General features: G+C 42.0%; 3 protein-coding genes across 3 annotated transcripts; 2 read left to right on the top strand and 1 right to left on the bottom strand.

Moving 5' to 3' along the window:
• Positions 1 to 15,108: 15,108 nt before the first annotated feature.
• On the top strand, positions 15,109 to 31,590 carry LOC308311826 (SH3 domain-binding protein 4-A-like; the record flags this gene model as incomplete). The annotated part of the gene is made up of 14 exons (XM_080758602.1): positions 15,109 to 15,241; positions 16,679 to 17,483; positions 19,152 to 19,527; positions 20,094 to 20,261; positions 20,798 to 21,100; positions 22,150 to 22,245; positions 23,189 to 23,326; positions 24,454 to 24,699; positions 25,996 to 26,089; positions 26,596 to 26,662; positions 27,478 to 27,643; positions 28,393 to 28,602; positions 30,150 to 30,338; positions 31,363 to 31,590. 14 exons carry the CDS (start codon positions 15,109 to 15,111, stop codon positions 31,588 to 31,590), a joined length of 3,219 nt encoding a protein of 1,072 aa, XP_080614728.1.
• Positions 31,591 to 34,835: 3,245 nt separating this feature from the next.
• LOC308311678 (mid1-interacting protein 1-B-like) lies at positions 34,836 to 41,124 on the top strand. Its single transcript, XM_080758468.1, has 4 exons — positions 34,836 to 34,869; positions 35,467 to 35,581; positions 35,616 to 36,168; positions 37,538 to 41,124. The coding sequence occupies exons 3-4, from the start codon at positions 35,983 to 35,985 to the stop codon at positions 37,907 to 37,909; spliced, it is 558 nt and encodes a 185-aa protein (XP_080614594.1). The 5' UTR covers positions 34,836 to 34,869; positions 35,467 to 35,581; positions 35,616 to 35,982; the 3' UTR covers positions 37,910 to 41,124.
• A 4,636-nt stretch (positions 41,125 to 45,760) lies between these two features.
• LOC308311407 (tetraspanin-7-like) lies at positions 45,761 to 54,149 on the bottom strand (the record flags this gene model as incomplete). Its single annotated transcript, XM_080758096.1, has 7 exons — positions 45,761 to 45,829; positions 46,057 to 46,140; positions 46,644 to 46,799; positions 47,110 to 47,205; positions 48,175 to 48,249; positions 48,630 to 48,815; positions 54,069 to 54,149. 7 exons carry the CDS (start codon positions 54,147 to 54,149, stop codon positions 45,761 to 45,763), a joined length of 747 nt encoding a protein of 248 aa, XP_080614222.1.
• Between the last annotated feature and the right edge of the window lie 14,723 nt (positions 54,150 to 68,872).

The following is a 68,872-nucleotide window of genomic DNA, read 5'->3' as shown; positions in this document are numbered from 1 at the left end:
GTCTGCGGTCACTGGTGTCGTCTTCTTGTCCTTGTTCTTCTTTATTTTATGATACCTAAAAGTATAAAGCATATTGTATACATTTTCCAATTTGATAATCCCCAATAAATATGGTTTTGTGAACATAGACATATAGTCTCACATGCAGGCTATTATGTCCAAATAGAGAAACTATCCCCACCTAAAGGAGGTTTATTATACTTATTGTAATAAAGGCCTACTGATACTCCATGTTGAGTGAGCAGCTGGCGGGGTGTGTGAAAGCAGTCTTCTGGGTTATGTTTCTGGTTTAAGGACTTCAGTGTTTTGTACCGTACTATTGTATGAGTACAGAACAAAGAATGTTTGCTTTAGCCATCTTTGTTGAAGAAGAGTCTCATCCCACTCAGTTCAGTGGGAGTCCCGGGTCCAGTTCGAGAGCAAGAAGGCCGGTCTGCGAGTCCTTTTATTTTTCAGATTAATTTAATTTAAACCGGGTGCCTTGAATAGAGTGAAATGAGTGAATTGAGAGGTGTTTCGGTCTGCGAGTCCTTTTCTTTTTCAGATTAATTTAAACCGGGTGCCTTGAATAGAGTGAAATGAGTGAATTGAGAGGTGAGTCAAATTAAATGAATGAAATACAACGAGGGTAGGTCAGCTCTCCTTTCTTTTCTATGAGATCGAAACGGTCCGACAGGGCAGTTTTATATAATCTGAGGTGTCGCGTAGCGACACCTAGTCTCATCCCACTCAGTTCAGTGGGAGTCCCGGGTCCAGTTCGAGAGCAAGAAGGCCGGTCTGCGAGTCCTTTTCTTTTTCAGATTAATTTAATTTAAACCGGGTGCCTTGAATAGAGTGAAATGAGTGAATTGAGAGGTGAGTCAAATTAAATGAATGAAATACAACGAGGGTAGGTCAGCTCTCCTTTCTTTCTATGAGATCGAAACGGTCCGACAGGGCAGTGAGAAAATTAATGTCTAAGTATAACACATTTGTTTGGTTCAATCCAAGGGGAATTACAGGACAGAGGGAGAGGAATTGCCAGTATTTTTCCCGGTCGTGTTCTACCAGTGGATTTTGTAACACTGGGTCAGTAGGTCTCCCGCTGGTAGGAGAGGAATGTGTGGATACTATTCCAGGCAACTGTTGATCCTGTGCCTTTTCCTTTAATTTAAATCGAGTAACTTAAATAGAGTGAATTGAGTCAAACCAAGAGCAAGAACAGTCAATCTATGAGTGTTAGACAGAATGGGTCGAATTAAATGCAATTCTGTAAGAGTCGGTCCGCTTTCCTTTCTTTCTATAAGAGCGAGATGGTCTGACAGGGCAGTGTATAGGAATTCCACTTGCGAGAGGAACAAACCCACAAAAACTAAATAGTAAAAGAGGAAAAGAGACACGACCACCCAATGGCCTCTGTGTCCCTTTTTTAATTTCGTTGTACACGTTGCAATGACAAATAAAGATCTATCTTAATGTTGAAGTCTAATATCTGTGGTTACATCAGAAAGTTAATCTAAATATAATCCATTTGTTGAATTTGATTCCATGGGGAATATCAGGACGGAGGGAAGGGAGAGGCATTGGTGACCCGCCACAAGGGGGCCAAAGTGAAAAGTCCTTGTTGTGAGAATACTTTGAGTTGCTTCATTATGTTTGCAGAGGGGGGGCTTTTTTTTCCCTTTTTTTTAATTTTAAATAGAGTAAACTGAATAGAGTGAATTGAACCCAATGTAATCGGTGGGGGAGAGAGTGAATGAGAAAGCCGCCTCAGTTTGGTTATGTGAGGTGGATGTCTTACGTTTGAAGCAGGCAGGCAGTGGTAGTCTTGTTGGCCTTATTGTAGTGAGGACTCCTGTCAATTATAATAGTGGAAAAAGAGAGGGATGGAGGGTGATATACAAAGAGAGTTTGGGGGGGGGGGGGGGGGGAAAGGAAAACAAAAGTAACGTATGGGAGGGGGGGAAAAAACCAGGGACAGTGGAATTTCAGTTATATGAACATCCTGGTTGGATCTGAGATGATCTGTGGGGAGGTTCAGGTGGCTGTGGACGGCGTGATGATGTGGATGGCGACTGAAGGGATGGGGGGAGGGGGAGGGAAGACGGTCCTGGGTGTGGTGGGGGAGGAGGAGGGGTCCAGAATGCATGGGGGACGTGGGCTTTGGTTATCCGAACCGTGCTGGACAGCAGGGTGTAGTTGAGTTCGCGTTGCGCGAGGACGCAGGCAGCGTTCCAATGTTCCTCGGGATTGGGGCAGGGCTGGTAACGGAGCATCATTATCAACGTATTAATTTTGTCCCGGTAATGCGATTCCAAAATCGGATAACAGGTATGTAACCACGCGCGGGAAGCCTCCTGAAGTCGTGCGACCGTATGTTCGCTAGCGCTGTTAGGTGTCACAGACCGCGCCGCTCTCTCTTTTCTGGTCGAATAGTCGCTAGGTGGGATCTGTTGACATTTGAAACGCGACAACTCTAGCATGCGGTGGCTTGCTTTTAGGAGGGAAGTTAGTCTAATTATGACGTAGGGTAGGACTTGTTCAGCTTGGGTTCGGGGGGGAGGGTGTGGGCGTGTGCGGGGGGGGTAGTCACGGGTGAACGAGGTACTCGGAGCTTGCGGGGACATACATGGGCCCGGAGATAATCTAGCCTCGGTGTGGTCGCTAGTCTCATACTCTATTTCGGAGAGGGGGCGATGGGGTGGACGGACGCTTGGGTCCGTAGTGTTAGATGTGGGTCTGACGGGGGGGGGGGGGGGAGAAGGGGGTAAAGCTCCCGGATCGTAGAGCTCTGGTATGGATACGAAGAAGCTGGGGTTCTTAATCGGGGTCACGTCTCGGCTAAGGGAAAAGGGATAGGGGGTGTATCGACGGTCCACAACGTTCCTGGAGGTCACGGGAGGCACACCGGGGGGGAGGGAGGGAGGAGGGGAGGGGTGGTAATGAGGGGCTCCCTGGGGTTGGGAATAGAGCCTCCTACGGGGGTTAGCTGGACTGCGGTTGTCCATCGTTTGCAGGAGAGGGAGGAGGAGAGAGCTGGCTATACAGAGGAGACAGACAGACAGAGAGGGGGGAGGGGGGGGGGGGGGAAAGCAGCTAGCAGGTGAGTAAAGTGGAGATATGATGAGACATGGGTGAGACAGTCAAATTATTCAAATCAGACCCGACGCAGGCCACCGTTAGTCGGTGGTAATCGTCATACCAGTAGCGATAGGGCTGTAAAAGAAAGTTGTTTTTTGGTTGTTAATTGCCCGTCGTCGGGACTTGCTGTGTGATGAGAATATGGAGTCACGGAAGGGAGTGGAGAAACGTATAGAGACATTCACATCATGGAGAAACGAGTAAGCAGAAGAGCGTGTTTCGTTGCATATAATGAAAGGTGTATGAGACAGGTACTAGTCAGGTAGTAGGTTAACACCGACACGTCGTTGGTCATAGTGTTCGTGGGCTACGTGGGCTATTACGATTTAGTTACACTAGAAGTACTAAAAGTTTCTCAACCTTATATTTAGATTTAGTCTGGCTTAATCTAGTCACCTCTGAGGTGAGGTGTCTGGAGGTCAATGATTAAAGTGTGATTACCTTTGAGGGGATTAAGTCCATTGAATCTAAATGGCTTTGTGTTTCTGCTATTGGTTTGAGGTATAGAGCGTGAAAATGACTTACAGATATTTTGGTCCCCGTGTCCGTGTTGATTCTGTTCATGTGTTTACAGAACTCCGGTCCGTTTCCGTCTCTGTCCCGGTTGTTCTGGGTCACAAACAGTAGCGCGTGGATCATTTCATGGAGGAGCGTCTGGAGGAAGCATTGGCCACAGGGGAAAAAAAGGGTAATTTTCCCCAGACTGCCACAGCCGTAAGGCTTCTCTCCAATAATGTTCCTGAATCATTCCATATTATTGCCACATTGGTCACAGCAGTAACATTTGTCTCACTCTCAAGTATGGATGCGCATATGTCTCTTTAAATAGTTTGAGCACTTATAACTCTTCCTACATCGTTTACAGAAGTAAGTCTTCTCTGTAGTATGACTCTCTGGTGTGATTTGAAGTCAGACATTTTGAAGCTTTTCTCACACTGGTCACATGCTAAGGCCTCTCTGCAGTATGAACTATCTGATGTCTTTTGAGGGTAGATGCCCTTGCGAAGCTTTTCCCACACAAAACACACGAGTAAGGCTTCTCTCCAGTATGGATGAGCATATGTCTCTTTAAATACTGTGAGCACGTATAACTCTTCCCACATTGTCCACAGCAGTAACGCTTCTCTCCAATATGGATGAGCATATGTCTCTTTAATTTCTGTGCATCATGGAAGCTCTTCCCACATCGTCCACAGCAGTGGGGCTTTTCTCCAGTATGGATGAGCAGATGATATTTTAATCCCTGTGCAGAACGCAAGCCCTTGCCACAGTCTCACAGGGGTAAAGCTTCACTGCAGTGTGTACTATCTGGTGACTCTCAAGACGAGTCCTATTGGTGAATCTTTTCTCACACTGGCCACAAGCGTAAGGCTTCTCTCCGGTATGGATGCGCTTATGAAGCAATAATGCACCTGAAGTACGGAAACTACTGCCGCACTGATCACAGACGTAAGGCTTCTCTCCAGCATGGAGTAGCAGATGAGTCTTTAATGTACTATTGGCCGCAAAACCTTTACCACACTGATCACAGCTGTAAGGCCTCTCTCCAGTATGGATGCGCTGATGGATCTTTAAATGTCCCAGTTGACAAAAACCTTTACCACACTGATCACAGCTGTAAGGCCTCTCTCCAGCATGGAGTAGCAGATGAGTCTTTAATGTACTACTGGCCGCAAAACCTTTACCACACTGATCACAGGCGTAAGGCCTCTCTCCAGTATGGATGCGCTGATGGCACTTTAAATCTCCCGTATGACGAAAACCTTTACCACACCTTTGATCACAGCTGTAAGGCCTCATTTAGCTTGTGTCAAAGAGGTCATGTCTCACCTACCTGTAGGATGTCAGAATCTGACACAAGGTTAGATTTATCCTCTGAGCAAGCAGGTAGGCTCTATATTAGTTCAATGGTACAAAAACAAAAGTCAGCTCTTGCACAGGAGGACACCATGGTTCGAATCTGGGGTAGAAGAGAAAAGTTTTGATTGATTGAATATTTTATTAGCACAGGAAAGTATAGTTCGATACAAGGTCTGCTAAGAGGATTTTAAACCCAAGAAAGCCCATTAGTCCTCTTGCCAGAATATGAACCCTGGCATTTTGAGTACCCTAACGTTTTATGTTAGAATTGTTGAGTATATGGGTACCCAGCATCTAGAAACAGCCGGATGCTAACTTGCATAATGTTGAGCAATTTTCATAATTGGCATAATATGTGACCATACCATTAACAACCTATTATGACAAAACATTCAAATATTTCATCATGCTTTAAGTAGCATGTGACGTGTCAAACTAGGGGGTTTTCATGATGCTGAATCCATTCCAAGCATTAGTTTTGCACAAAAGAATATGAAGCCTGGCATTTAGATTTTGAGTACCCTCAGGTTTTATAATGTGTTAACCATCATAAACCCCAAAACACCCCTAGGGTAGGTACCCTCACAAAAAACATGCAGTAATCCTGGTCTCTAAACTGCCTCCCCCTGGCCAGCCTGATGGAGGGGAAAGGAACTGGTTGGAATAACGTGTTCCTTCCACACGCTACTCCAATCCAATCACATTCCGTGGCACAAACACACAAGCTGGGCATAGGAGGGGCTAGTGGCCCTAAAAGAATACTAGGCTTTAAAATAAAGGTTGAAATGACATCGGTGAGCAGATTTCTGAACTGTTCACAGCCCTCCTCTGAGAAACTGGATTAGAACTCTGCCATTGTTTTGATTTACTCAACCTCAAATGGAAGGCTTTATTTGTCAGGTGTGGCATGTTCGTGCCTTAAATTAGTTTTATCAATGTTCTGTTGGTCAGCTGCATGGGAACCTTATTGGACAGATCAATGAAAACAAGATGGATAAAATAATTAGTGCGGAGGTCTGTGCTGCTGTGACATGGCCATCTACAAGGAAAAGTACATGATTATTGTGGAGAAAAAAAGCAAAGCGAAAAATCATGACAAGCAATACAATATAAAATTACACTTTTATCAACCACTTGAACCCCCAGCAGTAGATCTCCTCCGTTGGTTGAGTATTAATTAAGTGTTTGAGTGGTGCAACCACTCCTATAGACAGCTATGTGTGTGTCCCTCCCTGTGTCCAAGCATGAACATAGTGTTTTTTTCAGTTCCAACTTAAGTAGCGGATCGTGATATATCGTTGATGAAATTTCATAAAATATACAAATATATCGAATATTGTGATATTATCGTTATCGAGGGCCTAATATCGAGATATATATCATATCGTGAGGTATCCATACGTCCCACCCCTAGGTCTGTCACTCCTCTGAGTGCAACGTGTGATATTATGCGATAGGCTGTAGACAATGGAAGTCGTTTCAATACGCAATACTCTTCAGATGTTATAAGCACCGTACATGCATTCTGTTAAACGAAAGGAGACGTTGTCCTTTGTCAAGTCTTATTTTTATGGTTTTTTTTTTAATATTTTTCTGTTGAACTGTCTATCCAGTATCCAGCATCAAATGCTGGATGAGTGAGAACTTCTCAAACTAAATGAGTCGGAGGTTCTCATAATTGGTTCTAGTGAACAGAAAGAATCAATTAATAGACTATAGGGGGTACATTGTAAAAATAAAATAAAACCTGGGGGTTATCATTGATTCGGAATTGAATTGTAATGCACATATTAAACGTGCCACCAAGACTGCTTTTTTCCATCTTAGAAACCTCTTGAAAACATTGCACAAATCAGAACCTACCTGTCGATGCAAAAACGCTGATCCATGCTTAAGTTTTCTCTCGACTTGATTATTGTAATGCACTGTTTTCTGGCCTCCCAAGTCCAACGAAAGCTTCTGAGTTCTGACTAATACAGGCTACAACTTTTTCAGAATGCAGCAGCCAGAGTTTTAACCAAAACTAAGATAAGATAACATGGCACTCTTTTATAGCCTATCTGCACTGGCTTCCTGGTTGTTTTTAGGATTTGATTTTAAAGTTATTTTCCTTGTTTATGAAGCCCTAAATGGCACCCTCCTACCTCCATGACTGCCTGCCAAAATATTTCCCAGGTCGCCCCCTGAGGTTTTTAATTTTTTTATATATGTTTATTTAACGGGGGCAATACAAAAAACAATATATCAAGTTGTAAAAACATGAAACCGTTGCAATGTATATGGGGTTTGTAGCAGAGGCTAATTTGCAACCCCAGTCACTGGTTAGGCCTTTCTATACAGCTAAACATCTACCTAAAACAATCTTTTACAACTACACATCTACCTAAAACAATAATAAGTTAAGTACAAGCAATAACATTTTTTAAATGTGCCTAACGTATTAGTGTTCCCAACCCGGGCCGATTTCAACCAGAGTTTAAAAATTAGATCAGTTTGTCGTTTTATTTCAGTTGGTCGGGCATTCCACAGGTGTATCCCTTTTACTGAATTGGATGACAGTTAGGATGATAGGGTGACAGTTCTGCCACTGCTGGACTGTTCGAGGTGCCTAAAAGTGACGAAGCAGCTTTCTGCTTCTACAGGCCAACCGCCTGGAATAAACTCCCACAGCAGTTTAGACGGGCAGGCCTGTTTTGTCTTCTGTCTCCTCTCAATTTGTAATGTTTTCTTTTTAATGTTTTACACTAGTCCTGATTTTAGCTTGTATTGTAATGGCATTTCATTCTTTTTTGTTTTGTAAAGCACTTGGTGCTGCATTTTAATGTGAAGTGATGTGAAAGAATTATGTTCAAGAAAAAACAAACTTGTTCAAAAGTTGAAATAAACAAAAAGTAATTAAGCAAAATGTATTTGCTGATTTTATTCACAATGCTAAGTGGAATAATTATTTGAATACTTTATATATAAATCTATAATTGCACCATATCCTTCCTGGACTACATGTTTTCTCAGTAAGACATCCCTCCCCCTCTATCCACAAGGAGCAGTGTACCAAAGCATTATGGGAATTGTAGTTCAGGATTACATGGTGTGTATATGTATGACACACCAGAGACGGAGACAAACGGCAGAGTGAAAGTGAACGGACAGAGAACGTTTTATAATAGAACTTTGCAGTGAACAAACCTTTGTGTAACTTTGTCTGAGGTTGTGCTTGCACGACAGTCTGTGTAAAGTTGTGAAAATGAAAAATTATAGCCTATAGCAAAAATGATGTTATAGCAAAAAATGCAGATCGAAACGCCAGTTTAGATTCATAGTATACATTTACACTAGTGCCAATGTGCCGTTATAACCACATGGTGGCAGCAAAGCCTAGATTTTGCCTATAGTCTACTGTAAATTGAGCTTTAAAAAGAGGACATCACTGGTCACTTGGTCAGACAAACAGACAGTCAAAACTGTCTAAACTGTCTGTGTGAGAAAGGTACATTTTACTTTGCCCTTATAATGCTGTTCTGCTTCAAATGAAATATCTACCTTATTATCATTATTGAATTTAAATCATGCATTAATATTATTAAATAATGTTGGACACCTGAAATAAAGTTTTATTCCCGTATATGACAACAAAGCAGTACCGTAGTTCACAATAAGCATATTTGAACACTATTGGATATTCAGAAATGGCTGATAAAAAGACTCGTGAGCTTAATTGTAACAGCTTGAAACATTTTTCAAAAACTTGAAAGAATGTATTAAAATGTGGAATAACTAACCAGAAATATGCGTGAAGATGGTGTGTGTGTGTGTGTGTGTGTGTGTGTGTGTGTGTGTCAGTAGCTGTCACTCCTCTGTAATTCCATAATCCTTTGCTAACACTAGCCGCCCCCATATCCAATGGCTAGTGTCTGGTTCGAGCCCTCTAGGTCCACACACACACACACACACACACACACACACACACACACACGGTGACCAAAACAACATATGGGCCGGGGAGGATAAGCTGAGAGAGAGAGAGAGAAACAGAGAGAGACTTTTTTTGACACAGAATTAAATGTTATAATGGTCATGAATCACCAGGAGCCTGGATGGCTTGGTTCCAGGCATAAAATAATTGATATAAAATATCTGTGTAAATCTCAATGAACACGTTCTATCCTCTGCTATGCAGTACTCTGCAAACATTGTCGTAAAACCTGAACAGTTCACATTCACCGCAGTAAAGACTACATGCATGACGAGACCTTTATTCATCTCGACACTGATCAACTGAATGAACTGGCCTGTATTCGTCTCAACACTGGCAGTGAACATTAAACTAACATACATACATTTAACTAACATGCATACATTAAACTAACATGCATACATTAAACTAACATACATATTACAGACATTAAACTAATTACAGCTGAGGAGAGAGGAAAGCAGGGTTTGTCGAACTGGCACACCCCCATGACTGAAGTCCATGGTAAAAACCAAGTCGTTCTCTGATCGTGTTTCTATGTCAGTCGTTCTTCGATTTTTCAAAAATAGCAGACCTACAAGCTCGGTGGCGCGCTTTGAGCTTGTAGATCTGCTATTTTTCAATAACTAAAGCGTAACATAATGCTATCACCAGAAGGGGTTCCCGCCCAAAATGGGTTAAATGGAATTGGATATTTTGTTCCAGGCCGTTGGCCATGAAAGCAATAAAGCCGTTTCTCCATGTTTGCTAGAATCCATTTTTGGCACAATGAGGAGGTCAAGTACATTACCTCAAGGTACAATTTGGAACATATCTGGACAAGCAATTGGATAAGTATTGTCTACTTACATTTCTCTTCTGCACAGTAACCTGTAACTCTATACATCTTTACTATGGTTGTACTGGTCAGTACAACAGTATCTCAGGCTATGGTTTTACTGGTCAGTACAACAGTATCAGACTCAGACTGTGGTCGTTCTGGTCAGTACAACAGTATCAGACTCGATCAGACTTTGGTTGTACTGGTCAGTACAACAGTATCTCAGACTGTGGTTGTACTGGTCAGTATCTCAGTATAGTAAGATGGCTGTGGTTGTACTGGTCAGTACAACAGTATCTCAGACTGTGGTTGTACTGGTCAGTATCTCAGTATAATAACATGGCTGTGGTTGTACTGGTCAGTACAACAGTATCTCAGACTGTGGTTGTACTGGTCAGTATCTCAGTATAGTAACATGGCTGTGGTTGTACTGGTCAGTACAACAGTATCTCAGACTGTGGTTGTACTGGTCAGTATCTCAGTATAGTAACATGGCTGTGGTTGTACTGGTCAGTACAACAGTATCTCAGACTGTGGTTGTACTGGTCAGTATCTCAGTATAGTAACATGGCTGTGGTTGTACTGGTCAGTACAACAGTATCTCAGACTGTGGTTGTACTGGTCAGTATCTCAGTATAGTAACATGGCTGTGGTTGTACTGGTCAGTACAACAGTATCTCAGACTGTGGTTGTACTGGTCAGTGTTAGACTGTGGGCTCCCAGTACAACACATTGCAGATCTATATGACTACAAAGCTCACAGCACGTTTTCTTGTGACACGTGTGTCATGTTATGTACTGCGTACTGCGTATACTTGTAGATGTGCTATTTTCAACTTTTTGCCTGCAATGACATGCGCCCAACATAAGGATTGGTTATTAATCTATTATTTGATTACATTATCAGGTATCTGTTGTGTTTCATAATAAGTTTGAACATTAACCACTGTAGGATAGCAGAGGAAAGTGAAGCATAGGATATGTGATCAGTTTACACATCTTCATTACAATCTGATTAATTAATCATACCTCTCCTCTCCTGCATGGGGTACTGTATTGCCCTGGAAATAACAAAAAGGCACATTGAGACCTTTGCCCCACATATAAAATAGTCTGTTTAGAATGTATGTTGCTGTTATAAAATTGTCAGCCTATATACAGTAGGCTATACATCACATTTAAGAGAACAACTTCTTTTTCAGACTCAAACCATTTGCAATATATAGCCTAGCCTGCACCCCACCCCTTAGAGAGAGAGAGAGAGAGAGAGAGAGAGAGAGATGCTTTTTTTTTTACACAGAATTAAATGTTATAATGGTCATGAACCACCAGGAGCCTCCATGGCTTGGTTCCAGGCATAAATAATTGATATAAAATATCTGTGTAAATCCCAATGAACAATTTCTATCCTCTGCTATGCAGTACTCTGCAAACATTCTTGTACACCTGAACAGTTCACATTCACCGCAGTAAAGATTACATACATGAGACCTTTACTGGTCAGTAGCCTACAACAGTATCAGACTCAGACTGTGGTTCTAGTGGTCGGTACAACAGTATCTCAGACTGTGGTTGTACTGGTCAGTATCTCAGACTGTGGTTGTACTGGTCAGTACAACAGTATCAGACTCAGGCTGTGGTTGTACTGGTCAGTACAACAGTCATTGATTTTTGTTTTTATACCAGTCAGGTGGCATTCACAGTACACACACACACACACACACACACACACACACACACACACACACACACACACACACACACACGTGTAGGTAGGGCCTACTGGTACTATACTAACTAATACTAACTGGTACTATAGTGACGACCAGCTGTGCCTGACAGGAATAATCCATGGTAAAAGGAACTACCCCCTGCCGCTATGCTGCTTGGATCTGTGTTGAGATTAACCGACCTGTCCCCGGCGGCTGTCTCTCTTCAATGTGAGCACCGGTGGAGAGTTATAATAATTATAAAGCTTTATTTATACACACAGTTATATATTCTGAGATGGGAGTGGGACATTTTGGGGAAATGATGGCGGCGATGTGGAAGATTATAGCCTACAACACAGAAGAATTCCATCAAGCGATGATCTGTGTGTCTGTGTAGCCGTGGATATAGAGCTCCGTGGAGCGGACAAAACTCTTCAGTCTTCATTCCAGACAGACCAGCGTGGACAGCAGAACACAGCCAGGCCCAGGAGGAGGGAGGGCCAACCCCACACAGAGCTCCGTGCCGCGGGCAGCAGACCAGTGAGACCACAGGACAGGATCGAGGAGACCCGACCACAGAGCTCCACAAAGCGGACAACACAGGACAGGACAGGAGGAGACCCGATCACACAGCTCACTCCCTGCAGCCAGGACATCTCGTCAGGTCAGGTGACGCGAGATTTATTTTGATCCATCCAGGTAACATACGGATTGATTGATTGATTGATTGAAATATTTATTAACAGTTTGTAGAATTACAGTACATTTCAAGCACAAACTCAATACAGAGACTGATCTAGGGGTAGCCTATCTATCACCCGTGGCGGCGTTCAGGTTGCCCTGGCAACGTTTATGTCTGTCTGTCTGTCTGTCTGTCTGTCTGTCTGTCTGTATCTATCTCGATCTGGAAATTAAATTAGCCGACTTTTGGACCAATCTGGAAAAGAAATGCTTACCAATAGCCTATAGCTTTCTTCCCAAATGTGTTCATATTTGTCTGATCACCTCTGAACTTCCAACCCAACTCCCTTGGGAAACTTCTGCTGACAGTTCGGGTACCCTATGCCAGCTATAGGGGTGGGCAACTTTGTTTATAGAGAGCTAGGCAGTGGTTTATGCAGGAATTAATTAGCCTATTACCTTGGCCTGGGAAAATATGCCTGGGCACACTGCGCAAAAAAATGGCATTAATTAATTAATACCCATTTTCAGGTATCTTAGAGATGTCTTAGAGATTGAAAGGTGTAGGCTTAATGTCAGGCTGCTACAAGACACTTCATACCATCACATTAATGTAAACTAAAAATCACACCTTCGTTTGTGTTTGTGTTTACACAAACCCTCAGCTGGACATAGACAATATGCACTCTCTCCCTGAAGTGTAGTGTTGAGTATAGACTGCAGAGTGTAACAACAGCTAGTTTCTTTCAACTCACTTCCAAATTACAAATGAGCAAGATAGCACCAACAGTCCAGCACCCAATAGCATAGCAGCAGACAACGGGCACAATCAATGGAAATCCATACAGCAAAAATTACAATTCAATTATGTACCTTTGATGGCTTCAAACATGTAGTAATCCATAATCAGGGGCGGACGCTGTTGTGGAGTTGCCCAGTAAAGCTGAAGTCCTCAGGATACAACTGTTGTAGGCCTACAGTAGGCTGACTCCTCTAGGGACTGCTGACTTCCTTTCTTGACATAAACTTTGAAATAGACGTTTGACATTGTGAGGCTAACATTTAGGATACTCTCAGAGAGGCTTCTCATTAATATTTAATCATAAACAAAGACGCAAGTTTCTGGTGTGAAGAAAAACAGATCTGCCGCATTCTAGAAACAAGCACATGATGACAGGCATCAGGCAGTCATGACCAAGCAAATTAACTTCGTAAATGTTCATGTATCAGAGGCATAGAACGGTCCTGCTTCATTTCTGGTCGGATGTAAAATGGGCGGCCTAAATGTGAAAAATGCTCCGTTTGTACTCGCCCATTAAATAATTCCAACGACGTGGAGTGAAATATGGTCCTCTAGTTTTCTATCCATGTGAAAGTTCTGGCACAAAACGTTTATTTAGTCAATTATCTCCATTTTTTTCAAGAGATGCACATAGACGTCTTTCTCTCCGGGCGAGAGGGCGAATGATCGATGGACTGATTTTACGAATACGTCCTGTTTACCGCATGCAGACGTCATCACCAATTGACCAGGGAAACACAAAAGTTTGGGTCACACAATTGGCAGGTGGTGTGATTAATTACCCAGCACCTATCGAAAGGCACCTGCCAATACATTGTGCGACCCAAACTTTTATATAAGCGGGGGAGCCCCCATGACGATTATTTCCATACTCACTCCAGAGGGCCACTAATACCCGGTCTATTTCCATACTCACTCCAGAGGGCCACTAATACTTCCATACTCACTCCAGAGGGCCACTAATACTTCCATACTCACTCCAGAGGGCCACTAATACTTCCATACTCACTCCAGAGGGCCACTAATACTTCCATACTCACTCCAGAGGGCCACTAATACTTCCATACTCACTCCAGAGGGCCACTAATACCCGGTCATTCCAGAGGGCCACTAATACTTCCATACTCACTCCAGAGGGCCACTAATACCCGGTCATTCCAGAGGGCCACTAATACTTCCATACTCACTCCAGAGGGCCACTAATACTTCCATACTCACTCCAGAGGGCCACTAATACCCGGTCACTCCAGAGGGCCACTAATACTTCCATACTCACTCCAGAGGGCCACTAATACTTCCATACTCACTCCAGAGGGCCACTAATACCCGGTCATTCCAGAGGGCCACTAATACTTCCATACTCACTCCAGAGGGCCACTAATACCCGGTCATTCCAGAGGGCCACTAATACTTCCATACTCACTCCAGAGGGCCACTAATACCCGGTCATTCCAGAGGGCCACTAATACTTCCATACTCATTCCAGAGGGCCACTAATACTTCCATACTCACTCCAGAGGGCCACTAATACCCGGTCATTCCAGAGGGCCACTAATACTTCCATACTCACTCCAGAGGGCCACTAATACTTCCATACTCACTCCAGAGGGCCACTAATACCCGGTCATTCCAGAGGGCCACTAATACTTCCATACTCACTCCAGAGGGCCACTAATACTTCCATACTCACTCCAGAGGGCCACTAATACCCGGTCATTCCAGAGGGCCACTAATACTTCCATACTCACTCCAGAGGGCCACTAATACCCGGTCATTCGAGAGGGCCACATTGCGTGTCGGGCAGAAACCTTTTATCTCTGTATTTTGTCATTCTGTCACACAAAAGTTTTGTATGCAAAAGTTCTCCTATATTTATCTATAGTTTAGATTTTTGTCCTAACACAAACATTAAATGGCCTTGACAATGAATGGAGAATTTGTAGACGAGCAAATCGGTATTCTTTTGTTATATTCACCTCAATAACATGAATGTGTCAAAATAAAAATGTCATTAAATAATAAATAACGTTAACGTTTTGTTTTGTTTTTTCTTTTTTTCTTCTTTCCTTTCTTTACAGACCTGATGGAGAGAACCAATCAGAAGACAGAACACTGACGTGATGGTGAACAGCCAATCAGAATGGCCGCTCATCGCATCATCAGATCCAATCAGCTGCAGCGGCAGCAGCAGCTCCTCCCCCGCTGCAGGTCGGAGGGCACGCTCGTCGACCTCCAGCCAAAGGTCAAAGGTCAGTCAGAGGTCAAACCAACAGGTAAACGTTCGACCTCTTCATTGATAATAAACACACCTTATCTGTCCCTGCAGGGCATATGTGACCACATTTGACTGAGAGCCTGCCATCGCGTAAAATCCAGCTTTTCAAAAATTAGTTAACAGCACAGGCAGACTCTTCACATACTAGAGCATGTCTGAAATAAGTGTCAGAGCTGAAATGGACATGTAAATATGAAATAAATGCTTAAACATGTATAGGTGTAATGTTAGAGACCACAGAAGACATGTAAATATGAAATAAATGCTTAAACATGTAGCTAGGTGTAATGTTAGAGACCACAGAAGACATGTAAATATGAAATAAATGCTAGGCGTAGCTATAGAGCGCCGCAGTCCCTCCCCCTTTCAGAAAAACGAGTGGCCCAGGAAATGGAAACCCAATGCATTCTCCCATAGACACTTAGGCATTTAATTTATTTAAAGACGGTTACGCCGCGGACAAAGCCAACTCGGATTGTGACAAATCATGACAATGAACACAATGTTTTGGGCCGATCAAATCATTAGAAAGAAGAAAAGAAAGTCAGGAGACAACACTATTTGTTTGGTTTTTCGTCTTATAAATTATTTGATCGGCCCAAAACATGGTGTTCATTGTCATGATTTGTCACGATCCGAGTTGGCTTTGTCCGCGGCGTAACCGTCTTTAAATAAATTAAATGCCTAAGTGCCTATGGGAGAATGCATTGGGTTTTGATTTCCTGGGCCACTCGTTTTTCTGAAAGGGGGAGGGACTGCGGCGCTCTATAGTGTAATGTTGGAGACCACAGAAGTGAACCTTTCAAGCCCGTTTTCTCAACTCGCTGTTTTCTGTAAGACATTACTCTATAAGCCATATAACTGGTGGGTCAAACTAAACCACCAATATGTCAATTTGAAGCTATGATTCCCTGCTTTCACATGACATGAAAAAACGAAAATCCAGGTCCTTCTCTATATATTACCAGTAAGACGTGCAAACGCGGGAAGCGAACGCAGCTCGTACATATTTGGGTTTTTTTAAGATTTATTTTTAAGTTATTTTTTTAAGTTAAGTTATTTTTAAGTTAAGTTTTTACCTTAGCCATAACCATATAAGGAGTCCCCAAAGCAGCTATACGTCCAAATATGGAGTGTGTTGCATCAATCACAAACAAATCACTCAGCTCCATATATGGGCACAAAGGGGGGACACACGGACACACAGACGGACATGATCTGCTAGGTCTCATAGTAAGTGCTCACTGCTTTCGCAATTACAGAGTGAACATTTTAACTCAAATCTTATCATTTTTGGGGTCCTTGACATGAAATATTGAGCACCACTGATACATAAACATGAGGTATTTCAGAAAACTGACAGGATTTAGAAGATTTGAAGTTTCGACGTCAGGCCTAAATGGGTTAACATGATTGTGGTTGTGTTTCATTTCAGTTCCAGTTCTTCCTCCTCCCGGAGGCTTGATGTCGGACACTCCCTCCTCCGCGGGGAGCAAGCGGGAAGTGGTCGGAGGCAAACACCAGGCAGTGGTCGGAGGCAAACGGCGGGAAGTGATGGGAGGCGAGCAGGAGGTGGTGGCCATCAGGGACTACCACCCCGGCAGCTTCACCACGCTGCGCTTCAACCGAGGAGAGCACCTGTACGTCCTGGACGCGTCCGGAGAAGACTGGTGGTTCGCGCACAACAACCAAGAGATGGGATACATCCCGGCCGCCTATGTTAGCCCACTGGAGGGCGCCGCCGAGTCCTCTCACCGCAGCGACGCTGTTAGGCTACTAGGGGGGGGCGTCCTCACCGAGTCCTCCTCTCCCCGCAGTGACACTGCTGCGCCACTGGGGGGCCTCGCCGGCTCCTCCCACCTCAGTGACAGCGGTATGATCTGTGACAGTGCGGACAGTGATGATTGGCTGCTTGGGGAGTGGGTGGGGCTTTCCTTTAAGGACGCGCCTCCCTCGCCAAACGGGAACCCCTTTGAGATGAACCCCTTTGTGAACGGAGGCATCTCATTGGACCAGAGCTGCGTGAACGGAGGCAGCTCATTGGACCAGGGTGTTGTGAACCGAGGCATCTCGTTGGACGAGAGGGTCAGGGTAGGGAGGAAATCCTCGGATCTGATCACCTTTGACCCCCTGCCCCTCCCCTGCTCTGATGGTAACTGTGACTCTAATGCAGGCGTGAGCAGCGGTCCAACAGCGCCCTCCTGTGGCCCCATGCAGAACAACACACAGCCTGTTCACAGGTACAGCATTTAAATATCACTATTAATTTGGCTGGGGAGGAGGGTGAGAGGAGGGTGAGAATTGTCACTGTATGTACGCCTATGGGCTGGGGGGGCAGGGAGTGTTGGGTGGAAGCTAAAGAGCAGGGGTGATCTACCAGTACATCACAAGGGCTGGGCAGGTTGATCACATGACATGCCCCTAAAAATACAAAAATATATTTTTGGCATCTGCCACTTGAATTAAGGTGACTTGATTCATTGATCAAAAAGAGCCTGTCAGCTCAAACCCACAATGCAATATTTTGTTTTCAAGAGTGTTGCTGTGCACAAATGTCAGAGGCATTGCAGATGAAATACAAAAAAACAGCTACCGATTCCATTTCTCCATTCCAAGTGCATTTGACTTATATGTAACACCAGCGCCGCTATTCCATATTTAAACTAGTTTCAGCAATGGTTTAATATAATTTTTTCGGTAGGTATAATATAACAAAATGCATACATAAATGGATGCACCTGGGACGTATCCTCAGTGATGTATCCCAAGGTCATCGGGGTTTCGGGTCTCGCAACATTATACCCCTCACTCAGGTGACCCAGCCGGGGTGATCAAGTCCCGACTTACGTCCCAGTAGCTACCCTCGATAAGTCCCATTAGGGAAAAACCAGGGCCACACAATCCGTTCCTCCTGAACTACTCTGCCGGGACTGGGAGGTACCTTCTGGCACATGGAAGGATTAGGCTCTGTGGGTTGACACCTGTCCGGGCCCCTCCTACGTCTCACCAGGTCCACTCCTGCTCTCACCAGGAGATCTTGTTGAGACAATCACTTTGAAAGTAGCTCTCAAGTCAAAACAGTGTGGGCACCCCTGCTATAGAGCAATGACGACGACAGTCCCAGGAAATAATCCCCCATGCATTTTTTCCCCCGAGACGTTTAACCCATTCTGACCCGAGATCAGATTCATACGAGGTTTCCACTGGACACACACTGGTCTGATTAAAGAACTGTAAGCCTCAGCCAAATCATGACATTTTTTTGGTCCGAACAAATAATTAGAAAAAAGAAAACAAACAAAAGAGTGTTGTATTCCTGCCATTTTTTTTTCTTTCTAATTATTTATTCAGCCCCCCAAAAAATTGTGTTTGTTGTCATGAGTTGTCACAATCCGAGTTGGCTTTGTCTGAGGTTCTTTAAATAAATACTTTTTGAAACGTCTATGGGAAAAATGCATGGGGAATTCTCTTCTGGGTCCCTCGTCGTTCTGAAAGGGGTCTATAATGGAGTAGGACGAAAGCTCTACGTCCTCCCGTCCCGGTGGGGGCTCCTCACTGGCTCTGTGATCACAATTAAGGAAACAACAGCAGTGACAACACAGAAATGTGTGGCGAGGAATTAATTGTCATAACGACTAAATTGGGGCGAAAAAAGGGGGTAAAAAAATGTCCTTCATTCTGCGGCTGACCGCAACTGCTGTTAATTGTTTGATGTGCGGTCCGTCTATTTACTTCCAGAGAGGTTTATTTTCTATTATCTGTAATCTATTATCTAGATTATAGATTCTATAATTGTCTCTGCCAGGTTGCAGGCGTGACCGAGACTATGTTTTCGCCCCTGTCCGTCCGTCCGTCCGTCCCGTCCGTGTGTGCGTGTGTCTGTCTAATCATTGCATCTGTCTCCGCAGGGACAGCCCCTCCTCCCTGAGGAACAAACGCTCCTTCAGCCTATCGGAGCTCTCCGTCCTCCAGGCCCAGTCCAATCCGGTGTTGCCCTCCTCCGGGTTCTTCACGGGCCTTAGCGCTCCGGCTCCGGACCAGTTCGGCTCCAGGGCCCAGTACCGCACGGCGTGGCTGAACCATCGCAAGCTGGCGCGCTCCTGTCACGACCTCTGCTCCCTGGGCCAGAACCCGGGCTGGGGGCAGACGCAGCCCGTCGAGACCCACACCGTCTGCCGCCTGGACGCCAACGGAGGCGTGGTCCAGCTGCCCGACACGCACGTCAGCGTGCACGTGCCCGCGGGGCACGTGGCGCACGGCGACCACCAACACATAGCACTGAAGGTCAGTGTTATTGAAAAAAAAACTTTTAAAGAAAAAACTTTTTTTTAAACGCATGCACACATATAGACACACACACTAAAAAAAACTTTAAAAGAAAAAACATTTTTTTAAACGCATGCACACATATAGACACACACACTAAAAAAAATTAAAAAAAAACGTAACTTAAAAAAAAAACTTTAAAAAAACTTTAAAAAGAAAACCCTTAAAAAAGTACGTAATTTATTCTAATTGTTGTTATTGCACTTTACGAGCTGCGTTCGCTTCCCGTGTCGGCGCATCTTACTCTCGTCCATGTCCTCATGTCCTCTCATGTCCTCTCATGTCCTCTCATGTCCTCCCATGTCCTCCCATGTCCTCTCATGTCCTCCCATGTCCTCTCATGTCCTCTCATGTCCTCCCATGTACTCCCATGTCCTCTCATGTCCTCCCATGTCCTCCCATGTCCTCCCATGTCCTCTCATGTCCTCCCATGTCCTCCCATGTCCTCCCATGTCCTCCCATGTCCTCTCATGTCCTCCCATGTCCTCTCATGTCCTCGACTCCTCTCATGTCCTCCGTCTCAGGCCCTGTTGGAGCCTCCGGTGGAGCTCAACACCGACCTGGTCTCCTCCGTCAGTCCCGTTCTGGAGATCAAGCTGTCCAACATGGACACCAACACCTTCATCACTCTGGAGATGAAGGTCAACGTCACCCTGAAGAGGGACGCACCCGACGGCGGCTGCAGCGCTGAGGCGAGAGGACAGCAGTGTTGTTTTAGTCATAGTCTTTTGAATAGTTTTCATTTAGTTACATTTTAGTCACCTGGAATGTTTGGCGTTACTAATCTAGTGTTAGTCGACTAAATATCATAAGAATTTAGTCAACTAAATCTACAGGTGATTTAGTCGACTAAATTGTATTTTGGCGGGCCTTGATGCCGTAATGACTGTTTTTACATTTGCTGAAAATGGCAGATTGAGTTTGTTTATCTGCTATTTTCAGCAAGCAACTAAGTGTAGAATTACTTATACTGGAACTCTTGTCCACTAGTACGTTCCTAACATTTTAGTACATTTTTTATTTGTTGATGAAATTGTCAGTATATTTTGTCTTAGTTTTAGTCGCCGTAGCTTAGTTTTCATTTAGTTTCCATTTAAGTTTTCATCAGTGAAAAAAGGTAGTCGACGAACACTTTTCGTCTTAGTTTTAGTCGACGAAATCAACTGGTCCATAGGCAACCACACTAATAATCATAATCATAATTATCATCATCATGACTATCCTCCAGGTGATGTGTGTGCGCAGTAACAGCAGAGAGGGTCCGTACGCTCCCATCCCCGACGCGTACGTCTACAAGGACACGGTCCAGGCCCGTCTGGACGGGCCGGAGCCCTGCACCTACGTGGCGCTGGTGGTCCGGCTGGTCCCCGCAGCGGGCCGGGCCCAGCAGCGCTACGACTCGGTGTGGGACCACATCCAGAAGACGGTCACCCTGGGGCTCTACGGCCCCAAGCACATACACCCCTCCTTCAAGGCCGTGGCGGCCATGTTCGCACACGACTGCGCCCCCAAAACCCTTCTGGTCAACGAGGTATATGTACTGTATTATGTGCTGCATAATTGCGAAAGCAGTGAGCACTTACTATAAGACCTAGCAGATCATGTCTGTCTGTCTGTGTGTCTGTGTGTGTCCCCCCTTTGTGCCCATATATGGAGCTGAGTGATTTGTGAATCACTCAGCTCCATATATGGGCACAAAAGGGGCCAGGTCCAGTAACAGCGGGACAGACACACAGACAGACAGACAGACAGACAGACAGACATGCACACACACGAGCTGCGTTCGCTTCACGCGTTTGCGCGTCTTACTAGTTATCACCAGTATGACATTCTACCAGGTCGGGGGGAAAAAGTAATGGTTAGCTTGTAGTTTATTACAGTGGTTCTTAACCAGTGGTCTGAGGACCACCAGTGGTCCTTGGGGGGGGGGGGGGGTTCCAGGTGGTCCCCCGACTTGGATTACTGTAGATCTTTAAAGGACAGCGTAAAATGAAGCCTTGTGGGTCCATTTGGTTTCATTTTACACTCTCAAGAAGAGTTAAATTATTGTTAACCCTTTTTGGGGCGGTAACCCCTTTTGGTGTTAGCATTATGTTATGCTTTAGCTATTGAAAAATAGCAGATCTACAAGCTCATAGCGAGCTTGTAGGTCTGCTATTTTAGAAAAATCGAAGAACGACTGACATAGAAACACGATCAGAGAACTTTTTCAGAAAACTGTCATTTTCAAACTGACATTTTTTTAGAATCTGATCTCAGGTCAAAATGGGTTAAACATCTGCATTACTTAATTACAATATGTCTACACATACAGTATTAGAGAATGCAGAATTGTTATTTTTTTATCAACGTTTGCCAGGTTATCTCTCCTATGGTACCACCACCAATACACCATGGAATTGTGTATAAGTCTTGGGTCTGAGAGGCTAAATCTCAACAAAATGGTGGTCCGTGGCTCAAATACACAATGGGCCTTGATTTTGTGATATGAAAAGGGTTGAAAACCACTGGTTTATTATTGATTCCAATTCACTGAGTCTGTGAGTCTTTGATTGTGTGATTTTGTGTGTGATTCTTCAGGTGGGAGGAGCAGGTCAGGCTGGCTCCGCCCCTCCGGTGGTCCTTCACCTGTGGGGGAAGCACCAGTTTGTGCTGGCATCCCCCCAAGACCTGCAGGTGGGCAGTGCTGTAAAGGAACTATGTACATTTACTTAACAGTTTGAACTGCCGTGAATTGTTTAATCCAGGGTACGATGCGTGCTTTTTACGACATTCCCGCCTTTTTGTTTTATGTGTTTAATCCGCCGTTTTGTAATAAATATAAAAGACACTCTGTCTTTGCCCGCGGAGCTAGAGACTAGGTTTCGTTTTGATGACGAAACTGGAAATCAGGGCTTCTGGGAAATTGAGGCCAATGCAAATGAACGGACTACAACTCCTCATGGAGGAGGGTCTTAATGAACGGACTACAACTCCTCATGGAGGAGGGTCTTAATGAACGGACTACAACTCCTCATGGAGGAGGGTCTTGTGCTGCGATCGCACGACCCGCCAAGATGGCGGGTTGGTGCGATTGGTTCATAACAAACGAAGGAACCTTTTTCCGCCGGATATTCACGGATCAAAAGCCCAAATAATTCAGCGTATGCTCTAAAGGTAATACAACAATCTCGGCAGCGTAGGATATTTGATTAAAACTGTTAAGTACTGTACTTAAGTCAAAGTTTGAGGTATTTGTCCTTTACTTGAGTATTTCTAACTCCCAATACTTTTACTTCTACTTTGATTATTATTACAAAACATACATGAAAGCACTTGAGCCCTGGCTATATTCTTTCCGGCCATTTGAAAATAGACGATCTACAAGCTCACAGCGTGTCATATCTGCTATTTTCTAAACATTTTTAATACACGTTTGGAAACTTGAAATGGGACATTCTGCATACTGAGTACTTTCTACTTTTTGTACTTTTTATGCCAATACCTTTTTGTACTTTTCTTTTACTCAAGTACATTTTGAATTCCGGGCTCTAACTTGTAACGGAGTATAGGTCTACATTGCAGTATTGATACTTTTACTTATAAGTAAAACATCTGAGTACTTTTTCCCCCACTGCAGGTGGGCTTGTACTCCAACATGTCCCAGTATGAGGTGCAGGCAGGCGACGGGGGTCCCGGCCACGCAGGTCCCAGTGACGGGGGTCCTGGGGAGGGGCGTTCCAGGCTGATCAGGGGGTTCCAGCTTAAACTGGGGAAGGTGAGTGAGTCTCAGTTAGATTTGTATTCATATTTCATAAAGTGTGGGCACTCTTTGCAAAGAACATATTCACACATGGTTCAGATCTGCAGGTGTTTTCTTTAGACTGTGTTTTAGACGGTGACACATGAAACATTCATGAGCAAAACAATCGTGAACAAACAGACATTCAGCAGTTTCACTTGTATTCATGAAGATGTTTCAGTCCAGTGGTCCCGGGGACCACCAGTGGGCCTTGAGGAGGTTCCAGGTGGTCCCCATGCAGCTAAATGATGGAGAGTTTCTAACCAAATGGGCCTTTATAGATCTTTAACTCTTGAGAGCGTAAAATGACCCTTACCGGTTCATTTGGTTTCATGTTATGCTCTCAAGAGATACACATCTGCATTTACAAGAAGTCTACACAATGTTATCTCCCCTAATGGCACCAACATCAATACAGAATGGAATTGTGGACAAAATCTTGTCTAACGACAACACAATATTTGTTAGTTTTGGATCTGAGAGGCTAAATCTCATCAGATGGTGGTCCTGTCCGTGGCTCAAATGCCCAATAAATAAAATGGGCCTTGATATGAAAAGGGTTGAAAACCACTGGTCCAAACGGTATCGGTTGTATTCATATTAACAGTATCATATATTGACGAGACGTTTCGGTCTCTCTGCGTCTTCATCAAGAGTGTCTTCAAAGAGTGTAAATTAATTATCATCGCGTGCCAGTCGGACATCAAGTTATCAGAATGATAATAAGTTAAGCCATTCAGGACGGGAACCCCTTTTGGTGTTTTAAGCATCACGTTATACTTTAGCTATTGAAAACTAGCAGATCTATACAAGCTCATAGCGCGGCACCGAGTGCCACGCTACGAGCTGGTAGATCGGCTATTTTTGAGAAATCGTGAAAATGGGGCACGAATCTTTGAATATATAGGCCTACTCTTTCAGAGCCAACGATTTTAACTCAAATCTTTGCTTCTAGGAGGTCCCTCAGATGGCGGCCGGCGGCCAATCACATATATATGTGGGGGTCCTTCACATGAAAATGTTTGAGAATGACTGACATAGAAACATGGGGTCAAGAGACATTTGTAGAATCATCCTCAGGTCTAAATATGTTAATGTTTCAGGTCATTCGCCATGTGTTCTCCATCGCGTGCCAGTCGGACATCTTGTCAGACTTCACTCTCAGAGTTCAGGTGAAAGACGCCCTCGGCTGCATCCTGGCTCAGTTCTGTGTGCAGACCCCCCCGCCGCCCCCTGGTGGCCAGATGAGGAGCTGCAGCCACCAGAGGAGGTTCCTGAGGAAGGCCGAGGTGAAGGACAAGATCACGCTGTCCCCTGTGGCCGCCAGCTGCAAGTACCTTCACTACCAGGTACTACACTTAATATAATAATCAGGTCCCGGGATCGATTCCCACCGGGGACGTCATGAGCATCCATACCTGTGTGGAGTTTGCATGTTCTCCCCGTGTCCCCTATGGGAAGGTGGAAAAATGGGTTACAAAAAATGTGGGATTAAAAAAAGAGGAATAAAAGAAGAAGAATGTTTATGTTTGAATATTATTTTCTATACGTATTACTTGGCTAGGCCATAGCCAAGTAATACATAGAAAATAATATTCAAACACAGGGTATTAGTCGTGTTTTTGAAGGCCAGCAACAGTTTAAAAAGTCCACAAAGAAATGATGTGCGCGTGGAATATGATAAATGCGAAAATACAAAAGGACAAAATGCCCAATGCAATTGGAATACATTTATTGTCGAATACATGTACATACGTATAACCACTCTGTACATACAGTATAGTGTTTTATATTTTGTGATATCGAATTGTGTTTTCTCTTTCTTTTTTTTCCATGTCATGTTCATGAATTGAATACATAGGGCCCGAATGGAAACAAGACCACAAGGACTTTGTTTGATGCTATTCCTTTCAGACCAAGTGTTTGACTGTGACTCTGTTGCTGTTTACATTTCTGGCTAAGAAAGTATTCAATCAATTCAACCGTCTAGCTGTAATACTGGTGATGTTTTGTCGTATCAGAATATTTGTCGTATCAGAAATAATGGTGTGACCAAGTTGATTACTTGCTTACTTATCCCCATTACGCCGGCTGGTGCATAGGGCAGCAACCAAGTTCCTCCACTTGCATCTGTCTTTGGCCATCTTCTCTATGGTCCCCCAGCTCTGATGTTGTTGCTGGAGCTCCTTCTCCATCGTCCTACGCCATGTCATTTTGGTCCTGCCTTTCTTTCTCTTTCGTTCTGGGGTCCAGTGTAATGCGACTCTTGGTATTGCGTTGATGTCCATTCTGAGCACATGGCCACCTGCATTTTTGATTATACTGTGCATGTTGTCTTGTTGGGTGATGTTGAGGAGGTTATTGTTTGAGATGGTTTTGGGCCAGAATATGTGCAGGATCTTTCGCAGGCATGATGTGTGGAAGGTCACGGTGGATAGTTTATGGATGTCGTCTTCTGTTGTTTTCCAGCATTTTGCACCGTATAGTAGTGTTGAGAGTACGCAGCTTTGGTAAATCCGGAGTTTTGTTTTTGTGCTGTATTGTTTTGATTTCCATATTTGCTTAAGTTCCGGTTAATAATGGAGTAAATGCATTATATTCTTTTTTTATATAATTATTAAATAACGTTGCTCCTGTACTTCCAGGATCGTCATGTGACCAACCTGAAGTTCTGCAGGTTGATCAAAACGGTCAAACGTCAACACAAGAGCCCCACATACCTGTTGGAGTACAAGAAAGGTATAAACACAAGAGAGAGAGCACAGCTGCCCCCCTTTGCCAACTTGTAGTCTTTTGTATTGTTCTTAACGAACTTTTAATCTGCTTAATCAATGACCTCTTCCATACAGGAAAGGATTCCAAATAAGCCAGCTGGCTTCTTCCTTTCCTTGCATTGTATTTTTGTTCTTTGATATGTATTGTCTAATTTTTATACTATGTGCTAAATAAATCAACCTTAACCTAAACATCGTGGGCCAGAGTAGCGAGTCCACTATGGTTGTTAACGTATTTATTCCCCGGTCCGATTTCTTGCTGGGCTGTGTGACATCACATGAAGCTGGGTCAACCAATAGGGAGACAGAGGGAGGGAGTCAATACACTATTGCTATAGGGTCACTATATTTCCACGCTCACTCCAGAGGGCCACATTGCATATGGAGCTCAGCACCACTAGATCATCTGATGTTATGGTGATATCATAGTGATGTCATGGTGTCATGATGATGTCATATGGTATTTTACAGGTGATGTCATGGCTCTGCTCAGTGAGGATAAGATCACCCTGAAAGGACAACTGTGGACTAAAGAATGGTAAAATAATATACTATTATTATTAATTAGTGTTTCTTATTCTTAATAAAGGAATCTACTGTAATTAAAACACTGTTATTTATTGTACATTGTCTCCGCCAGGCCAGACTGAAGGGACAGTTTTTCAACCTGTCTGTTCGTGTGTCTGTCTATGATCGGAGAAAATGCACGCACATTCACACTGCGTTGAGGAACAAATGTCACCCTTTTAACATTGCCTATCATAGCCCCACCGGGAGCAAAATCCCACTTTTGAGGGGCGCTATATGTGCTCAGCTTTGTGTTTGTGTGTGTGTGTGTGTGTGTGTGTGTTTCTAGAACGGATTGTGATGATTTGATTGGCTGAGCAGGGAATGAGATGATGTATGATGATAAGAGCGCTCATTACTCACTTCACACAAGTGTGATTAAAAAACAATTGTCCAAACCTCATGCAAATCGGTACACATTATAATAGTGATGTCATCAATATGGATCTGTCAACATTAACCTACCTGACCTGGCAGGAGACCCGTGCTCCGAGGAGTTCACTATTACCGGTATGGTATGTTGTCTCAGTAGGTAGAGCAGGTCGTCCAATGATCCCTGGGTCGGCGGTTCGAATCCCGCCTCCTCCTGTCCACATCGAAGTGTCCTTGGGCAAGACACTGAACCCTACATAGCCTCCAATGAGTTGGTCGGTGTGAGCTTGACACCATTGGTGTGTGAATGTGGGAAGTGAGGACGCTGGCGTCGACTGTTCGCCGATTCACCTCCCAATGTATGAATGAATCGCTATAAAAATGCTATTCATTATTATTACTTCTCCTCTGCAGGTATGTCGGATATTATCAGGGTAAGGTGGGGTTGGTTCATGTGAAGAACGTGGTGGTTCTGGGTAAAGTGAAACCAGTCTTCTGGAGTGGACCAGACCTGACCAGCTCCATCCTACTGGAGCAGATCCTCAGACCCTGCAAGTTCCTCACATACATCTACGCCTCGGTAAGAACCTGCACATATAGAGCCCTGGTTCGCGGACAGTTTTCTCTAAGGAGAATAACATTGGGTCATCTTAAAATCGTCTCATATAAGAAGTGTGGTCCAAAAATAAACAAACTGCCTCTGCAATATTGTCGGGGAGGTGTCTGTATCGTTTACGACAGTCAGTCACTCATATTTTTGATACAGTCTCAAAATTCGGCAGCGGTAACATTAGCATTACATTAGCATAACATTAGCGTTTTCTCGCAGTCAGTTGATTCTTCATATCCATAAACCGCCGGGATGATTTGTTTATTTTTGAGGGGTGCTAGCCCCTCCTATGCCCAGCTTTGTGTGTTTGTGTGTACCCCATAGCGATGGTTTCATTGGCTGAGCAATGTACGTATTGAGGATAAAAACTGAGGACAGAAAAGGTGAGAATGCAAATTGTGATTGGCCTGAATGAGATGATTTATGATAAGAGTGCCCCTCACTTCACACAGGTGTGATTTTTCAAACACAGTTCTTATATGAGGCGATCTAAGATGCCATAGGGTTTATAATACAAATAAAAAAGTAAACTATATTAACGTCAGACTTCGGTGCTCTATACTCACCCCCTAGCAGTCACTCAGACGAGTCTGTCTTCTTTCCACCAACATGGTAGCATCATTCATAGCATAGGTTGGTGAAGATTGCCCTCGTAATCTCCTCTCCTCTCCTCTCCTCTCCTCTCCTCTCCTCTCCTCTCCTCTCCTCTCCTCTCTCAGGTGAGAACCTTGCTAATGGAGAACGTGTCCAGTTGGAGGGTGTTTGCGGAGGCTCTGGGCTACAGAGACGTTCCTCTGCACTTCTTCTGCAGGGTGGAGGTAGACAGCGAGCCAGAGAGAGTGGCCTCTGTCCTGGAGAAGTTGAAGGAGGAATGCACCTCCAATCTGGAGTTCAAGGAGAGGCGGAGCTTCCAGAGAGAACTCATGATGGTCAGTCTGTAGCCAGGAGCAAACAGAGGGGTCAAAATTGAAAGAATCAAATCAAATCAAATCAACCTTTATTTATAGGCCTATAGCACATTTCACACAACCGAAATTGAAGAAATTGACGTGCTTCACAGGAACAAATAAAACAACAATATCAAGCATTACATTCAATTACATGTCAAAGAAAACAAGGAAACATAGCATGTATAACAACAGTACACGTATAGCCCAGTGGTTCCCAAAGTGGGGTCCGGGGACCCCCAGGGGTACCTGAGGGAGTTCCAGGGGGGACCCATCTATTTTGTTCATGTTCATAAAGTGCTAAAGTGTTTAAAGCAGTGGTTCCCAAACTTTTTCATGTCAAGGACCCCCAAATTGACACTACTTAGCCCGTGGACCCCCATTTGAAAAGATATGCCAGGGACCCCCATAAGAGAAGACGTCTACATTTAGACGTCTACATTTAGACGTACACATTTAGACGTACACATTTAGATGTCTAAATGTCAGCACCATGCCAAAGCTTTTTCCTGCAGGAAACACTGCTTGTGGTTGTAAATATATTGTTATCCGTGTTGCGAGGATGAGAGGGTACCTGGAAAAATATCTACCCCAAAAGGGGTACCTGGTCCAAAAAAGTTTGGGAACCCCTGATTTAGACGTCTACATTTAGACCTCTACATTTGTAGTCCCCCTGAGTGCCTCCCCAGTGTGCCTCCCGAGTGCCTTCCCAGTGCCTCCCCAGTGTGCCCCTGAGTGCCTCCCGAGTGCCTGCCCAGTGTCCCCCAGTGTCCCCCCAGTGTCTCCAATAGCAATACAAGAGCAATAATACAAATTAATCTTAATGTATTCATCTTATTAATTAATTAATCTAATTAATTAATTAATTAATCAAAATTGCGGCCTGTGCCCACCACCATGCCAAAGCTTTTTCCTGCAGGAAACACTGCTTGTGGTTGTAAATATATTGTTATCCGTGTTGCGAGGATGAGAGGGTACCTGGAAAAATATCTACCCCAAAAGGGGTACCTGGTCCAAAAAAGTTTGGGAACCCCTGGTATAGCCAACAAGACTACATAACCATTATAATCGTATAATATTAAAATGCCAGAGAGAAAAGATGTGTTTTAAGTAGTGTTTTAACATCTCAATGGATTGGGCAGCTCTAATGTGGGAGGGAAGATTATTCCATAGCTCTGGGGCCGCCATGTCTTGTTCTGAGGGTTCGGGTTGTTGTCACAGTCAGCAGTGACTCAGAGCTCTGGGAGGGTTATAGCTCTGTATGAGTTCAGCCATATAACAACAACTATAATAACATATAGCCGTTGAGAGATTTAAACGTAAATAAATTATAATAAATAATACATTTGTTTGACCGGAGGTTGCAGGTTCTCTCTCTCTCTCTCTCTCTCTCTCTCTCTCTCTCTCCTCTAGGCTTTATTAAAGATGGACTGCCAGGGCCTGGTCAGCAGGCTGTTGACCCCTCTCTCTCTCTCTCTCTCTCTCTCTCTCTCTCTCTCTCTCTCTCTCTCTCCCTCTCTCTCCTCTAGGCTTTATTAAAGATGGACTGCCAGGGCCTGGTCAGCAGGCTGCTGTGTGACTGTGTGTTGCTGACCACAGCGGTGGAGGTGTCTTCCAGATGGAGGGAGCTAGCAGAGAAGCTGGTCAGAATGTCCATCCAGCAGATGGAGGCGTATGAGGCCCCTCACAGAGACCACGCAGGAACACTGGACACAGAGGTCAGAGAGCCTATGACTTCCTGTGTAGTTAACTATGATATTTAGTATGTTTGACCCACCGACTTCACATTCGACACACGCGTTCCACACCCCCACAGGGAGTGCAGTGCCAGGTATCGAGTCGGTCGGACCCACGGTTCTCCAGAACCACCACAAAAGGCTCTGGTCAGGCTCTGCCAGTGGGCCTAATGAGGCCAACTCCTTTCACCTGTGCAATTTCCAGCCCCTGCCTCAGCCAATTGAAGCTCAAAGTACACTTTTCAGTTTGCAGTCTTCACACACACACAGGCACATACACAGATCTCCATGTGGGACACCGGCTGAGTTAAAAGGGGTGCTATGACAACGTATATCATTGGGTTCCCAAGTAGGCCGGTGGCCGACTGCGACGGGCACGTACAGGTCTCGTTTTATAGGCCATGTGGAAGCCAGCCAATGCCTTCCTGTGTATTTACGTTCTATCAAATCCCACGCTTGTGTGCCATAGTCGTAAATACATGTTTTATATCGCTTGATATCGATTTGAAACGGTCTTGCTAAAAAAATAAAAACCTTTAGCCCTGAGCGCAGCATTTACTTCTGTTTTAATGGACGACTTTAAATGCATTTTCTTCTCTGAAACTAGGGCACTGTCCGTGGTGATGATCAGATCTGCGAGATTCAGGGCTCATTTCTGTTTTTACAGATTACAATATTGACGTTTCTGGAGAAAGATAACTATCGCGAGCTAACACATGCTTTTTATCTAGCGAAAAAACGTAATTGCGTCATAGTTCCATAGCTCCCTGCATCCACCTGGCACCCAGCGATATCGCTTGTGGCCACACGGTGGCAGTCAAAGTTAATGTTTATTAATACACAGGCCATGTGGAAGCCAGCCTATAACTATAATATTGAATATGTTTATCATTAATAACCAGGCCATGTGGAAGCCAGCCTATAATATTGAATATGTTTATCATTAATAACCAGGCCATGTGGAAGCCAGCCTATATTATTGAATATGTTTATCATTAATAACCAGGCCATGTGGAAGCCAGCCTATGACTTCCTGCTCACCTGGGCGTCCAACGTGGGGGACAGTCACCGGGACGTCCTGCAGGAGCTCCATGTGGGCCTGGACCGCATGAGGAACCCTCCGACCAGGCGCTGGAGACACCTGACCGGAAGCCTGGTGATGGTGCACTGTCTGGACCTTCTGAGATGCACCGCCTTCTGCCCCGATGGAGGTGACCTGGACCTCCCTGTATGAAGACCTGGACCTCCCTGTATGAAGACCTGGACCTCCCTGTCTGAAGACCTGGACCTCCATGTATGAAGACCTAAACCTCCCTGTCTGAAGACCTGGAGATCTCTGTCTGAAGGTGTTTATACTTTACTTGAGTATTTTTTCCAATACTTTTACTTCTACTCCACTACATCTGGGATCCAAATATTGTACCTTTATTTGAAAACTTCTATTCTAAACTACTATTTACTTTGTAGATATTGATTATACAAAACAACTTTTAAAAGCAGGTGGCTTGTGCACATCCAGTTCCTGGCTTGTGCTGGACAAAGGTAGATACATACAGTGAAGAAGTGTGTAATTGTGTCTTAATTTATAATGGTGTTTTAACACAATAAACACTGTTGGAGCAAAGCCTGTGTGCGGACCACTTCTTCACTGTATACAAATCAAAACATACATTAAAATGTATGATTTGAAAATGGGCTGCCCGACACATTGTGTGTTTGGCTATTTTCAAAAAATGTAAAGAATTTATATATACATTTATTATACAAAGACTATTTATACATCTGAAAACTTGAAATGAGAGATTCTGCATGAAGAATACTTTCTACTGGACTTTTAAGTACATTTTTATACCGATACTTTTGTACTTTTTACTCAAGTACATTTTTAATTCCAGACTTTTCCTTGTAACAGTATAGTTTGACATTGCAGTATTGATAATTTTACTTAAGTACTTTTTCCACCACTGTAGACCTCCCCGTGTGACCTCCTACTGTCTGGACGTCAATGTTTAGAAGCTGTACACAGAGATGTACCCTAGTACTTCTACTGTCAAAGTAGAAGTACTTCTACTGTCAATAAGGGTTGATGGTTCAGACCCTGTGCCCTGCTCAAGAGCACGTACATACAGTAAGGCTGCTGAAGGACTCAAACAGAGTTCACATGGTTATAACTATTTATTTATTTATTTATTTAATCAATTGTTTATACGTGTATTTATTTATGTAGGCTATGTATTCATTTATGTTTTTAATAATCTCTTTTTTCTCTCACAGTGGTGTGTGTGTGTGTGTGTGTGTGTGTGTGTGTGCTTGCGCGGTATTGTGAAATAGATCTGTTTGTTGACTCATGCTGATTGATTGGTCACGCTGGTCTGTGACGATGATTGACAGGTTGTCATGTGTTTGATGTAATGTTTTTCTTAATTCAATTTGTGAATATTAAAACAGGAATGTACCATTATGCTCAAACCAAACAGCATCCTGTTGTACTATGGTGATCTGTTGCTGAGTGTTACCATTAGTGGTCTGTGGTCTGGTCCATGTTTTTGAGGAATGTTAGCCCCTAGGAATGTTAGTCTGTGGACTTTTTAATGTTTGTATAGAGCACTTATGAGTTATGAGTTTTATGACATATAGTAAATCGTTTGCCAGCCAAGTCTATGGACTTACATTTTTGTTTAGGGCACTTAGAGAAAACATAAGACGTCATGAGGCCGATATAAATAAGTATGACACATGTTCATAATGATGATTGATGATGTTCATGTGAACGATTGTGATTATCCACCTAAGTCTTTATCATACGAGTAATAGAACAATTGCCGATCTGCAAGCTTATAGACGCCTTAACAACGACGTCACACTGATAAGAAACAGCACGCGCGAGCATACCGGCAGCAGAAGAACCCGCCTCTCATAAGATGCAATGGAAAAGTTCTAGCTGCACTCGCGTGTAAAACATGGCCCATCAAACTTTCAGATGCTGTTTTTCTCCCAGTGTGGAGAAAGAATCATTAGGATTTTTATTGTATTCTCACTCTTGAAATATATAATCCATTGGTTTCTGTTGTGTAGTGATTCAACAATAATAGTTGTCCTCAAAACCACACCTCCAGTCGCTGTCATAAGAACGGGAGGTGCGCTCATGAAGAGCCTGTTTGTGCACGGCTGCCCATCAAGTATAATTTATGCTTCGTCCCGCGATGGTGTCGCGCACGCAGACCTCTACGCTCACATTAGTCGCATCCGCGATGTGATGTGAGCTTGTATATCAGCTGTTCTGTGCGTAATACTGTTGGGCTTTGAAGTATAAATGTCTCCTATGGTGCGTCTCACTAGCCAACAGGTTGAATAAGTGAAACCAGCGCTCCCCAAAACAACAGGTTTGGATCTGTCGGGAATTGATTATATGAAACAGTCACCCGAGCGCCCATTCCCAATGTTTGTAAACTTGGTCTATACAGCGGGCCGTACTGTAAGCTTGTAGATTGGCTATTTATATACAGCTGGTAAAATACTGCAGACATGTCATTAACATTTTAACAACTTTCAACCGTAAACTACATGGGGGGGAAAAAAAATCATATTAAGTAGCCTACAATGGCAAGACCCTTTTCTGAATCAAACTGGATGTTTGAATGATGATCCAGTTCTTCCCTCTCTGCTAATGACTAACAGGTAAATTATTCATTAATGGTATAAAAACGCCATCCTGGTTTTCATTCATCACAGCATGCATTTATTATAAAAGTAAACCGAACGATTATCAAATAATATGAATGCAACAAATGTGAAAGGTATGCCATACCTTTCACATTACCTGGTATGGTATGTAGCTGTTACACTTTGATACCATGAGGTGGTGGTAGAGTCAAAGTAACATGCCATGGGTAAGTATAGTTCCATAGTTGCTCGATATAATGGACCAGATAGGAAGACTGGCCACCTAAACATTGTGGGCACCTCCACCCCCAACCCCCCAATTAAACATTTAAAAATGTAAAAATGTGTAATTTGTAAACATTGTCTGAAGAATGTACAAACAATGGAATAGTTAGTGGAGGCAATGTTTGTATGTTTATAATTAATTTAGGCTTGCCTTTATGGAGCTAAAATAGTCTGGCGCTCGTGCTATTTGTGTGTTGTCTGTTTTGTATTGTTTTTTTATTTTATTTGTGTTTATCATAACGACAGTTTCCATTTTGGGAACCTCCGCTGTCCTACGTCACGGCCAAGCTCGGCTCGTGATTAGCTCAGAGCGGAGGTTCGGTCAGATGGGCTTGTCCCGTTCATCACGCCCATAGAGTATATCACGCCCAGAAACCCTCACATCATCCCATGTCCTGGAAGGACGGGCCTCTTTCGGCCAATCGGAGTCGACCATCGTCTGTTCACGCCATAGAAACGACGCCCCGCGGGCCAATCACGGCGCGCGTCGTCCCTCCGGGATATGGGTTGAGTTTGTAATCCTCCTGTGGTCCGTGCAGCGCTGTGTGGAAGCTTCACACGAACGGTGAGAAAGTATTTCCGTTAAAAATACAACTTTAATCTTCCTTATTTAGTTAATGATGTTTAATTTGTTTTACATGTTATATAATGTTTTATTACTCGTGTTTGTTTTAATGCATATTCATAGTTTTAAGTATCAGCTTTCTGCCGGCTTCCCCTTTTCCCATGTCCTGTTCCTTGTCACACGGACATTGGTGACCTATCGAAGTGCGTGACCCCGTTTCGCTCTGATACATTGTACTTTGTAGCCCATTTCCTTCACATTTAACTTCTGCATTTCATTGTTTAAGTGCCATCGTTTAATGTAATAAGGCCATCAGGATACTACTTCTATATTAAATAATAATCATCATCATCTAGGCTCAAACAACATTAAATGGTCCCGACCGCTGGGGTCACAGTATTCTACAGGTCACACATATCGGTGTAACTCACTGTCAGACTGCATTAGCTGTGGTAGTAAACCAGCTGACAGAGACCCAGGCTGTCAGTTGATAGAAGATGAAGCATAAACACTAGCTTTAGTATGAAGTCGAGGTTGTGAGTTTGATTCCTCTGCCGGCACTGTTTTAAGCTGACACGGCCTGTTTTATATTTTCAGGTATTGGTTTTCTGAGGATGAGGAGAAGAGCAACGCCCTTTTAAACCAGGTTTTTATTTTTTAACCAACATCCCTCTTGTCGCTGACTGTGTTCTAGATTTGTATTTAAACCAGCGTCCCTCTGTGTTCTAGACTTTATTTAAACTAAGCCAACACTTAACACGTCAACCTCGCGTCAACTCTGTCCCCGAACCACAACAATAGGAGCTGCAGCAACGCACTGAATAACTGTCATTGTCACCCCAGCGTGCGCGTGTGAGTGTGTGACACGCTCAAAGCCTTTTAGCGGGCCAATCATAATCCTCCAAAGAGCATTAGCGGGAGCTAAGTTTATCCCCGCTCATTCATTCATAACTGACCCCCGCGCTGCTGGCTGCTGCTCTGGACCAATGACATTTCAGTCCTCATTTCATATTTAAATGCAGTAGCAGAAACTCGTGCCAAGTTCAAGTTGAAAGGCACAATTGATCCGTAAATATAAAAACCAAAAAATAAAAGGCGTTTGGAGGAGTGATTATGATGATGCAGGGCGGTGACTCACACAACCAGAAGCGGTCGCTGTTCAACGCCATGAACCGCTTCATGAGAGCGGTCACCAACATGGACCAGACCGTCATGGTGCCCAGCGTGCTGCGCGGCGTTCCTCTGGAACACGGAGACAACGGAGAGGCCAAGCCGCTCCGCACCACCACCTCCACGCCGGTAAGGCCCTAGTGTCTAGCTCTGGTCCATAGCGTTAGATAGTAGTTCTCCTTTAACACTTTGTTACTTTTAGCTCTGGTCCACTAATTGTCATAAATGTATGCATAACATTTTGAAATAGCAGATCTACAAGCTTACAACACGTGCATGGATTAAACTTCTCAGTCGCCACGACTGATTTCAGTCATTTAGAATCCATAGGAGTCAGCTGTGGGACGCATTCAGAGCTTATTAGGGGTTTTCTAGCAATGTTATGTTAAGAAATATCTTCCATTAAATCTTAATAGTGTCTGGGAAATTTCATATAAAAGCAAAGGGTAAAGCCTAAATCTGTGTTTTCCACAGGATCAATATAATGTAAAAAAAATACATATTGCGTTAAATTGTTGTTTAGGAAACAACGCTGGTGTGGGGGGATCCTTTCATACTGTACATTAGGACTTGTTGATTAGGGATGTGCCGATGAGACATTTTGGGCGATATCCGATATAATTAATTGCTGTTATGGCCGATAACCGATAATACCGATGTCGATATGATCTCATTCTGTATTTAAAAAATATATAATAATTTTGTCCATTCTGAAAAATACATGTAACAGGGTATCTGCACTGGAGGCTTAGTCAAGTCAGATTTAACTTTAATACCTTTTTATATTTAATATTGTGAGCTTGTAGATCTGTTCAAGCTGTTACTTTGGGCTTGTTTATCTGTAAAGACAGACCGATTAATCGGACAGATTAATTATACATTTTCATGTTATTCTGCTTTAATCCATGTGCATGTCATAAGCTTGTAGATCGGCTATTTCCGCTATTTAAAAAAAGTAATTGTATAAAATAATATAAAATTATGTCAGTAATATCTATCTGTATATTTCAGTTCTGTTATATGTGCAACTTTTGATTACAAAGCCTAAAACCATGAATGAATGAAACTTTATTGACACCCGTAGCCAGTAGATGACAGACAACAATTAAAAACATACAAAACAGATACAAATAAATACATTGGTTCATAAAACTCTAAAACTCTCTCGTAAAAAAAAAAGAAGAATATCTATAAGAGGCACTCGTACCAATGTTTCCACATCAAGGAGCGGTATCTAACCGTGCTAAACCTGGGATTAGTCAACATCATAATCACATTATTAAGTAACCCATCAAGTCTGCTTTTAAAGCTGAACATGAGGTTTCTCAAAAGAGCCTGGAAGGTGGTTAGACCATGAATAATTTATTTATTCGTAATGTCCAACGCTACACACAATTAACTTTTCCCATGTCCAACACTAAACAACACAATTTATGTTCCAATGTTCAACTCTAAACGCAATGAATCGCCGTCCTACATGTTGTAATTGTGACCACAGCCCTGCACGGCGGGCGCCGCCAGCAACGGCGACGTTGGAGGCGGAGGAGGGGGGGCCTATTTCCCAGACGGCGACATGTACAGCTCGTACATTCTGCTGAAGTCCATCCGTAACGACATGGAGTGGGGGCTCGTGCGGGACTGCTGCCAGGACATTTCCAAAACGACACTGATGACGCCTTCGCCTTCGGTGGCGGATGTCGGCGAATGGGACGAAGAGGAAGGCGGCGAGGAGGACGAAGAGGACCTGCAGAAACAGTTCCACTTCCACCTGAGTGGACTGCACGCCGTGCTGAACAAACTGACCCGTAAGGCCGACAGCCTGACCAGCCGCTACAAGCAGGAGATCGGAGTACGAGGCTGCGGGAACTGATTAACTTAGCCGTGTGTTGCGCGCGAGCGATCACAGCGTTGTGGAGTCCGAAACACGCAGGGACTGTGGATCCAGAAGATAAAACTAAAACGTGATTTATTTTTATTCTTTTTTTTTTTAGCCAGAGGGCTGGACCGTATGTCCATATTGTAATATATCATCATATATATATATATATATAACTATAATAATGCGACTAATTATCGTTAGTTATTGTCTTTTTTCTGGTTTTATTTATCACTTAAAGCCTTATTTTTTTATACGTAAAAATAAAAATAAAAGATCTGAATACAGCGCAAATAGCCGACAGACGAGCTCACTACGTGAGCATGTACATACGTAGCTCAGCTCTTTTCTCTACTTTTGAATATTTGAATACAGTTACTTATTTCCACAGTATGTACTATGTATGGTCCATATGGTTCAGCCCTAACGCGAACATTTTCAACTACACTGTAACCTTCTCCACCACACCCACTACCAATATCAGAATGTGGTTGAAGTGGTGTTTGGTTGCGAGGGCCGAGCTTACCAGCACTCTACATGCCTCCACAGACTATTCATAAGTACTCTGCCAAGGTTTTAAGCATATTATCCCGCCCTCAATGTCTTCACATAATTATTGTACAGCATAATGCATAATATAATAATAATATAATATATAACACGCATTATTCAGGCACATTTCAGCCACCTCTTTTGCAGGATGCTGGTTTGCTCTACGCAACATCATCATACAGAGACTGCACAGCGACTGCACAGCGCAGGTGTGTGATTGGAAGGCGAGATTTATTTTTTATTTTTGTGGTGCTAGAGCGAGACCGGTCGAGGTTCTAGTCGTCCATATTGGAAAGACATCAGGCTCTCTTCCTCTTCCTTCACAGGTGTTACCAATGATACTAATGAAGGCTCTGTTCCATTCTGGTCAAACAGAGTCAGGGTGCTGATAATGAGGTTCACGATGCGATTGTTCACGATATTTTAAGTATTTTCCAGAAAAAATACAGTTTATTTTTCCCCCCACATTGCAAAAGAAGTAGCATTACTTTTGGCAGTGCAGAACCATAATTGCCTTCCTTGATGAGCATCAACAACCATCCCCTCTACAGTGCTCTACTACTGAAAGTGACTAATTTCTCTCCAAAAGCACTTGAATAATTATGACTAAAGTTCACATTTCACATCACACACCATAATGCACTAGCCCCCCCTAATTTTATTTATTTATTTCAATAAATCGTTTCATATCGTCGGGATTCGTATCGATATACGATATATCGTTACATGCCTAGAACAGAGCCTTCATTAGTATAATTTTTAACACAAGGAATAGACCCAATTCATTTCCAATATGACTGCTGTGCATATATGCTGTTAACTTGTCACACACAAAGAAAATATCCCTCCAAAAAACAATATGGTAAAATCTTCACTAATGTTGACGTTGCGACGTAGCGAACGGAATGATTTTGTAACATTTACTCATTCACTGTCAAGAGTTAATACATTGTTTTGTAACGTCAACAATAAATCCATTTCCAAATCCATAAAGTAAAATAAAGTCTGCACACTGGATCATACTCCAAAGCTTAAAAGTCTAATGGTTCTCAAACATCTGAGAGGCCATGACCCCCAAACACACACACACACACACACACACACACACACACCCTGACAAGCACTTACAATTGTAGGAGTCGAAGCAAGTTTGACTTGATTCCACAGATACAGTACATGATGTGAAAATAGCAGATGTACAAGCATCAGCTATTTTCACAACATTTGCCTCTTTCTTTTGGGCCAATGTTTGACCATTTGTCTATAGTTTGTCCATTGATTACTTTTGATGCTGTGATGGTCTTTTTTTTGCGCTATTGAAAGGGTCTTAAATTGTCATTTTATAAATGTGCAGATACCCTGTATACACTTATACTGTATGTTGGTTTGTTTACTGTTGAGTGAGAAGTTGCACCCTTTTTTATTGTTAGTTCAGATTTTTGGACTTCAAGCTGTAGGAAATACTTAATATAGTGGTTGCAAAAGTATTCATTTATTGTCTGAGTCCCTTGGTGGGAGTTCTGCTCTGGTTTTTGTGAATATTAAGTAGTTCCAGTTATTTGGTGGGGTTACCGGGGGCCACCCCTTAAAAATAAATTCAGCCACAGAAGCTAGCGTGATTTGCATTCTTGACCTGTTTCTACCATATAGCGCAACTTTCGTTCAACTTTGACACATGGAACACATTTTTTGTGTCCAGCAGCACAATCAATGAATATGTTAGCAACCACTATATTAATGGCAAATATTTTCCTACAGCTGTCCTTGGAGCTTTCCAAGTCCAAAAATCTAAACTAGTCCTTTAATACTATACTATATAAATCGTGTTCTCTTCTCTTCAGAACAGTGGTATCCTGTCATTTAAAGGTGCTAAGTGACTGATGTGTTTTTGTTAAACTAAAGTTGTTTTGTTTGTTAAAAAGTTAGCTTTTTTAAAAGAGCTATTTAACAGTTATATTAACACAACAACAACATTGTGTACGCCACCTCTCTGAGAGAGAGTACACATAATTTTAGGATTTTTGTGTGTGTTAGGACCAGAGCATTTGACATTATTTACTAAACAAATGTATTCATCATTCAATTTAAAACACCACATCTTTTCAAATAGCGAAAATGTCAAGATTGAGGTCATATATGTATATTCTAGGGTCATTTTTATGTAAAGTAACCCAATAACAACCAGAAACATTTGAACAAACTTCGGTGTAGGCTATAACCCTGTCACTGAGTAGAGTGAGTTACAATGAATATTGTTACCTTGTTGAAACGTGTGACCGCTGTTATGTTCTATTTTGTTCTCTCATTTTATTTTGTCGTTTACTGTTGTTTTGCACTTTTTGCAATCCAGGATTCTATTTTTGCACTAATTTGTTAATTATTATTATTATTATGATTTGTCTATGCAAATGAGTGTGAGGTTGAGCTTTAATTAAATTAAAAGGGGGAACAATCGTTTGAAAAGCCCTGTTTCTCTACATGCGGTCCACGCTCCCAATCGGGTCCTTGAGGAGGGGCCAGGAGGTCCCCAGCAAAACCGACCCCAAATGGACCCTTACAGGTCTGTAACTCTTGAGTGTAGAATTGGAACCAAATGGACCCTTACCTCACAGGTCTGGAACTCTGAGAGTGTAGGTCCCTACACATGGAACTGACACCACCAGTGATGTTCCTATAAGCTTTTTTGCTCCATTAAAAATATATATTTTAATTAAAAACTTTAAAAACATTATAATTATTGCTTTAATGTTAATTAAAGAGTTTCATGACATGATTTCTTGTTTTGTCTCATTTAAACATTCTCAGTTTGAGAAAACTTGTCTAATGCAGTTGAATGTGAAGTGGCAAAAAACAAGTCCTATACTCAAAGCAAAACAGTGTTGATTGTTGAAGCTAATATGGATAGTTTGTTCTTGGGTATTTTATTTTAAACTATCCACGCACAAACAACATGAATCTCTGTTGTTGTGTTTCTGTTGTTGTGTTTCCAGTGGCACTACAGTTCTGTGAGCATACCGCGCTGTGATTGGTGGAGTATCTTTCCCGTCTGAGGCAGCAGAGACGGCTTCCGTTGGAGCTGTAGTTCCAGGAATAGTTGTCTGGCTACGCGAGATTAACCGTGAGGACATTTAAGACCTTTTTAAGACCTACCAAAAATAGATCGTCTGCATCAAAAGTAACCGACAAACTATAATAATTTATAACTGGCACAATATACGGTAGAGCTAGCAGCTTATTCATTCAACCCTTATTTGAACAAAGTGTTACTTACTTACTTATTGTTTTGTTTTTTATTGACAAGTGACATGTCAACAAGTGACGTGTTGACACAACATGAAACCAACGTGACTTAAAAAAGTCACTATTGATTTATAATTATAAACATTTATTTTATAATACATTTATAATCAACATTTATTCTATAATACATTTATAATGGTAAACATTTATTCTAGTAGACCTTTTCTAATTATAAACATGTATTATATATTACATTCATAATGATAAACATTTATTATATAATATAATACATTCATAATGAAACATTATCACATAGCCTTGATCGAAATTATTTCAGATAATCAGTTCCACGTCCAAACATGTTGGAGATTAGGGATGTCCCCATTCACTTTTTTCGTTTCAGATCCCGATAGCACAATGTCTGTGTTAGCTGATACCGAATCCAGGAACGAGTCTCTTACGATATAGACGAATCCAGGAACGGGTCTCTTACGTATTTCCTGTAGGCGGACTCGACGTAGCTGCAGGGTTTAAACCCTCACCAGGCGCATCTCTTCCACTACAGTGAACGGCAGAGTGACTGATGTTAGTCTGCCTCAAACGTTAGGCTACTCTTTTACCTGCTTTTTACTAACACTAACATTACAAAGATGCCCAGAACATCGGGATGAACCTGTGTTGTTTATGGCTGCTCCAACAGTAGTGGTAACATTAAAAAATAAAATAAAAACGGAATGTCAAAATATAAAGTACAGCAGCCTTGTGTTCATAAAACAGAAAGATTGGGTATTGGGTAAGACTGACGTTATGTATCTTTCAGGACCTTTCACTGCTTCGTCTCAACCATTACTCAATGGCTCTGTTCTCAGCCACCGCGGTAGATATTTTGACATTCCGTTTTTATTTTATTTTGAATGTTGCCACTACTGTTGGAGCAGCCATAAACTACACAGGTTCATCCCGATGTTCTGGGCATCTTTGTAATGTTAGTGTTAGTAAAAAGCAGGTAAAAGAGTAACGTTTGAGGCAGACTAACCTCAGCCACTCTGCCGTTCACTATAGTAGAATAGGTGCGCCTGGTGAGGGTTTAAACCCCGCAGCTACGTCGAGTCCGCCTACAGAAAATACGTAAGCTGCTACCATGAGACCCGTTCCTGGATTCGTCTATACCAGAGAATAATATTTATAATAATAGAAAAATAATGAAGATCTTATTTTGAAATCCACCGACTGGGAATAGTGTTTATAGCTATCTAGCTATATATCTCGTGTTGTGTTTATAGCAGACTCCTCACTCAAATGTGCACTTGCAACTCGAAAGCAAACTCCACATGCCCCAACATTGTATTTACCTCCCATAGTGTCAACCGCTTATACCCTTGTGTCGGATCGGTGGTTTGACTGGCATATTTGCCGATAGCGATATACCCGATATGACCAAATAAGGGCCGATCCAATACTTTTCCGATACTGATACAGTATCGGGACATCTCTAGTGGAAATATACAATCTAGTTCTGACAACGCATTCTCACTCCCAAGGAGTCAAACGGGTGTCTTCCAGGGACGGACTTCCCAAGGAGTCAAACGGGTGTCTTCCAGGGACGGACTTCCCAAGGAGTCAAACGGGTGAGTGGAAGGGGAGGCTAAAATGGTACATGTTGACTAGATATGAGTCAGGATGCTGTCCATATCGGGACATTAACTGACTATAGATATGAGTCAGGATGCTGTCCATATCGGGACATTAAATGACTATAGATATGAGTCAGGATGCTGTCCATATCGGGACATTAACTGACTATAGATATGAGTCAGGATGCTGTCCATATCGGGACATTAACTGACTATAGATATGAGTCAGGATGCTGTCCATATCGGGACATTAACTGACTATAGATATGAGTCAGCATGCTGTCCATATCGGGACATTAACTGACTATAGATATGAGTCAGGATGCTGTCCATATCGGGACATTAACTGACTATAGATATGAGTCAGGATGCTGTCCATATCGGGACATTAACTGACTATAGATATGAGTCAGCATGCTGTCCATATCGGGACATTAACTGACTATAGATATGAGTCAGGATGCTGTCCATATCGGGACATTAACTGACTATAGATATGAGTCAGCATGCTGTCCATATCGGGACATTAACTGACTATAGATATGAGTCAGGATGCTGTCCATATCGGGACATTAACTGACTATAGATATGAGTCAGGATGCTGTCCATATATGCTGTCCATATATATGAATATAATCAGTATTGTAAAAAGTTTGTAAATGTTGTTTTATGCTCTAGTAGTGGCAGCTAGAGGCCCTACGGCCGCTGTGTGTGTGTGTGTGTGTGTGTGTGTGTGTGTGTGCGTGTGTGTGTGCGTGCGTGCGTGCGTGTGTGCGTGCGCGTGCGTGCGTGCATAAGGTCTCCACGGTGATTTGTAATCGTTTTTTCTCTGAAAGAAAGAAGGAAAGAAAAAGGACAGGACAAAGATGACTCAAAAGTAATATAAATAACTACGGTTTGTATTTAATATTAAAAAACGTGCTAGTGGACTTGTAGTTTTAAATGGGTGCTAGCTGATGGTAGTTGTAGTAAACGTGCTAGTGGACTTGTAGTTCTAAATGGGTGCTAGCTGATGGTAGTTGTAGTAAACGTGCTAGTGGACTTGTAGTTTTAAATGGTTTCTAGCTGATGGTAGTTGTAGTAAATCGGCGCTATGTCGTGGTTACAATATTAACGATTCATTCTGAACATGAAAGAATCGATCGGCGGATTAGTACTGGACGATTTTTACTGCCGGTTCATTGGGGTGAATTTGGGGGTTTCACATACTTATAAATGGTGATGGGAGATTAATGGGCAAACACATCGCTATCGGCCGATTTGAGTTGTTTTTGGATTAATCGGCATCGGTTCGATTAATCAATCAGCCTGATTAATTAATCGGTCCGATTTAATCGGCCTGTCTTGATAAACAAGCCCAAAGTAACAGCTTGAACAGATCTACACGCTCACAATAGTAAATATAAAGGTATTTAAGTTCAATCTGACTTCCCTAAGTCTGCAGTGCAGATACCCTGTTTACATGTATTTTTCAGAATGGACAAAATTATTATAATTGGTGCAAACCACTTCCTTAAAGGGACACTTCACCCTTTTTGCAAAACAATATATGTTAATGACGTTTAGAAGCTTTAGATCACTTTCCTGGGGGTATTTATGTGTGTAATATGTGGTTTTAGATATTTTAGATTGTAGCAGTGAGCCTGTTGTCTCTGATGTCATGGACACTGGTCTCACTACCTTCCTGGACTAGAATTCCCATAATTCTTTGGTGCACTGCTCCTCCTTGTGGATAGGGGGGAGAGCTGTCTTACTGAGACAACATGTAGTCCAGGAAGGAAGTGAGCCCAGTGTCCATGACATCAGAGACAACAGGCTCACTGCTACAATCTAAAATATCTAAAACCACAAATTACACACATAAAGACCCCCAGGAAAGTGTTCTAAAGCTTCTAAACGTCATTAACATATATTTTTTTGCAAAAAGGGTGAAGTGTCCCTTTAAGTGAGTATGTGTGTGGGTGCCTGCCTGCCTGTCTGGGTGGGTAGGTAGGTAGGTAGGTAGGTATGAGCACGAAAACAGCATGGTTGTTTTTCACCACCTGTGCGCAACCTAACACACACAAACACACGCACATATTAACTGTATATATGATGCTTTCAGTTGTGCCAGTACAGTACAGTGAGGGTACAGCACAGCACAGTAGAGGGTACAGTAGAGGGACCCTTCACGCGGTAACTCTGTCATTTCTCAACCGTTTCGGACGCGGGGCGGCTCCTTGGGTGCGTTGGGTTTTCAAAATAAAATGCCTCGTGCATCCTGTTGGCAGCGAAGGGACAGCGCCGAAGTTAAATGGTGGTTGTAGTTTTAAAAGTCTCCTTGCTGGTGGTAGTTTAAAGGACTCCTAGCTGATGGTAGTTGTAGTTTTAAAGACGTCTAGCTAATGGTTGTAGTTTTAAAGTGTGTGTGACCTACCTGTTACACCATTTCATACTGATTGGCAGTGATGAAGCGAGACAGACAGCAAGCTAACAGCATGCCTATCAACTAGACAAGCAGACAGATGGTTACCTCACTATATACAACATTCAGTACAGCAGGCTATAGTAATTGTGTAGTGGAGTAAAATGTCTAACATTAGCTTGAACAAAAGTATAAATGTAATTCTTTACTAGGGTAAATGTGTCTTAAACTTGTAGTGAATACAGTAAGCCTACATTTATTACTAGTAATATTTTAGTAGCTATAGTATTTTATCAGTAGTATTTCTTTACCTGTGAGAAAGCGATACCAAATGTAACTCCAGCGATGATTCCCATGTTGGTCTCAATGAATGACGTGACGATGTGATAACAACCCTGAAACATAGAGGTCGCCATTTACAGACAGACAGACAGACATATATTGCTGGACTTTCACGACTTATTTGCAGATAAATGTGAATGGATCTACAGCTCGTGTATTTGTTCTATGGTATAAACGGAAAACGGCAGTATTTGTTCTATATGGTAGGCCTATAGGACACCAGACTTTGTTTTCGCAACGTTCGACACGGCAACTCGTTCGCTTTAGCTCGCTCAGTGGTGCAGTTTTAGTCTTTTGAATAGTTTTCATATTGTTTTAGTCACCCTGAATTTCTTATTGTTCGTCTAGTTTTAGTCGACTAAATCTACAGTTGTTTTAGTCGACTAAAATGTGTTTTGGCGGGCCTTGATGCCGTCGTAATAGAGCGCAGAAGTACTGACGTCACTCGCTCATCCCCCGGTTCACGGATGTAATTTCTCTATGGAGAATAACATGGGCTCATCTTAAAATCGTTTAACTGTGTATGGACCTTGGTAGGTATTAGCGTAGCATTTACCTGCGTATGGACCTTGGTAGGTATTAGCGTAGCATTTCGGAGGTCTTGCTCCTCACAGTCGTTGAAGTTGACACAACAGGAAGCAGGAACTCCATGTTTGGTGAAATACACACTGCTGAACCAACTGGTGTAGTCCAACACTCCGCAGCAACGCAACTACTCTCACACACACACACACACACACACACACACAATACAACAGTGATTATAGGTCAAATCATCATTCATGACATCCATTTAAAACAGTTTAAATTTGTAGATCTGCTATTCTTTTTCATATAATGACGCAGTACCCAAAATAGAGATGCATTATTGCCTGCAATATCATCCACAAAGATTGAATTACATTTAATATCTAGGTGTAATATGTACGGCCTAATTTCATTATGTATCCTTTATATTATGTATATGAATAACCTACATGTATTATGCATAATGTATATTTACATATATTTACATAACTCACAGAGCGTTGCACATGGTCAACTGACAGACTCTTGTCATCCTGGGAATTGTAGTTCTGAACCGCTTCTGCGTACGACTGTCGGAATGTCCCTTTAATCTACACACATACACACACACACACACACACACACACACACACACACACACACGTGTTGTTGTCCCATTGGGTAGCACACTTACTGGTTGACAATGTCAAAATTGGCCTTTTCAAAAACGCACGGACACTAGACATGCCCTCATCTCCTCTCTGTACATATTTGTGTTCAGCACCTGTAGAATTATTTGAGATGTGCGTGCTTTCCTGCTGGATCCCCTTTCTCACTTTATCAATCTTTATCAAGTGTCCTATAGAAATGTGTTGCCTTCCATTCCAATCGAAATTATGTGGACTCCCGGCTGTAACTGTGCATGTTCTTCACACATGAAGCAGCTCTCACTCTCACTCTCTCTCTCTCTCTCTCTCTCTCTCTCTCTCTCTCTCTCTCTCTCTCTCTCTCTCTCTCTCTCTCTCTCTCTCTCTCTCTCTCTCTCTCTCTCTCTCTCTCTCTCTCTCTCTCTCTCTCTCTCATTTAGCATGTGTGTTGTGTGCCTAACTGCCTATGTTGCCATTTCGTTTCCATGTCGTATGTGAGTAATTTATTTAACCTGTGTGTTGAAGTACAAACGGCTTGGTTGTAGTTACAACTTTTAACATTCAGTGGATTTTCTGTGGTCTGGAGTTTTCTCTGGGGGTTGGAAGCCTTTTGGGCTGCAATGAAAACGGGCAAATACAGTGAAAACAGTGACGTCTGCTGGCATACCCATTGACATAATTATGGGATGTGCAGGCTGTGACATCACAGAGAGCAGGAAAATCACTTGTTTGAGCCAGAAAACTCACAGATCACAGAAAATGTACTGAATGTTAAAAGTTTCAGATTACTTTTGGGTGCAATTGAGCTCAGAAAACCTAACAAAATTAAGAAAAACTTATCTTTAAGGGAATAAGTAGCGTATCTGAACTCGGTAATGAAGGGAGGAGTTGGAACTATAAAGTTAATGTCATGTTGAATACGATAGAACTCACCTCGTGTCTGAAGAGGAAACCTGAGATTCCTGCAACCAACTCACACAGAAAGATGACCACCAGGAACACTGCATACTGTAAACACACACACAAACAGTTTATCTACCAATGTTGTGATTTGGCACGTAATTAACCCATTCTGACCTGAGATCAGATTCATACGAGGTTTTCCACGGGACACACACTGGTCTGATTAACCCATTCTGACCCGAGATCAGATTCTAAAAATGTCAGTCGTTCTTCGAATTTTTCAAAAATAGCAGACCTACAAGCTCGTAGCGCACCACTCGGTGGCGCGCTATGAGCTTGTAGATCTGCTATTTTTCAATAGCTAAAGCATAACATGATGCCAACACCAAAATGGGTGCCCGGTCAGAATGGGTTATCTACCAATGTTGTGATTTGGCACGTAATTAAATTGAAGTGTGTGTGTGCGACTGTGCGCGCACGCTTACCATTTTTAACATCCATGGACTTCCTCTACACGTGGCGAAACAGCCAAAGAGTCCGAACACGATGATGGCCGTCCCCGTGCCTATGAGCACGTAGGGAGCGTTGGTTGAATTATCTGCGATCAGAGAGATGTATGACAGCATCAACTTCCCCCATAACCCCACAGCCAATAGGATCAGTCCTGTTATCTAGAGAGAGAGAGAGAGAGACAGACAGACAGCCAATAGGGTTATTCCTGTAACGTTATCTGGAGCAGTTTTTCCCCAAACTTTTTCATGTCAAGGACCCCCAAAATGACACTAATTAGCCCCTTTTGAAGAGAGGGACAGGGACCCCCATAAGAGAAGATTTTTACGGCTCTAGCAGTGATTCTCAACCAATTTAATGTCGGACAGTTTGACCTGCATTAGTCTACAGACCCCCATTTAATGGCATTTCTATCTCTGGGACCCCCAATTTATATTGTAAAACCAATGTTAATCTAACTCTGAGAGTGTACAAATGGAACCAGACCCATAAGGGTCCATTTGCTTCCAAAACTATCATTTAGCTTGGAACTCCCTCAAGGACCCCTGGGGGTCCCCGGACCCCACTTTTGGAACCACTGATCTAGAGAGAGAGAGAGAGAGAGAGAGAGAGAGAGAGAGAGCCAATGGGATCAGTCCCTGCATATGTATTTATTACAGTACAGTATATAAAGAGTATCTGCACATTTCTAAAGTTACAATGGACTTTTATTTTTAATAGGCCAATACCTCTAAATGTTTTTTTTTTCTTTTCTTTTCATTGTGTCTAAAGTAATCAACAAAACTATACTTTAGAAATGGTCAAACGTTTGTTACAATGTGCTCTGATCAATGTAGTTTATTTTTCATTTGTAGAATCTTGTATGAGGTCCATCCTTTAGTGTTGATGTGAAACAAATATATTTTAGTGAGCGTTTATAGGCTATTAAAGCATGAAGGTGGATGTCATTGCGGTCAAACTATAGTGGTATTTAGGCCACGTATTTAAAGACCTCCATGTAAGTTATGTGAAGTCCACAAGATGGTCACATATTTCAGCAGGTCACCAATTTCACCGTAACACTGCCATGCTGGAGTGACCGGGAGAGAGAGATACAGAGAGAGAGAGAGAGACAGAGAGAGATACAGAGAGAGGGAGGGGGGTCATTCTAATTATGTCTCTGCGTTCATTAGCATCTCAGTGTCGATAGGTCACACTGTCCTGTCAATCACATTCCTCACAGCTCACATCAAGGAAGCAGATTCCTCCCGGCACATCGTGGTGTGGATCATGGGAAATCAACGGTTGAACCCGTTTAGGCCAGAAGCAAAGATTTGAGTTAAAAACGTTCGCTCTGAAAGAATATATACCGGCATTTAAAGATTTGCACTATACATTTTCACGATTAAGTGCCGCGCTACGAGCTTGTAGATCTGCTGTTTTTCCATAGCTGAAGTATAACAGGATGCTTAAAACCCACCCAAATTGGGTTAAACTTAAACATTTGTTTTCTAATTCATGGAATTTCGTTGATTTCTCTTCTATTTCTTCATGGAAATACTGGAGAGAAAAAAATCACACCCGTGTGGAAGTGAGGGGCACTCTCATCACCGTATACATACCGGTAATCACACATCGACTCATTCCGGCCAATCATAATTTGCGTCCTTAACTTTCGTCATCAATGTTTGCGTTACACAATGCTTGTGATTTATACACAAACACTAAAAATTGTCCATTCATCGTCGGTGGCATTTAATGTTTGTGTTGTTGGGACAAAAATTGGGTTACATACAGTACACCAAAATCTGGACATACTGTAGGAGGCCCTCAAACATTGACCCATGAATTTGCGACCCACGAATGGGTTCCGACCCAGTGTTTGGGAACCATCGAGCTACAGCACTGGTTCCCAAACCTTTTCATATCAAGGACCCCCAAATTGACACTAATGAGCCCTGCGAACCCCCATTTGAAAACATAGTGCCAGGGACCCACCATGAGAGAAGATCTTTACGGCGATAGCAGTGATTCTCAACCCGTTTCATTTCATGGACCCCCCGTTTGACATGCATTAGTCTACGGACCCCCATTTAATGGCATTTCTGTCTCTGGGTCCGGGACCCCAATTTATATTGTAAAATCAATGTTAATTTAACTCTGAGAGTGTACAAATGGAACCAAATGGACCCGTTAGGGTACATTTGATTCCATTTGTACACAGTGTACACATTTGTACAGTTACAGACCCATAAGGGTCCATTTGGTTCGTTTAGCCGTGGACCCCCGGGAACTCTCTCAAGGACCGCTAGGGGTCCCCGGACCCCACTTTGGTAACCAGTGGTGCCAGGTCTTTACACATGATTTCTCGTTTGTACTTCTCAAATGTTGAGGTTCCTCATAGCCAGTGGTGGAATCTCTTGGAATTTCACATTTCTTACTTAGGTAACAGTATCAATAGTAAAAATCCGGAAATTCAAAATGTACTTGAGTAAAAGTACAATGTACTTCAAGTACCAAAAGAGAAAATAGACACATTGTGCAGAATGTCCCATTTCAAGTTTTCAAATGTATACAAATATTTTGAAAAGGGCCGATCTACAAGCTCACAATGCGTCGCATTGTGACGCATTGTGAGCTTGTAGATCGGCCCTTTTCAAATGGCCAAAATTACGAATATATATATTGGAAGTGAAGTTCGACGCGTTTGTTGGTTTGTAGATTTGCTATTTTCACTATTTTTATCCGGGATTTCAGCCCCTGCCTATCCCGAGGCGATAACTTTGAGCTGGGTCATATTCCTTCGTGAACAACACATGTTGCGTGATGTAGGCGCCGTCAATAATTCTTCTATTATCCCCTGTGGAATCACGTCTTAGAGCGATGATGATCCTGTCGATATTCACCTCTTCTAGGAATACGTCTTCATTACGATTCAGCTCACGGGCCATTGTCCTTTATATTCGGACATGTTGTTGTAATACTTCATCACTTCAGGTGCATCAGAAAGGTTCCATCAGAAAGGTTCCCCAATGAGAAACATTTCACCTTATTTTTGTCTTCTAGTACAATCTTCTCCTGTCCGGTCCTTCTAGTACAATCTTCTCCTGTCCTGTCCGAAGCGGAATTCTTTGCCAAAAAAGGACATTGATGGAGTTGAGAGTTTGAGCCATTGTCCCGGAACTGCTTCATTTATTAAGGTTTCCGCTATAAATAATATTTATCAGGACTCCTCATGTCTATGTGCCATATGTCTATGTCACAATGACATAGACATCTGGGACTCCATATACTGTATGGACTTTATCATACAGTACATGGTCAACGTCATTGGAAGTGAGGATTGGTCACGTGACATCACAAGATATAATATAAAATGGTAAGACTTCACAATTCAAAGTTATCTGTGAAAGAACCAGGAAGACTCAACCAGAACCATTTAGATCCAAGCTGGTGTCGGCGTGAGAAATGTTTCACTCATTGAAGCATCTGGAAGCAAAGGAACGGAGATGCAAGCATGCAGCCGTGGCAGTAGGGGGCGACATGTTCTCCTTTGGAGGAATCCAGAAAGGCGGCGTGATGGATGTGCGCATAGGCGCGTTATATCGCTTCACATTTGAAAGGCCCTTATGACTGAGCAGCATGTAAGCCAAGCTCCTGTTATCAGTGTTGGGTTAGCTACTTCGAAAGCGTAGTGTCTACAGTTACAAGTAGCTCACCATGGCAGTAGTGTCTACAGCTTATATAGGGCTGAAGTGGTTAATGTATGTTTATTTTTTTAAATAATACACATGGAATGGACCCTTACAGGAATAAGGGCCTTTCTCAGCCCCACCCCTCTCCCATGTGATGCAAGCTCACAACAACATGAGTTTGTAGATCTACTATTTATTAACACTTTGGTGTGCATATCAATATGCTCAAGTGTTTAAACGATCTATTGATCGATCATTCATAAAACTCAATTCAATCTATTCAATCAATCAAACAATCAGGTGGCTAGGTGGCGGTGTGACGTGATAGACGTCCTATCACAGCTGTTTGTTTACGTCGATGTAACGGCGCATGCGGCGTGAGCTGCCGTGAGCCATGACGTCACACGTTTTGCGGCTGTGCTTTACCGTGATTATCCCATTCTGACCTGAGATCAGATTCATACGAGGTTTCCACTGGACACACACTGGTCTGATTAACCCATTCTGACCTGAGATCAGATTCTAAAAATGTCAGTCGCTCTTCGATTTTTCAAAAATAGCAGACCTACAAGCTCGTAGCGCGCCACTCGGTGGCGCGCTATGAGCTTGTAGATCTGCTATTTTTCAATAGCTAAAGCATAACATGATGCCAACACCAAGATGGGTTCCCGGTCAGAATGGGTTATTGGCACCTCAGTCACGCTTGTGGAACTCGGCTACCTTCGACACGCCTGATGACGTCAACGACGTGATGGGAGCAGCACGGATACAAAGCCCACAAAGGTGTGCTGTGTATCTTTGTGCGTTTTTATATCGTTTGCATCTGCCAGTGGGAACGCAGCATAAGATTTCCACTCTGAAAGGAGCTTCCAACTTTGTTGCATTTTCAACCCCCGATAACGCTGTTGCCTTTTATTTCTGCCGTTTTCTCTAGAGATGGTTGTCGTCTATTAACAGGGCCTCAGATAGAAGGAATTAAGGGAGAGATACAAAACAATGTGCAAAAACACAGCATCACCACCAGTGCCTGGATTTACAGTAGTATAGGGGCCCCTGGGCTAGACAAAATCTCAGGGCCCCCTCTGCCGAGCAATTTGAAAACTAAACACTAAACTAAAAACATTGGGGTATTTGGGTTTAGACACAGACACGGTGCGTTCACACGGGCAGATGGAACAATACATGTCTCTGGCTTCCATTGACAATGAATGGTAGACTGCATCTTTTACATTTGCCCTTGCGAACGGTACATCAGACAGACAGACAGACAGACAGACAAACAGACAGAACTGGGTGGCAGCCCTCCCTAGCCCAACGGTACATCAGACAGACAGACAGACAGAACTGGGTGGCAGCCCTCCCTAGCCCAACGGTACATCAGACAGACAGACAGACAGAACTGGGTGGCAGCCCTCCCTAGCCCAACGGTACATCAGACAGACAGACAGACAGACAGAACTGGGTGGCAGCCCTCCCTAGCCCAACGGTAGATCTGGCCTGAGCATCACAATACATTGAGTGTCGATCAGGCTTTTGTGTTTCACCCCAAACACTTTTTAAGTTGCTTCATTCAATTGGATATTTGATATAGGGCTGTAGGTCATTTTTTATCAGACACTCCCCCTTCCTAAAACGGGTGTTTTAAAATCAACAAGTCTTAACATTCATTAGAAGGACACTATCAGTCACCAGAAACAGAGAGATGTGTGTTGTCATTAGAAGTATGGATTTATAACTCACCCAGAAGATCAGTGAATAGACGATCAGTAAGGTTTGAAAACAGGCAATGACGGGTTTGGTGTTCATCCTTCTGGAAGCCATCTGGTCGGATCACTAACCTGCTGCTAACTAACCTCTGCTACACCAGTCTAATGTTAACTCTCTCTCTCTCTCTCTCTCTCTCTCTCTCTGTGACACACTCTCTCTCTCTCTCTCTCTGACACTCTCTCTCTCTCTCTCTCTCTGACACACTCTCTCTCTCTCTCTGTGACTCTCTCTCTCTCTCTCTCTCTCTCTCTCTCTGTGTGTGACACACTCTCTCTCTCTGACACTCTCTCTCTCTGACACTCTCTCTCTCTCTCTCTGTGACTCTCTCTCTGTGACACACACACTCTCTCTCTCTCTCTCTTTCTCTCTGTCACAGACTGTCTTCAATATGTGCTGCTGTGAGTATAACATGTCATATTAATATGACAATGTTATACTCTGAACTTTGCACTATTACATTGCACCAGCACTATTGCACTTGGGTTATTGTACCGTATGGTTATTTATTTGATGCCAGTGGTGAAGCTCTAAACTGAATTTCGTTGTGTCATGCAAGCAATGAAGATAAAGATCTATCTATCTATCTATCTATCTATCTATCTATCTATCTATCTATCTATCTATCTATCTATCTATCTATCTATCTATCTATCTATCTATCTATATTAAAATAATGATAAGCCTATAGGTTATATTATTATATCATATATTATTATAGTTTATTAGTTTGAAGGCAAACAGGAGTTCATATTATCGTTACTGTGTGACTTTGTTGTCATGTGACCGTAGAAACATTCAACACTGACATGACACAATGTGACAGGAGAGGAGAGGACAGGAGGGGAGAGGAGAGGAGAGGAGAGAACAGGAGGGGAGAGGAGGAGAGGAGTACGAGGAGAGGAGAGGAGAGGAGAGGAGAGGAGAGGGGAGGACAGGGGAGGTGAGGAGTAAGTAGTAAGTACATTTTATTTATAAAGCACCTTTCGAAACAAGGTTACAAAGTGCTGAACAGTGACGCAATATAAAAATCAGGTTAAAACAAACGTTTTTAAACTGCTTTTAAAAATGTCAACTGACTTGGAGTGTGGGAGGGCAGAGCGTTCCACAGGGTAGGAGCAACCACTGCAAAGGCCCTATCACCTTTTGTCTTTAACCTGCTCGCCGGTCTCACATTATCCTTAGGGGTTAAAAGGTCGAGGATATAAAGTGGGGCCAGTCCATGAAGTGCCTTAAAAGTGCAGTAATCCTGGTCTCTAAACTGCCTCCCCCTGGCCAGCCGGGGCACCTGATGGAGGGGAAAGGAACTGGTTGGAATAACGTGTTCCTTCCACGCGCTACGTCCAACCAGGGAAACTCCCCCCTGTCAGGTGTAAAGGAGCAACTTGGACACTCAGGCATGAAGGAAGCATGAGTTCAAGTCCGTTGCTCTCCCCTTGTCCCCCATATATGGGGACTAGGTTGATGGAGGGTGTGTAGAGCCCAGGATCACATTAGATGATTGACACAGGTTACAAAATCGTGGGATAAAAAATATATTAAAAAAAAGTGAAAACTAAATGAAAGCTATTCAATAGACTGACTAAAACTAAAATCTAAATGTGCCGCCAAAACAACACCGTACTCTGGCCTTGATGGGTAACCAGTGCAGTCCAGCTAATACCGGGGTTATTATGTGTGCTCTACGGTTGGTGTTAGTGAGCATTCTGGCAGCAGTGTTCTGTACTAATTGGAAAAAAGCGTGACGTAAAAGCGTGACGAAAAAGCTTGGTTTTGACCATAGCCCATCTCAGACGGCATACTATAGCATGCCAACTATAGCAAGACGGGAATCACTCGAGACGATGGACTATAGCCCATGGTCTCGGAAAGGGGTCTCATGGTCGCAGGCAACGTATGTCCTGTAGGCGGAGACGACATATCTGCGGTTTCCCCGCACCTCCTTCTACTACAGTGAATGGAAAAGTGACTGACAATAACATTACAAAGATGCCCAGAACATCAGGATGAACCTGTGTAGTTTATGGCTGCTCCAACAGTAGTGGCAACATTCCAAAAAAACGGAATGTCAAAATATCTACCGCTGTGACGAAAAAGCGTGACGTAAAAGCGTGACGAAAAAGCATGATTTTGACCATGGGCTATAGCCCATCTCAGACGGTATACTATAGCATGCCGTTTTTCATAATTTTTGAGGATTTGAAAAAAAGACGGAAATCACTCGAGACAATGGACTATAGCCCATGGTCTCTGAGTGATTTTCGTCTTTTTTTTTCAAATCCTCGTTTTTCATCACTTTTGACTATGGGCTATAGCCCATCTCAGACGGCATACTATAGCACGCCAATTTTCATCATTTTTGAGGATTAAAAAAAAAGACAAAGTCACTCGAGACAATGGACTATAGCCCATGGTTTCGGAGCGATTTAACTTTTTTTCAAATCCTCGTTTTTCATCATTTTTTACTATGGGCATCATATTCAGAAACGGGTCTCATGGTCGCAGGCAACGTATGTCCTGTAGGCGGAGACGACATATCTGCGGTTTCCCCGCACCTCCTTCTACTACAGTGAATGGAAAAGTGACTGAGGTTAGTCTGCCTCAAACGTTACTCTTTTACCTGCTTTTTACTAACACTAAATTACAGAGATTCCCAGAACATCGGGATGAACCTGTGTAGTGTATGGCTGCTCCAACAGTAGTGGCAACATTCCAAAAACAAAAAAAAACGGAATGTCAAAATATCTACTGCGGTGGATAAAGCATGGCGGAAAAGCGTGACGAAAAAGCGTGATTTAGCCCATCTCAGAAGGCATACTATAGCATGCTGTTTTTCATCATTTTTGAGGATTTGAGGAAAAAAAAGACAGAAATCACTCGAGACAATGGACTCGAGTGATTTTCGTCTTTTTTTCATCATTTTTGAACATGGGTTATAGCCCATCTCACCGCCATAATGACATACTGAAACAGTGAGTATACCAGTATGGCCGTATTGGCCGTATTCAAAGGTGATGATAACGGATGATTTCGCCTATCCAATACAGAGATAACAGTCGAATGGGGTGGGATCAGTATTCGGTTTCGATTACAGACTACAGAGAAGTATTCGCGCCCATACTCGTCCAACAATGGGCCTCGATGTACCCCTTCACCGAGGCCAGACGCCAGCTAGAAAGAGAGAAACATTGCTGTCATTCACATGTTTCAGTTAATCCTGACACCCACCCACCACCAACAAATTACAAACATGGTGCACAATTTTGTTCAGAACCTTTGTCCTATTAATGTCTGTATGTCCTACTGTCTAGAACCTTTGTCCTATACGCATTTTAAATGTCTTACCCTTCCAGGCTCCCTTCTGACGCTCGCGGATGTCCCTGGTCCTTTCGGCCCTTCGTCAGCCTGAAGAAAAGCTCTGACCTTGGACACCACAGTGATTATTATTATTATTATTATTGTTGTTGTAAAGTTGCCCGAGGGCCAAGGCTCAGCGATGCTTTTTGTGGATTTTATTTCTCCCAAACTACAAACTCCAGTGCAGAAATGAACAGTGAAAAAATATGCAAAACTAGGACAACGGAAATAATTTAAAATAACTATTATTATTATTATTATTATTATTATTATTGTTATTATTATTTCCTCTTACAGTACATTTCCTCATAGGGGAACGGTTAGCAGAGACAGTGAGCAGAGCCACACACAGAAGCAGGAGGGTGAAACCTCTTATCTTCTCCATGCTGATATAGAGGTGAATCCTCCAAGTATCAAAAAGATAGGTCTGCCCAGTCATCATCGTAACCTTTATTTATACTGGGTGCAAAGTTGAGGCACGTGCGTGCGTCTCGTAATGAGGAGGGGTGAGTCAGACTTCCATGTTATTGCAATACATTCCCTTTTTTGTACTTTTTGGGGAGTTATTGCTACTTTATTATGACTGATGATCAACTGAACTGGGATTCTGTTTAACTGCTTAAACTAAAGGCAATATATTTTATTTGACTTTATCTCTTTTTTGCAAGTAGAAATATATCCCGGTCTTGCAGGGTTAAACATCAGCAGCTTAAGAAATAACATCCCAGATTAATGTAAGGTATATAAAGAAGTCTAATCATATTCATATTATGGTGATATCTGAAACCCATCTTCACTCCTCTTTTGAGGATTCAGAATGAAGTATGCATGGATATACACATGATTTAGGAAGGATCAAAAATACATAATGGTGGAGGTGTGGTTGTGTCTGTGCAGAATCATATTCCTGTCAACATGAGAATTGATCTGATGTTGGATGATATTGAGGCACTGTGGATACAGGTTCATCTGCCACAGACTAAACCCATACTTCTAAATTGTTGCTCTAGGCTGCCTAGTGCATACACAGACCAGTCTACCAACACAAACCACTATAAGAATTGGAGAATTGGAATAGGTATTCACAAATGTTCCTGAAAATGCACTAGAACACTAGATCACAACTTAATTTTAACTTAACTTAAATGTATTGTTTAGTACTGCTAATGGTGACCTACATAAGAATGTTATCATACACGTCCCATCCAGGTGTGTCCGGGACGGGTCGCTCAGTGGGTAGAGCTCTCACCGCTGCATCACAAGGTCGTGGGTTCGATCCCGGGCAGCGCCAACTCAGCATATGAGTTCCACGTCAAGTCGTGTGGTGAAGTACTGGGAGCTGATGGTAGGTGGCGCTACGATGGGTTATAGCCCATGTTTTTTGAAATTTTGGAAAAAAAAGTTATCCTCGTTTCTCATCATTTTGGACCATGGGCTATAGCCCATATCGTACGGCATACTATAGCGCGCTGTTTTTCATCATTTTTGAGGATTTGAAAAAAATGACGAAATGACAAAAAAATTTAAAAAAATGACGAAATGACAAAAACGATGGGTTATAGCCCATGTTTTTTGAAATTTTGAAAAAAAAAGTTATCCTCGTTTCTCATCATTTTGGACCATGGGCTATAGCCCATATCGTACGGCATACTATAGCGCGCCGTTTTTCATCATTTTTGAGGATTTGAAAAAAATGACGAAATGACAAAAACGATGGGTTATAGCCCATGTTTTTTGAAATTTTGAAAAAAAAGTTATCCTCGTTTCTCATCATTTTGGACCATGGGCTATAGCCCATATCGTACGGCATACTATAGCGCGCCGTTTTTCATCATTTTTGAGGATTTGAAAAAAATGACGAAATGACAAAAAACATGGGTTATAGCCCATGTTTTTTGAAATTTTGGAAAAAAAAGTTATCCTCGTTTCTCATCATTTTGGACCATGGGCTATAGCCCATATCGTATGGCATACTATAGCGCGCCGTTTTTCATCATTTTTGAGGATTTGAAAAAAATGACGAAATGACAAAAACGATGGGTTATAGCCCATGTTTTTTGAAATTTTGAAAAAAAAAGTTATCCTCGTTGATCATCATTTTGGTCTATGGGCTATAGCCCATATCGTACGGCATACTATAGCGCGCCGTTTTTCATCATTTTTGAGGATTTGAAAAAAATGACGAAATGACAAAAACGATGGGTTATAGCCCATGTTTTTTGAAATTTTGAAAAAAAAAGTTATCCTCATTTCTCATCATTTTGGACCATGGGCTATAGCCCATATCGTACGGGGTTATAGCCCATCGTATAGCCCATCGTTTTTTGAATTTTTGGAGAAAAAAAATCCAGGCCCATGAATTAGAGGATAAAGCTCACATGTTACCCAAATAGTTGAATACACAAAAGCTAAGGCACTGGTACTGGTACTTCTGGAAATGAACAGTGAAAAAATATGCAAAACTAGGACAACGGAAATAATTTAAAATAATAACTATTATTATTATTATTATTATTATTGTTATTATTATTTCCTCTTACAGTACATTTCCTCATAGGGGAACGGTTAGCAGAGACAGTGAGCAGAGCCACACACAGAAGCAGGAGGGTGAAACCTCTTATCTTCTCCATGCTGATATAGAGGTGAATCCTCCAAGTATCAAAAAGATAGGTCTGCCCAGTCATCATCGTAACCTTTATTTATACTGGGTGCAAAGTTGAGGCACGTGCGTGCGTCTCGTAATGAGGAGGGGTGAGTCAGACTTCCATGTTATTGCAATACATTCCCTTTTTTGTACTTTTTGGGGAGTTAGTGCTACTTTATTATGACTGATGATCAACTGAACTGGGATTCTGTTTAACTGCTTAAACTAAAGGCAATATATTTTATTTGACTTTATCTCTTTTTTGCAAGTAGAAATATATCCCGGTCTTGCAGGGTTAAACATCAGCAGCTTAAGAAATAACATCCCAGATTAATGTAAGGTATATAAAGAAGTCTAATCATATTCATATTATGGTGATATCTGAAACCCATCTTCACTCCTCTTTTGAGGATTCAGAATTAAGTATGCATGGATATACACATGATTTAGGAAGGATCAAAAAGACATAATGGTGGAGGTGTGGTTGTGTCTGTGCAGATTCATATTCCTGTCAACATGAGAAGTGATCTGATGTTGGATGATATTGAGGCACTGTGGATACAGGTTCATCTGCCACAGACTAAACCCATACTTCTAAATTGTTGCTCTAGGCTGCCTAGTGCATACACAGACCAGTCTACCAACACAAACCACTATAAGAATTGGAGCATTGGAATAGGTATTCACAAATGTTCCTGAAAATGCACTAGAACACTAGATCACAACTTAATTTTAACTTAACTTAAATGTATTGTTTAGTACTGCTAATGGTGACCTACATAAGAATGTTATCATACACGTCCCATCCAGGTGTGTCCGGGACGGGTCGCTCAGTGGGTAGAGCTCTCACCGCTGCATCACAAGGTCGTGGGTTCGATCCCGGGCAGCGCCAACTCAGCATATGAGTTCCACGTCAAGTCGTGTGGTGAAGTACTGGGAGCTGATGGTAGGTGGCACTACGATGGGTTATAGCCCATGTTTTTTGAAATTTTGAAAAAAAAAGTTATCCTCGTTTCTCATCATTTTGGACCATGGGCTATAGCCCATATTGTACGGCATACTATAGCACGCCGTTTTTCATCTTTTTTGAGGATTTGAAAAAAATGACGAAATGACAAAAACGATGGGTTATAGCCCATGTTTTTTGAAATTTTGAAAAAAAAAAGTTATCCTCGTTTCTCATCATTTTGGACCGTGGGCTATAGCCCATATCGTACGGCATACTATAGCGCGCCGTTTTTCATCATTTTTGAGGATTTGAAAAAAATGACGAAATGACAAAAACGATGGGTTATAGCCATAGAGTTATTATACAATAGAGAAGACACCCAGAGGAAATCCTGAAGCGCAATGGACATAGTGGCCGAAGAAGGTATTGCAGTTTGGTACGGTTTTGCCCTCAAACACATGAACGCGCACTAGGCTCCGTCCACTCTGCCGGTCGCTCGCGCGTTCATGTGTTTGAGGGCAAAAATCCAGAATGCACAGGGCTCCTAAACCGGAAGGAGGAGTGGATTCGCCTCATGCGCTTCTGAGCAACTCAATGCAAGTGGACGGGAGGAGAACTTGGGTGTCTTCTCTATTGTATATATACTCTAAGGTTATAGCCCATGTTTTTTGAAATTTTGAAAAAAAAAGTTATCCTCGTTTCTCATCATTTTATAGCCCATATCGTACGGCATACTATAGCGCGCCGTTTTTCATCATTTTTGAGGATTTGAAAAAAATGACGAAATGACAAAAACGATGGGTTATAGCCCATGTTTTTTGAAATTTTGAAAAAAAAAAGTTATCCTCGTTTCTCATCATTTTGGACCATGGGCTATAGCCCATATCGTACGGCATACTATAGCGCGCCGTTTTTCATCATTTTTGAGGATTTGAAAAAAATGACGAAATGACAAAAACGATGGGTTATAGCCATAGAGTTATTATACAATAGAGAAGACACCCAGAGGAAATCCTGAAGCGCAATGGACATAGTGGCCGAAGAAGGTATTGCAGTTTGGTACGGTTTTGCCCTCAAACACATGAACGCGCACTAGGCTCCGTCCACTCTGCCGGTCGCTCGCGCGTTCATGTGTTTGAGGGCAAAAATCCAGAATGCACAGGGCTCCTAAACCGGAAGGAGGAGTGGATTCGCCTCATGCGCTTCTGAGCAACTCAATGCAAGTGGACGGGAGGAGAACTTGGGTGTCTTCTCTATTGTATATATACTCTAAGGTTATAGCCCATGTTTTTTGAAATTTTGAAAAAAAAAGTTATCCTCGTTTCTCATCATTTTATAGCCCATATCGTACGGCATACTATAGCGCGCCGTTTTTCATCATTTTTGAGGATTTGAAAAAAATGACGAAATGACAAAAACGATGGGTTATAGCCCATGTTTTTTGAAATTTTGAAAAAAAAAAGTTATCCTCGTTTCTCATCATTTTGGACCATGGGCTATAGCCCATATCGTACGGCATACTATAGCGCGCCGTTTTTCATCATTTTTGAGGATTTGAAAAAAATGACGAAATGACAAAAACGATGGGTTATAGCCCATGTTTTTTGAAATTTTGAAAAAAAAAGTTATCCTCGTTTCTCATCATTTTGGACCATGGGCTATAGCCCATATCGTACGGCATACTATAGCGCGCCGTTTTTCATCATTTTTGAGGATTTGAAAAAAATGACGAAATGACAAAAACGATGGGTTATAGCCCATGTTTTTTGAAATTTTGAAAAAAAAAGTTATCCTTTGTTTCTCATCATTTTGGACCATGGGCTATATCCCATATCGTATGGCATACTATAGCGCGCCGTTTTTCATCATTTTTGATGATTTGACAAAAATGAAAAAAACGATGGGTTATAGCCCATGTTTTTTGAAATTTTGAAAAAAAAGTTAGCCTCGTTTCTCATCATTTTGGACCATGGGCTATAGCCTATATCGTACGGCATACTATAGCGCGCCGTTTTTCATCATTTTTGATGATTTGACAAAAATAAAAAAAACCGATGGGTTATAGCCCATGTTTTTTGAAATTTTGAAAAAAAAGTTATCCTCGTTTCTCATCATTTTGGACCATGGGCTATAGCGTATATCGTACGGTATACTATAGCGCGCCGTTTTTCATCATTTTTGATGATTTGACAAAAATGAAAAAATGAAAAAAACGATGGGTTATAGCCCATGTTTTTTGAAATTTTGAAAAAAAAGTTATCCCTTGTTTCTCATCATTTTGGACCATGGGCTATAGCGTATATCCTACGGCATACTATAGCGGACGTTTTTCATCATTTTTGATGATTTGACAAAAATAAAATAAAACGATGGGTTATAGCCCATGTTTTTCAAAATTTTGAAAAAAAAGTTATCCTCGTTTCTCATCATTTTGGACCATGGGCTATAGCGTATATCGTACGGCATACTATAGCGCGCCGTTTTTCATCATTTTTGATGATTTGACAAAAATTAAAAAAACGATGGGTTATAGCCCATGTTTTTTGAAATTTTGAAAAAAAAAGTTAGCCTCGTTTCTCATCATTTTGGACCATGGGCTATAGCCTATATCGTACGGCATACTATAGCGCGCCGTTTTTCATCATTTTTGATGATTTGACAAAAATGAAAAAATGAAAAAAACGATGGGTTATAGCCCATGTTTTTTGAAATTTTGAAAAAAAAGTTATCCTCGTTTCTCATCATTTTGGACCATGGGCTATAGCGTATATCGTACGGCATACTATAGCGCGCCGTTTTTCATCATTTTTGATGATCTGACAAAAATTAAAAAATTAAAAAAACGATGGGTTATAGCCCATGTTTTTTGAAATTTTGAAAAAAAAGTTATCCTCGTTTCTCATCATTTTGGACCATGGGCTATAGCGTATATCGTACGGCATACTATAGCGGACGTTTTTCATCATTTTTGATGATTTGACAAAAATTTAAAAATTAAAAAAACGATGGGTTATAGCCCATGTTTTTTGAAATTTTGAAAAAAAAGGTTAGCCTCGTTTCTCATCATTTTGGACCATGGGCTATAGCCTATATCGTACGGCATACTATAGCGCGCCGTTTTTCATCATTTTTGATGATTTGACAAAAATAAAATAAAACGATGGGTTATAGCCCATGTTTTTCAAAATTTTGAAAAAAAGGTTATCCTCGTTTCTCATCATTTTGGACCATGGGCTATAGCGTATATCGTACGGCATACTATAGCGCGCCGTTTTTCATCATTTTTGATGATTTGACAAAAATTAAAAAAACGATGGGTTATAGCCCATGTTTTTTGAAATTTTGAAAAAAAAGATATCCTCGTTTCTCATCATTTTGGACCATGGGCTATAGCGTATATCGTACGGCATACTATAGCGCGCCGTTTTTCATCATTTTTGATGATTTGACAAAAATGAGAAAATGAAAAAAACGATGGGTTATAGCCCATGTTTTTTGAAATTTTGAAAAAAAAGTTATCCTCGTTTCTCATCATTTTGGACCATGGGCTATAGCGTATATCGTACGGCATACTATAGCGGACGTTTTTCATCATTTTTGATGATTTGACAAAAATTAAAAAATTAAAAAAACGATGGGTTATAGCCCATGTTTTTTGAAATTTTGAAAAAAAAGGTTAGCCTCGTTTCTCATCATTTTGGACCATGGGCTATAGCCTATATCGTACGGCATACTATAGCGCGCCGTTTTTCATCATTTTTGATGATTTGACAAAAATAAAATAAAACGATGGGTTATAGCCCATGTTTTTCAAAATTTTGAAAAAAAGGTTATCCTCGTTTCTCATCATTTTGGACCATGGGCTATAGCGTATATCGTACGGCATACTATAGCGCGCCGTTTTTCATCATTTTTGATGATTTGACAAAAATTAAAAAAACGATGGGTTATAGCCCATGTTTTTTGAAATTTTGAAAAAAAAGATTAGCCTCGTTTCTCATCATTTTGGACCATGGGCTATAGCCTATATCGTACGGCATACTATAGCGCGCCGTTTTTCATCATTTTTGATGATTTGACAAAAATGAAAAAATGAAAAAAACGATGGGTTATAGCCCATGTTTTTTGAAATTTTGAAAAAAAAGTTATCCTCGTTTCTCATCATTTTGGACCATGGGCTATAGCGTATATCGTACGGCATACTATAGCGCGCCGTTTTTCATCATTTTTGATGATTTGACAAAAATTAAAAAATTAAAAAAACGATGGGTTATAGCCCATGTTTTTTGAAATTTTGAAAAAAAAAGTTAGCCTCGTTTCTCATCATTTTGGACCATGGGCTATAGCCTATATCGTACGGCATACTATAGCGCGCCGTTTTTCATAATTTTTGATGATTTGAAAAAAAAAAAAAAAAAAAACGATGGGTTATAGCCCATGTTTTTTGAAATTTTGAAAAAAAAGTTATCCTCGTTTCTCATCATTTTGGACCATGGGCTATAGCGTATATCGTACGGCATACTATAGCGCGCCGTTTTTCATCATTTTTGATGATTTGACAAAAATTAAAAAATTAAAAAAACGATGTTTTTTGAAATTTTGAAAAAAAAGTTATCCTCGTTTCTCATCATTTTGGACCATGGGCTATAGCCTATATCGTACGGCATACTATAGCGCGCCGTTTTTCATCATTTTTGATGATTTGACAAAAATTAAAAAATTAAAAAAACGATGGGTTATAGCCCATGTTTTTTGAAATTTTGAAAAAAAAGGTTAGCCTCGTTTCTCATCATTTTGGACCATGGGCTATAGCCTATATCGTACGGCATACTATAGCGCGCCGTTTTTCATCATTTTTGATGATTTGACAAAAATAAAATAAAACGATGGGTTATAGCCCATGTTTTTCAAAATTTTGAAAAAAAAGTTATCCTCGTTTCTCATCATTTTGGACCATGGGCTATAGCGTATATCGTACGGCATACTATAGCGCGCCGTTTTTCATCATTTTTGATGATTTGACAAAAATAAAAAAATGAAAAAAACGATGGGTTATATTGAAGCGTGCACCTACACACGCACAGGCGCACATGTATAGGCACACCTGGACCTGTAAATGAACAACACAAAAACTAAGGCACTGGTGTCGGACTTCTGGTTTACCGGAACGGGGTTCAACTCCCTGCAGTGCCCTGCTCAATGTGTTGTATTTACCGGAAAGGATGGGAAACATTAGCAAATTGCGGAGTGTTAGAAAAAAAAGGATGGGTTATAGCCCATGTTTTTTTCATTTTCCGCAATTTCCGCAATTTCCGGATAACTTTTTTTTTCAAAATTCAAAATTCCGCAATTTCCGCAATTTTTGAAATTTTGAAAAAAAAAGTTATCCGGAAATTGCGGAAATTGCGGAAATTGTGGAAATGGTAATTGCGGAAATGGTGGAAATGGTGGAAATGGATATTGTATTTTATTTTACTCAGCCATAACAATTTATTTTCTGTTAACCAACTTGCTGGCTGGCAGGCAGGCAGACAGCTACTCATAGACAGGCAGACAGACAGACAGCTACTCATGGAGAATTGGACAATATTGAAAAAATGAAAAAAACGATGGGTTATATTGAAGCGTGCACCTACACACGCACAGGCGCACATGTATATGCACACCTGGACCTGTAAATGAACAACACAAAAACTAAGGCACTGGTGTCGGACTTCTGGTTTACCGGAACGGGGTTCAACTCCCTGCAGTGCCCTGCTCAATGTGTTGTATTTACCGGAAAGGATGGGAAACATTAGCAAATTGCGGAGTGTTAGAAAAAAAAGGATGGGTTATAGCCCATGTTTTTTTCATTTTCCGCAATTTCCGCAATTTCCGGATAACTTTTTTTTTCAAAATTCAAAATTCCGCAATTTCCGCAATTTCCGCAATTTTTGAAATTTTGAAAAAAAAAGTTATCCGGAAATTGCGGAAATTGCGGAAATTGTGGAAATGGTAATTGCGGAAATGGTGGAAATGGTGGAAATGGATATTGTATTTTATTTTACTCAGCCATAACAATTTATTTTCTGTTAACCAACTTGCTGGCTGGCAGGCAGGCAGACAGCTACTCATAGACAGGCAGACAGACAGACAGCTACTCATGGAGAATTGGACAATATTGAAAAAATGAAAAAAACGATGGGTTATATTGAAGCGTGCACCTACACACGCACAGGCGCACATGTATAGGCACACCTGGACCTGTAAATGAACAACACAAAAACTAAGGCACTGGTGTCGGACTTCTGGTTTACCGGAACGGGGTTCAACTCCCTGCAGTGCCCTGCTCAATGTGTTGTATTTACCGGAAAGGATGGGAAACATTAGCAAATTGCGGAGTGTTAGAAAAAAAAGGATGGGTTATAGCCCATGTTTTTTTCATTTTCCGCAATTTCCGCAATTTCCGGATAACTTTTTTTTTCAAAATTCAAAATTCCGCAATTTCCGCAATTTTTGAAATTTTGAAAAAAAAAGTTATCCGGAAATTGCGGAAATTGCGGAAATTGTGGAAATGGTAATTGCGGAAATGGTGGAAATGGTGGAAATGGATATTGTATTTTATTTTACTCAGCCATAACAATTTATTTTCTGTTAACCAACTTGCTGGCTGGCAGGCAGGCAGACAGCTACTCATAGACAGGCAGACAGACAGACAGCTACTCATGGAGAATTGGACAATATTGAAAAAATGAAAAAAACGATGGGTTATATTGAAGCGTGCACCTACACACGCACAGGCGCACATGTATATGCACACCTGGACCTGTAAATGAACAACACAAAAACTAAGGCACTGGTGTCGGACTTCTGGTTTACCGGAACGGGGTTCAACTCCCTGCAGTGCCCTGCTCAATGTGTTGTATTTACCGGAAAGGATGGGAAACATTAGCAAATTGCGGAGTGTTAGAAAAAAAAGGATGGGTTATAGCCCATGTTTTTTTCATTTTCCGCAATTTCCGCAATTTCCGGATATTTTTTTTTTTCAAAATTCAAAATTCCGCAATTTCCGCAATTTTTTAAATTTTGAAAAAAAAAGTTATCCGGAAATTGCGGAAATTGCGGAAATTGTGGAAATGGTAATTACGGAAATGGGTGGAAATGGTGGAAATGGATATTGTATTTTATTTTACTCAGCCATAACAATTTATTTTCTGTTAACCAACTTGCTGGCTGGCAGGCAGGCAGACAGCTACTCATAGACAGGCAGACAGACAGACAGCTACTCATGGAGAATTGGACAATATTGAAAAAATGAAAAAAACGATGGGTTATATTGAAGCGTGCACCTACACACGCACAGGCGCACATGTATATGCACACCTGGACCTGTAAATGAACAACACAAAAACTAAGGCACTGGTGTCGGACTTCTGGTTTACCGGAACGGGGTTCAACTCCCTGCAGTGTTGTTGTTGTAGTAGTAGTAGTAGAAATTGCGGAAATTCCTGAAATGATAATTGCGGAAAATGCGGAAATTGCCGAAATGGTAATTGCGGAAATTGCGGAATTTTATTTATTACAAAGAGCAGGGACTTTAGTTATTCTTTTTTCATGTTATCGGTGAAATTTACACCGGTCACGTGACGGTAACCAGCCAATCAGAATTTTTTTCAAATCCTCAAAAATGATGAAAAACTATGTGCTATAGTATGCTGTACGATATGGGCTATAGCCCATGGTCCAAAATGATGAGAAACGAGGATAACTTTTTTTTTTCAAAATTAAAAAAAAACATGGGCTATAACCCATCGTTTTTTTTATTTTTAAATTTTTTTCAAATCCTCAAAA

This window comes from Protomyctophum bolini (assembly GCF_963924005.1).
Source record: "Protomyctophum bolini genome assembly, chromosome: 24".
Classification (NCBI taxonomy): Eukaryota; Metazoa; Chordata; class Actinopteri; order Myctophiformes; family Myctophidae; genus Protomyctophum; species Protomyctophum bolini.
Note: the sequence above shows the minus strand (reverse complement) of the source record. Positions and strands in the feature narration are given on the sequence as shown.

Coding starts and splice junctions, on each gene's coding strand:
- LOC308311678 (XM_080758468.1), top strand. CDS start 35,983: ATGATGATGCAGGGCGGTGACTCACACAACCAGAAGCGGTCGCTGTTC. Junction 36,169..37,537: donor GCACCACCACCTCCACGCCG/GTAAGGCCCTAG, acceptor TTGTGACCACAG/CCCTGCACGGCGGGCGCCGC.